The 72,089-nt window shown below is 47.1% G+C and overlaps 1 long non-coding RNA gene across 1 annotated transcript; it reads right to left on the bottom strand.

The window, feature by feature from the left end:
• Positions 1 to 15,805: 15,805 nt before the first annotated feature.
• LOC137319794 (uncharacterized) lies at positions 15,806 to 28,558 on the bottom strand. The gene is made up of 2 exons (XR_010962268.1): positions 28,465 to 28,558; positions 15,806 to 16,087 (listed from the first exon to the last, which is right to left on the bottom strand). It is a non-coding gene; the product is annotated as an uncharacterized lncRNA (long non-coding RNA).
• Positions 28,559 to 72,089: the final 43,531 nt, after the last annotated feature.

Below are 72,089 nucleotides of genomic sequence, written 5' to 3'. Positions count from 1 at the left end.
CCGGGGAACACCACTGGCTACTGGTTGCCAGTCCAAGAATGAACCGTTTATACCAATTCTCTGCTTCCTGTTAGATAACCAATCTTCCACCCATGCCAGAATATTACCCCCAATCCAGTGACTCTTTATCTTGAGCAATAACCTTTTATGTGGCACCTTGTCGAATGCCTTCTGGAAGTCCAAATACACTACGTCCACTGGTTCCCCTTTATCCACCCTGCACGTTATGTCCTCAAAGAACTCAAGCAAATTTGTCAGTCATGACTTCCCCTTTGTAAAGCCATACTGACTTTGTCCTATTAAATTATGTTTATCCAAATGTTCCGCTACTGTCTCCTTGATAATAGATTCCAAAATAATACCCACCACAGATGTTAGGCTAACTGGTCTATAATTTCCAGCCTTCTGCCTACTACTCTTTTTAAACAAGGGTGTTACATTAGCAGTTTTCCAATCTGCCGGGACCTTTGCCGAGTCCAGAGAATTTTGGAAAATTATTACCAAAGCATTCACAATCCCTATTGCCACTTCCCTCAAGACCCTAGATGTAAGCCATCAGGTCCAGGGGATTTATCCGCCTTGATTCCCATTATTTTACTGAGTACCAATTCCTTCGTGATTTTAATCGTACTTAGCTCCTCCACCCCCCCGCCCCTCGAGACCCCTGTTTGCCCAGTGTTGGGATATTCTTAGTGTCCTCGACCGTAAAGACTGAAACAAAATATTTGTTCAGCATTTTTGCCATTTCCATGTTTCCCACCATTAATTTCCCGGTCTCATCCTCTAAGGGACCTACGTTTGCCTTAGCCACCCCTTTTTCTTTTTATATAACTATAGAAACTCTTGCTATCTGTTTTTATATTTTTTGTTAATTTATTTTCATAATCTATCTTCCCTTTCTTAATCAATCCTTTAGTTACTTTTTGCTGTCTTTTGAAGGTTGCTTTCCCCCTTGTAGGATCAGTAACATACTGCTCAAGAAATCCATTCCTAATACACTCAATAAACTCTTCCTCAAGGCTGCCCTGCCCAATTTGATTTGTCCAGTTAATATGATAGTTAAAATCCCCAATAATTATAACTGTTCCCTTATTACATGCCCTGACTATTTCCTGATAAATACTTCGAATAATACTTCTAATTAATACTTTCTCTCTCTCCCTCCCCCAGTGTTTCTCTCACTCTCCCCCCGCCACCAGTGTTTCTCTCTCTCTCTCTCCCCAGTGCTTCTCTCTCTCTCTCCCCTCCCCCCAGTGTTTCTCTCTCTCAACCAGTGTTTCTCGCTCTCTCCTCCCAATGTTTCTCTCTCTCTCCCCCCCAGTGTATCCCCCTCTCTCCCCCCAGTGTTTCTCGCTCTCTCCCCTCAGTGTTTCTCTCTCACTCTCTCCCCCAGTGTTTCTCTCTCTCTCTCCCCCAGTGTTTCTCTCTCTCTCTCCCCCCAGTGTTTCTCTCTCTCTCCCCCCAGTGTTTCTCTCTCTCTCCCCCCAGTGTTTCTCTCTCTCTCCCCCCAGTGTTTCTCTCTCACTCTCTCCCCCCAGTGTTTCTCTCTCTCTCCCCCAGTGTTTCTCTCTCCCCCCCAATTGTTTCTCTCTCTCTCCCCCAGTGTTTCTCTCTCCCCCCCAATTGTTTCTCTCTCCCCCCCAATTGTTTTCTCTCTCTCCCCCCAGTGTTTCTCTCTCTCTCCCCCCAGTGTTTCTCTCTCTTTCTCTCTCCCCCCAGTGTTTCTCTCTCTCCCACCAGTGTTTCTCTCTCTCTCCTCCCCCCAGTGTTTCTCTATCGCCCCCAGTGTTTCTCTCTCTCAGCCCAGTGTTTCTCTCTCCTCCCCCAGTGTCTCGCTCTCTCTCTCTGTCTCTCTCCCCAGTGTTTCTCCCTCTCTCTCTCCACCAGTGTTTCTCTCTCTCTCTCTCTCCCCAGTGTTTCTCTCTCTCTCCCCCCATTGTTTCTGAATCTCACCCCAGTGTTTCACTAACTCTCTCTCTCACCATTGTTCCTCTCTCCTCCCCCAGTGTTTCTCTCTCTCCCCAGTGTTTTTCTCTCTCCTGCCCCAGTGTTTCTCTTTCTCTCTCTCTCCGCAGTGATCTCTCTTTCTCTCTCCGCAGTGTTTCTCTCACTCTCCCCCCAGTGTTTCTCTCTCTCGCCCCAGTGTTTTTCTCTCTCTCTCCCCAGTGTTTCTCTCTCTCCCTCCCCGCAGTATTCTCTCTCTATCTCCTCCCAGTGTTTCTCTATCTCCTCCCAGTGTTTCTCTCTCTCTCCCCAGTGTTTCTCTCTCTCTCTCCCCCCATTGTTTCTCTCTCTCTCCCCCCAGTGTTTTCACTCTCTCTCCCCCAGAGTTTCTCTCTCTCTCTCTCTCTCTCTCTCCACATGTTTCTCTCTCTCTCCCCAGTGTTTCTCTCTCTGTCTCTCCCCCAGTGTTTCACTCTCTCTCTCCCCCCAGAGTTTCTCTCTCCCTCCGCCCAGTGTTTCTCTCGCTCTCCCCCTGTGTTTCTCTTTCTCTCTCTCTCCCTCCAGTGTCTCCCTCTCTCTCTCCCCCAATGTTTCTCTCTCCCTCCGCCCAGTGTTTCTCTCGCTCTCCCCCTGTGTTTCTCTCTCTCTCTCTCCCCCAGTGCTTCTCTCTCTCCCCCAGTGCTTCTCTCTCTCCCCCAGTGTTTCTCTCTCTCTCTCCCCCAATGTCTCTCTCTCTCTCTCCCCCCAGTGTTTCTCTCTCCCTCCCCCCAATGTTTCTCTCTCTCTCTCTCCCCAGTGTTTCTCTCTCTGTCTCTCCCCCAGTGTTGCTCTCTCTCTCTTCCCCCAGTGTCTCTCTCTCTCCCTAGTGTTTTTCTCTCTCCTGCCCCAGTGTTTCTCTTTCTCTCTCTCTCCGCAGTGATCTCTCTTTCTCTCTCCCCAGTGTTTCTCTCTCTCTCCACATTGTTTCTCTCTCTCTCCCCAGTGTTTCTCTCTCTGTCTCTCCCCCAGTGTTTCACTCTCTCTCTCTCCCCAGAGTTTCTCTCTCTCTCTCTCACCCCAGTATTTCTCTCTCTCACCCCAGTGTTGCTCTCTCTCACCCCAGTGTTGCTCTCTCTCTCTTCCCCCAGTGTTTCTCTCTCTCTCTCCCCCCATTGTTTCTCTCTCTCTCCCCCCAGTGTTTCTCTTTCTCTCTCTCTCTCCCTCCAGTGTCTCCCTCTCTCTCTCCCCCCAATGTTTCTCTCTCCCTCCGCCCAGTGTTTCTCTCGCTCTCCCCCTGTGTTTCTCTCTCTCTCTCTCCCCCAGTGCTTCTCTCTCTCCCCCCAGTGTTTCTCTCCCCCAATGTCTCTCTCTCTCTCTCCCCCAGTGTTTCTCTCTCCCTCCCCCCAATGTTTCTCTCTCTCTCTCTCCCACCAGTGCTTCTGTCTCTCTTCCCCAGTGTTTCTCTCCCTTTCTCCCCCCCCCAGTGTTTCTCTCTCTCTCTCCCCAGTGTTTCTCTCTCTCTCCCCCCAGTGTTTCTCTCTCTCTCACACCCCAGTGTTTCTCTCTCTCCCCCCAGTGTTTCACTCTCTCTCTCCCCCTAGTGTTTCTCTCTCTCACCCCTCAGTGTTTCTCTCTCTCTCTCTCCCCCGCCCACTCCCCTCCCCTTCCAATCTCCCTCATCCCCTGCCCTCCACTCCCATTTCCCCCTTCACCCCCACCACCTCCCATCTCCCCCTTCCCCTCCCCCTTTCCCTCCCATCTCCTCCCGTACCCCCCCCCCCCGAGGAAGGGGAGATGGTGTGAGGAAGGGGGCGGGGTTTTGAGAGAGTGGGGAGGGGTGGGGAGGGGGGAGATGGGAGGGGAGAGATTGGAGGGGAGTGTGAGGGGAGGGGGAGGAGTGAGGGGGAGTGTGTGGGGAGGGGTGAGGGCGAGTGAGAGTAAGGGGGAGCAGTGAGTGGGAGTGAGAGTGTGAGGGGGGAGTGAGGGGGAGTGAGAGTGTGAGGGGTAGGAGTGAGGGCGAGTGAGTGTGAGGGGGAGAATTGAGGGCGAGTGAGTGTGAGGGGGAGGAGTGAGGTCGTGTGAGTGTGATGGGGAGGAGTGAGCGGGAGTGAGAGTGAGGGGGAGGAGTGAGGGCCAGGAGGTAGAGTGTGAGGGGGAGAAGAGAGGGTGAGTGAGAGTGCGAGGGGAGTGAAGGGGGGAGGAGTGAGTGTGAGGGGGAGTGAGCGGGAGTGAGTGTGATGGGGAGTGAGAGTGTGAGGAGGAGTGAGGGGACAGTGAGAATGTGAGGGGAAGGGAGAGTGTGAGTGTGAGGGGAGGAGTGAGGGGGAGTGAGAGTGTGAGGGTGTGTGAGGGGGAGGAGTGAGGGGGAGTGAGAGTGTGAGGGGGAAGAGAAAGGGGGAGTGAGAGTGTGAGGGGGAGGAGTGAGGGGGAGTGAGAGTGTGAGTGAGATTAGTGAGAGGGAGTGAGGGGGAGGAGTGAGGGAGAGGAGAGACGGGGAGTGAGAGTTTGAGGGGGAGTGAAGGGTGAGGAGAGAGGGGGAGTGAGAGGGTGAGGGGGAGGATTGAGGGGGAGTGAGAGTGTGAGGGGGAGTGAGGGGGAGTGAGAGTGTGAGAGGGAGGAGAGAGGGGGAGTAAAAGTGTGAGGGGGAGGAAGTGAGAGTGTGAGGGGGAGGAGAAAGGGGGAGTGAGAGTGTGATCGGGAGTGATGGGGCGGAGTGAGGGGGTGTGAGAGTGTGAGTGGGAGCATAGAGGGGGAGTGAGGGGGAGTGAGTGTGAGGGGGAGGAGAGAAGGGGAGTGAGGGGAGGAGTGAGGGGGAGTGAGAGGGTGAGAAAGAGGAGAGAGGGGGAGTGAAAGTGTGAGGGGGAGGAGTGAGAGTGTGAGGGGGGTGGAGAAAGGGGGAGTGAGAGTGTGAGGGGGAGGAGAAAAGGGGAGTGAGGGGGAGTGAGTGTGAGGGGGAGGAGAGAAGGGGAGTGAGAGTGTGAGGGGGAGTGAGGGGGGAGGAGTGAGTGGAGTGAGTGGGGAGGAGAGAGGGGAGTGTGAGGTGGAGTGAGAAGGAGGAGTGAGAGTGTGAGGGGGAGGGGAGAGGGGAAGTGAGAGTGTGAGGGGAGTGGGGGGAGGAGTGAGTGTGAGGGGGAGTGAGTGGGAGTGAGTGTGAGGGGGAGTGAGAGTGAGAGGAGGAGTGAGGGGAGAGTGAGAATGTGAGTGGGAGGGAGAATGTGAGGGCGGAGTGATTGTGAGGAGTAGTGAGGGGGGAGTGTGAGGGGGAGGAGCGAGGAGGAGTGAGGGGGAGTGAGAGTGTGAGGGGGAGTGAGGGGAGAGTGTGAGGGGGGTGTGAGGGGGAGTGAGAGTGTTAGGGGAAGTGAGGGGGAGTGAGAGTGTGAGGGGGAGGAGTGAGGGGGAATGGTGAGGGGGAGTGCGAGTGAGGAGGGGGTGAGGTGGAGTGAGAGTGTGAAGGGGAGGAGTGAGGGGAATGAGAGCGTGAGGGGGAGTAGTGAGGGGGAGTGAGAGTGTGAGGGGGAGTAGTGAGGTGGGAGTGAGAGTGTGAGGGGGAGGAGTGAGGGAGGAGTGAGGGGGAGTGAGTGTGAGGAGCAGTAAGGGCGAGTGTGAGAGGGAGGAGAGAGGGGGAGAGGGGGAGTGAGAGTGTGAGGAGGAGTGAGGGGGAGTGAGAGTGTGAGGGGGAGTGAGGCGGGAGGAGTGAGGGGGAGTGAGTGTATGAGGAGAAGGAGTGAGGGGGAGGAGTGAGGGGGAGTGAGAGTGAGAGGGGGAGTGAGGGGGAGTGAGAGTGTGAGGGGGACTGAGAGTGTGAGGGGGAGTGAGGGGAATGAGAGTGTGAGGGGGAGTAGTGAGGGGGGAGTGAGAATGTGAGGGTGAGTGAGGGGGGAGGAGTGAGTGTGAGGCGGGAGTGAGAGTGTGAGGGGGAGTGAGGGGGAGTGAGAGTGTGAGGGGGAGTGAGTGTGAGGAGCAGTAAGGGGGAGTGTGAGGGGGAGGAGAGAGGGGGCGAGAGGTGGAGTGAGAGTGTGAGGAGGAGTGAGGGGGTGTGAGAGTGTGAGGGGGAGTGAGGCGGGAGGAGTGAGGGGGAGTGAGAGTATGAGGAGGAGGATAGAGGGGGAGGAGTGAGGGGGAGGGGGAGTGAGGGGGAGTGAGAGTGTGAGGGGGAGTGAGGGGGAGTAGTGAGAGGGATGAGAGTGTGAGGGGGAGTAGTGAGGGGGAGTGAGAGTGTGAGGGGGAGGAGTGAGGGGGAGTGAGAATGTGAGGTGAGGGGGAGTGAGGGGGAGGAGTGAGTGTGGAGTGAGTGTGAGGCGGGAGTGAGAGTGTGAGGGGTAGGAGTGAGGGGGGAGTGAGGGGGAGTGAGAGTGTGAGGGGGAGTGAAGTGGGAGTGAGATTGTGAGGGGGAGGAGTGAGGGAGGAGAGAGGGGTAGTGTGAGGGGGAGTGAGGGGGAGGAGTGAGAATGTGAGGCGGGAGTGAGAGTGTGAGGGGGATTGAGGGGGGAGTGAGAGTGTGAGGGGGAGGAGTGAGGGAGGAGAGAGGGGGAGTGAAGGAGAGAGGGAGGAGAGAAGGGGAGTGAGAGTGTGAGGGAGAGGAGTGAGGGAGGAGAGAGGGGGAGTGTGAGGGGGAGTGAGGGGGAGGAGTGAGAGTGTGAGGCGGGAGTGAGGTGGGAGTGAGATTGTGAGGGGGAGGAGTGAGGGAGGAGAGAGGGGTAGTGTGAGGGGGAGTGAGTGGGAGGAGTGAGAGTGTGAGGCGGGAGTGAGAGTGTGAGGGGGATTGAGGGGGGAGTGAGAGTGTGAGGGGGAGGAGTGAGGGAGGAGAGAGGGGGAGTGAAGGAGAGGAGAGAGGGAGGAGAGAAGGGGAGTGAGAGTGTGAGGGGGAGGAGTGAGGGAAGAGAGAGGGGGAGTGTGAGGGGGAGTGAGGGGGAGGAGTGAGAATGTGAGGCGGGAGTGAGAGTGTGAGGGGTAGGAATGAGGGAGTGGGAGTGAGGGGGAGTGAGAGTGTGAGGGGGATTGAGGGGAGAGTGAGAGTGTGAGGGTGAGGTGTGAGGGAGGAGAGAGGGGGAGTGAGGGGGAGGAGTGAGCGGGAGGGAGGGGGAGGAGTGAGGGAGGAGAGATGGGGAGTGAGAATGTGAGGGGGAGGAGTGAGAGGGAGTGATGGTGAAGTGAGAGAGTGAGGGTGAGTGAGCGAGAGCAGTGAGGGGTGTGAGAGTGTGAGGGGAGGAGTGAGGGAGGAGAGAGGGGGAGTGAGAGTGTGAGGCGATGAGAGCGTGAGGGGGAGGAGTGAGGGAGGAGTGAGGGGGATTGAGAGTGTGAGGGGAGGAGTGAGGGAGGAGAGAGGGGGAGGAGTGAGGGAGGAGAGAGGGGGAGTGAGAGTGTGAGTGGAAGGAGTGAGGGAGGAGAGAGCGGGAGTGAGATTGTGAGGGGGAGGAGTGAGGGAGGAGAGAGGGGGAGTGAAAGTGTGAGGGGGAGGAGTGAGGGAGGAGAGAGGGGGAGTAAGAGTGTGAGGGGGAGGAGTGAGGGAGGAGAGAGGGGGAGTGTGAGGGGGAGGAGTGAGGGAAGAGAGAGGGGGAGTGAGAATGTGAGGCGGAGGAGTGAGGGAGGAGAGACGTGGAAGTGAGAGTGTGAGGGGGAGGAGTGAGGGAGGAGAGAGGGGGAGTTTGAGTGTGAGGGGGAGGAGTGAGGGAGGAGAGAGGGGGAGTGAGAGTTTGAGGGGGAGGAGAGAGGGAGGAGAGAGGGTGAGTGAGAGTGTGAGGGGGAGGAGAGAGGAGAGTGAGAGTGTGAGTGGGTGGAGTGAGGGAGGAGAGAGGGGGAGTGGGAGTGTGAGGGAGGAGAGAGGGAGGAGAGAGGGGGAGTGAGAGTGTGAGGGGGAGGAGAGAGGGGAGTGAGAGTGTGAGTGGGTGGAGTGAGGGAGGAGAGAGGGGGAGTGAGAGTGTGAGGGGAGGAGTGAGGGAGGAGAGAGGGGGAGTGAGAGTGTGAGGGAGGAGAAAGGGAGGAGAGAGGGGGAGTGAGAGTGTGAGGGGGAGGAGAGAGGGGGAGTGAGAGTGTGAGGGGGAGGGGATGATTTTGGGGTCCGGGCCCGGAGTGGAAATGACGAAGTTGGGCTCTCTCTCTCTCTCTCTGTCTCCCCAGTCCCTGGTCATGTGATCGCCCCAGTCCCTGGTCATGTGATCGCCGCAGTCCCTGGTCATGTGATCTCCCCAGTCCCTGGTCATGTGATCTCCCCAGTCCCTGGTCATGTGATCTCCCCAGAATTTCCCTCAGTGGATGTTCCAGTTATGATGGTGGAGGTGAAAACCTCGAGTTTTCCGGGAACAGAGAGCGGGGAATCTGAGAGAAGTGAGTAATAATGAAATCAATAAAAACTAATGTCAATAAGAGAAACAAACAAAGATAAAATGACTGAGCACTTGAACAAATCTGAGCTGATCAAAGAGATTCAGCATGGATTGGTGAAGGGCGGGTCATGTCTGACTAATGTGGTTCAATATTCTGAGCTCACCATTAAGACCCAAAACATCCATTCCCCTTTAGGTGTCGTGTTCAGATTCAGACACGGGGAAGAATTCAGTTCCATTCATATCCAAGCACGGAGGGGGCCCAACACCCCTTGGAAAATATGGTACATACACAGAAAAATAATACACAGTCACAAAACTTTATCTTCATAACGATTAAGGCTCGTCCCTTCCCTGGTCATAGTATTTCTTGCAATGCTCGTCCCATGCTTTCTCATGTCGGGATCGGAGCATTCTGTCCCTCACCTTGCACTTTGTGCACAGTCAGTGGCAGACTGTACCGAGCTGGCAGACCACTAAAATATGGGAAGCCATTCTGATCCAGGAAGGGATCTCTATACTTTGGAAAATATCCCACCAGGGTGGAACTATGATCTCCGAAATCTCGGCTGTCTTTTGTTCTAGAGTAGAGAAATGTTTTTGTGATATTTCTACGGCTTTGAGTAGGGCGGTAAGATGTTCGGGGACAGGGGGAATTTTATAGCCGAAGAATGTGACATAGTCTTGCAGGTTGGTTATGTTTTCCCTGACAGTGAGGTGAACAGTGGAGGGTTCAGAAATGGGGACAATCCGTTCCTGGGCCACTTGATCTTCTGCCTCGGGTTTAAAGCAGAAACTGCTGTCACTCACCGGACACCAGGTGTGCTGTCCATGCTGGTAGGAGGGCTCACTTGTGGGGGACATGGCCTTGTGCCATTACCTCCATGGTACAGTTAATAGGCCGTGCACCAGCAGTTTTAAACCCGCACTGTGGTCCAGAATAGGCGTTCGAGTGCTGGGGACACAGTATTATGTGTGCACCCCGGGTCCGGCACCCAGAGAGGTCAGTACCTGTCATAGCGTGCTCCCACTTTATGACATAAGGTGGGACCGCTGCGAAACGGACGTGTGCACCCCCTTGAATGATCCCAATGTTCTCCACCCTGTATACCAGTGCGGGTCGGGCTGTCCCACCCTTGACCGGCATCCTCACTACTATCCCCATGATGGCCCTGGCTGATCTGTTCCTCAGCTTCATTTCCCCACTGTCAATCGATGTCCCTCAATAACCCGACAGAACAAAAACCGGCCAATCTCAATTGACTCAGAATCGTCTTTGGGGGGAAAGAGTTCCAGATTTCCACTACCCATTGGACAAGACCGACCAATACAAGGGACAGTACGGATCGATCCAGGGACGAGACTGACCGACCCATTGGACAATACGGATCGATCCAGGCGACATTACGGACCGACCCGGGGACATTACGGACCGACCCGGGGGACAGTACCGACCGAACCGGGGGACAAGACTGACCGACCCGGGGGACAGGACGGACCAACCCGGGGACAAGACTGACCGACCCGGGGGACAGTATGGACCGACCCGGGGGACAGTACGGACCGACCCAGGGACAAGAGTGACCGACCCAGGGGACAGTACGGACCGACCCAGGGGACAAGACTGACCGACCCAGGGACGGTACGGACCGACCCGGGGACAAGAAGGACCGACCCGGGGACAAGACGGACCGACCCGGGGGACAAGACGGACCGACCCGGGGGACAAGACGGACCGACCCGGGGGACAAGACGGACCGACCCGGGGGACAAGACTGACCGACCCGGGGGACAAGACTGACCGACCCGGGGGACAAGACTGACCGACCCGGGGGACAGGACGGACCGACCCGGGGACAGGACGGACCGACCCGGGGGACAGGACGGACCGACCCGGGGACAATACTGACCGACATGGCATCAGGTCAAACATGGGCAAGGAAACCTCCTGCTGATTACCACCTACCGTCCTCCCTCAGCTGATGAATCAGTCCTCCTCCATGTTGAGCACCACTTGGAGGAAGCACTGATGGTAGCAAGGGCACAGAATGTACTCTGGGTGGGGGACTTCAACGTCCATCACCAAGAGTGGCTCGGTAGCACCACTACTGACCGAGCTGGCCGAGTCCTGAAGGACATAACTGCAAGACTGGGCCTGCAGCAAGTGGTGAGCGAACCAACACGAGGGAAAAACTTACTTGACCTCGTCCTGACCAATCTACCTGTCCCAGATGCATCTGTCCATGATAGTATCGGTAGGAGTGACCACCACACAGTCCTCGTGGAGACGAAGTCCCGTCTTCGCACTGAGAATACGTGTTTTGTGGCACTACCACCGTACTAAATGGGATAGATTCAGAACAGATCTAGCAGCTCAAAACTGGGCATCCATGAGGCGCTGTGGGCCATCAGCAGCAGCAGAATTGTATTCCAGAACAATCTGTAACCTCATGGCCCGGCATATTCCTTACTCTACCATTACCAAGAAGCCAGGGGATAAACCCTGGTTGAATGAAGAGTGCAGAAGACCGTGCCAGGAGCAGCACCAGGCGTACATAAAAATGAAGTGCCAACCCGGTGAAGCTCCAACTCAGGACTACATGCATGCTAAACAGCGAAAGCAACATGCGATAGACAGAGCTAAGCGATTCCACAACCAACAGATCAGATCAAAGCTCTGCAGTTCTGCCACATCCAGTCGAGAATGGTGGTGGACAATTAAACAACTAACGGGAGGAGGAGGCTCAGTAAACATCCCCATCCTCAATGATGGCGGAGTCCAGCATGTGAGTGCAAAAGGCAAGGCTGAAGCGTTTGCAACCATCTTCATCCAGAAGTGCCGAGTGGATGATCAATCTCGGCCTCCTCCCGATATCCCCACCATCATAGAAGCCAGTCCTCAGCCAATTCGATTCACTCCACGTGATATCAAGAAACGACTGAGTGCACTGGATACAGCAAAGGCTATGGGCCCCGACAACATCCCGGCTGTTGTGCTGAAGACTTGTGCTCCAGAACTGGCTGCACCTCCAGAAAAACTGTTCCATTTCAGCTACAACACTGGCATCTACCCGACAATGTGGAAAATTGCCCAGGTATGTCCTGTCCACAAAAAGCAGGACAATTACCGCCCCATCAGTCCACTCTCAATCATCAGCAAAGTGATAGAAGGTGTCGTCGACATTGCTATCAAGCGGCACTTACTCACCAATAACCTGCTCACCGATGCTCAGTTTGGGTTCCGCCAGGACCACTCGGCTCCAGACCTCATTACAGCCTTGGTCCAAACATGGACAAAAGAGCTGAATTCCATAGGTGAGCTGGGAGTGACTGCCCTTAACATCAAGGCAGCATTTGACCGAGTGTGGCACCAAGGAGCCCTAGTAAAATTGAAGTCAATGGGAATCAGGGGGAAAACTCTTCAGTGGCTGGAGTCATACCTAGCACAAAGGAAGATGGTAGTGGTTGTTGGAGGCCAATCATCTCAGCCCCAGGACATTGCTGCAGGAGTTCCTCAGGGCAGTGTCCTCGGCCCGACCATCTTCAGCTGCTTCATCAATGACCTTCCCTCCATCATAAGGTCAGAAATGGGGATGTTCGCTGATGATTGCACAGTGTTCAGTTCCATTCGCAACCCCTCAGGTAATGAAGCAGTCCGAGCCCGCATGCAGCAAGACCTGGACAACATCCAGGCTTGGGCTGATAAGTGGCAAGTAATATTCGTGCCAGACAAGTGCCAGGCAATGATCATCTCCAACAAGAGAGGGTCTAACCACCTCCCCTTGACATTCAACGGCATTACCATCGCCCAATCCCCCACCATCAACATCCTGGGGGTCACCATTGACCAGAAACTTAACTGGACCAGCCATATAAATACTGTGGCTACAAGTGCAGGTCAGAGGCTTGGTATTCTGCGGCGAGTAACTCACCTCCTGACTCCCCAAAGCCTTTCCACCATCTACAAGGCATAAGTCAGGAGTGTGAAGGAATACTCTCCACTTGCCTGGATGAGTACAGCTCCAACAACATTCAAGAAGCTCGATATCATCCAGGACAAAGCAGCTCGCTTGATTGGCACCCCATCCACCACCCTAAACATTCATTCCCTTCACCACCGGCGCACAGTGGCTGCAGTGTGGACCATCCACAGGATGTACTGCAGCAACTCGCCAAGGCTTCTTCGACAGCACCTCCCAAACCCGCGACCTCTACCACCAAGAAGGACAACAGCAGCAGGCACATGGGAACACCACCACCTGCACGTTCCTTTCCAAGTCACACACCATCCCGACTTGGAAATACATCGCCGTTCTTTCATCGTCGCTGGGTCAAAATCCTGGAACTCCCTTCCTAACAGCACTGTGGGAGAACCGTCACCACACGGACTGCAGCGGTTCAAGAAGGCGGCACACCACCACCTTCTCAAGGCGCAATTAGGGATGGGCAATAAATACCGGCCTCTCCAGCGACGCCCACATCCATGAACGAATAAAAAAATATAGTAACCAGAACTGCGCACAATATTCCAGCTGTGGCCTTACCAGCGTTTCATACAGTTCCATAATTACATCCCTGCTCTTGTACTCTATCCCTCGGCTAATAAAGGAGAGCACTCCGTATGCCTTCTTCACAACCTTATCAACCTGTACTGCCACCTTCAAGGATCTGTGCACATGCAGTCCAAGGTCTCTCACTTCTTCTACCCCTCGTATCCCCTTTTACTGTTTGCCCTCCCTAAGTGCATTACCTCACACTTCTCCGGGTTGAACTCCATTTGCCACTTTTCCGCCCACTCCACCAACCCATTGATGGTGAAGAGGATATCTTCTTGGAGTCTAAAGCTATCAACTACACGGCCAATTTTTGTGTCGTTTGCAAATTTACCAATCATGCCCCCTACAGTCAAGTCCAAATCATTAATATATACCACAAACAGCAAGGGACCCAACACTGAGCCCTGTGACACACCACTGGAAACAGATTTCCATTCGCAAAGACATCCATCGACTTTTACCCTTTGTTTCCTGTTACTGAGCCAATTTTGGATCCAATTCGCCACATTTCCCTGTATCCCACGGGCTTTTACCTTTCTGACCAGTCTGCCATGTGGGACCTTGTCAAATGCTTTACTAAAATCCATGTAGACAACATCCACTGCACTACCCTCATCAATCCTCCTTGTCACTTCCTCAAAGAATTGAATCAGATTTGTAAGTCCATTGTTAAAGTTTGTTTCGAATGCCATACGGCGTCTTTTCAGAATTCACCATAGAATTACATGGAATTTACAGCATAGAAACAGGCCATTCGGCCCAACTGGTCTTTGCCGGTGTTTATGCTCCATATGAGCCTTCTCCCACCTCTCTTATTCTCACCCCGTCAATGTATCCTTTCTCCCTCATTTATTTATCTAGCTTCTCTTTAAATGCCATTCATCTCAACTACTCCCTGTGCGAGCAAGCTTCACATGCTAATCACTCTGAGTGAAGAAGTTTCTCCTGAATTACTTACTGTAGTTATTAGTTACTATCCTATGTTGTGCGTGGAAATACGGTCAGCAGAATAGCAGGTATTGCTTGCCAGCTATTTAGAAGATTTATGTAAATTTATAAATAGACCAAACGGATTCAGTTACAGAGAGAGGCTGACAAAAATAAGGAAAACGGAGGCCCAGAAGATTTACAGAGCGAAGCAAATCAGAGACTTGGAGAATTCATGGATAAAAATGTCACTTGAAGGTGGACGGTAATAAAATGTGTTGAGGAATGTGCGCTGGGTGGGATGTGGAGGCAGAGGGGTAACAGAAGTTAGGACCAAAAGCACGCTTCCCTCTCGAGTAACAGCGAAATCTTGCAGGACTCCAGGCCACTGGTGGGCCTTGCACATCCTGAGCAGCTCATTGGAGAACTCGGGGTGCAGAAGCTGTGATCAGCTCATGCAATGTGTTCAGAGTACAGGTGGGATCAGTGTGAAAGTGTTTGTGTTGGGATAGTCCTGTTACATCAGGGATCTTAAATTAGAAGGTAGACACGGACAGCAAGTGGCAGAGAGACAGGAAACAATGACAGAGGGAAATAAGAGAGTCAGGCTTAGAGAGAGAGAAGAGAAGGTGTGAGAGAGAGAATGAGGCAGAGAGAGAGGATAAAGGCAGAGATGGCGAGAGAGAGAATGAGGCAGAGAGAAGAGAGAGGGGCGATCCAGTCGGAGTGAGGGGGAAAGAGATTGAGGCAAAAAGAGGGACCGAGAGGCAGAGAAGAGAGAAAGGGCAGAGTGAGAGAGACAACAAGGCAGAGAGAATGAGAGAGAGGTGGAGATAGAGTGAGAGAAAGAAAGGAGAGACCGAGCAAGGGTGAATGAGAGAGAGAGAACGAGTCAGGGAGTGGCAGAGCCAGATGGAGAGAGAAATAAACAGAGGCAGAGAGATGAGAGGCAGAAAGAGATTAAACAGAGAGAGAGATAAATGAGTCAAAGAGCGAAATATTGAGAGAAACGAAACCGAGGGATCAAAGCAGAGGCAGAGAGAGAGACTGAAGCAGAGATATTTTGATTCCTGCTTCTCAATGCAGTTTAATATTTCTTGTATTTTTTATTCTTCTATAATAAGAGTGCTGTTGTTTTATAATCACTGACTTTAAAACAATAACCTTTTGGTCAGTAAGTACTGGTTTTGAGATAGTTACTGATGTCAGAGCAGCACCGAGTTATACTGTCAGCTTCACATGGGTCTCTGGTCAATCTCCCTCTACACTGTCCCTTCAAACAGACCAGGGCACATACAGCACAGGTTAGATAGAGAGTAAAGCTCCCTCTACATTATCCCATCAAACAGACCCAGGGCACATACAGCACAGGTTAGATATAGAGTAAAGCTCCCTCTACACTGTCCCGTCAAACATTCCCAGGGCAGGTACAGGGTTAGATACAGAGTAAAGCTCCCTCTACACTATCCCATCAAACACTCCAAGGGCAGGTACAGGGTTAGATACAGAGTAAAACTCCCTCTACACTGTCCCATCAAACACTCCCAGGGCAGGTACAGTGTTAGATACAGAGTAAAGCTCCCTCTACACTGTCCCATCAAACACTCCCAGAGCAGGTACAGGGTTAGATACAGAGTAAAGCTCCCTCTACACTGTCCCATCAAACACTCCCAGAGCAGGTACAGGGTTAGACACAGAGTAAAGCTGCCTCTACATTGTCCCTTCAAACACTCCCAGGGCAGGTACAGGGTTAGACACAGAGTAAAGCTCTTTCTCCAACGTTCCATCAAGCAATCTGTTGGATCTGATGCAATGTGTGTCTCCTTCCAATTCTGTCTGAACAAACCCGTTCAAGTGAGCTATCTTGAACCTAGAACGGTCAGAGTGCTGACACTCTGTGACTCCTGTCTTATCTCAGTAACTTTCTGAATGAGTTATTGGGCACTTTCAGAGATTCCCTGCTGCGGTCTCCTCTTCCCATTACCTACGATTCCCACATCTTCCCGCAGCCTCATAAGACCCCTGAACAACCCATCCTCGGACACAATGATCCTAAAGAGAAACACGACACGGATATGAAGCTGTGATCAATGCAGTGAGTTTTATTTCTCAGTACAGCCCATTATTCAGACAGCAGTAATACAGGGTCAGGGGGATATGGGACCGACACAATCAAACAAATCCTGCTCCCCGTGAACGAAGGTTTAATTCAGTGAGAACTTGGGGAGCTCGGGCTGGTGAGAATCGGTCTGCAACAATGGACCTCATCGTGGCAGAATACCGGCAGAGTCTCCTCGTTTGTGTTACAGGAGCCCTCTCGATACATTCCTTCAAGCGAGCTGCAGATATCCATGAGCCCTAAAATCAAAAATGAAAAGTTAATTGATTGACCGTTCTGGACACAGAGGGAGGGAGAACAATGAGAAAACATGAAGCTGAGTCTGTCCGTGTTACTGCAACTGACTCTGGACCACACATGAACCTCAGCTCATTTGTACTTAATTAAACCTCACACTGACCCCTCCCCGACCTGTAGAGACTCACTCTTTGTTCTCCAGGGCAGCCCAATAGTTTTTCCACAGAATGGAGCCCAGCATTCCCGCTTTCTGAGACTAGAGACAAAGAAAAGAAATATCTGACATTTATATAGAGCCTTTCCCGTCAACAGAAGGGCCCAAAGAGTTTCACAGACAAAGGATTATTTCTGAAGTACCGACATTGTTTTGTCGCCAAATTGCTCACAGCAAAGTCCCACAAACAGCAAATGAGATTTGACAGTGTGGGGAGTTTCTGGTGATGTTAGTTGAGAGAGTGAGGTTGGTCCAAGACACCAGTAGAACTCCCAGCTCTTCAAATAATGCCACCAAGTGTTTCTTGCCCCATGAACAGGTAGACAAGGTCTCCGTTTAAAGATTCATTCAGAAAAATGGCACCTCCAACAGTGCAGCACTCCCCCAGTTCTGGGCTGTATGTACTGGAGTGGGATATCAACCCATAACTTGGTCACTCAACTCCCAACTGAGGTAAACTGACACCCGGCTCCTGAAAATTGATAGTTTCACCGCTTGACTCCTCCACTTATTTAGTGTCCTCATATCCTGATCTCGATGAAGGATGCAGCATTATTAGGATTAAATAAACCAGTTTTGAAACCCTTTTGATCCAATCCCCTCCCCTCATTGTGTGAAAAACTGACTCATGTCTGGGTATCGCTCCCAATTCACCATTCTTCATCTGTGGGTCTTAGCATTGAGTGTGGGGGAAAGGGGCTGAAGGAGTTCCTGATCCCGTTCACACTCTCACACTTTGTGGCAGGCAGCACTGATCGGGAGCAGGAACTGTGAGTTTCCCCCTCCATAGTGCCTGGGTACTGAGGCCAATTACAGAGTCTCCCAAACAGGTCAATGATCCGGCTGGGATCCGCTGACTCAGCACAGGCCAGTAATTTGTGATTTAATGCCCGGTCTGTTTGGATCCTCACACAACACCCACCATTCCCACTCCTCGCTCAGGTACCGACTAAACAATCGGGGGATTTACCTGTGGAACTGGTTCAGGTTAAATTCTTCAATCATTCTTACAATAATATTCATTTAACCAATCAAACCGTGAGCTTCAGTCAGAGAATAAAATAGATTAAAAAATACAAAACTATCTGATCACTTTGTGCTGACAGATCGGGGAAATGTACAGACCTGAACCATCACGATCTTCCCTGAACCCCCCTTGAACATTGATGGAGTGAGTCAGCACCAGGACTCCAAATACCAAGAGCAGGACTTTGATTATCTTCCGCTGAGTTCCTCAGAGTCAGGATCAGACGGCCGGAGTTCACAAGTTCTGTGTCTAGACTCAGAGAGTTTGCTGTATTTATAATCCGATGCACGGGGAGGGACTCTCTGAAAATATTCTGGGAAAATTTCCCTTCTGTGTGACGGTGGATCAGTTGGCAGCTTGCCTCAGTTGGCAGTTCTCTATCTTTCAGATCACAAGGTTGCGTGTTTGGCCCCACTACATGGTTTGAAACATGAGCTCATCTGACAGGATGTGTCAGGTACACAAGCAGGATAATTGACACTTAACTCCACCCCAGTATGGCATGCACATGAGCTATGAATCAGACCCGACGATCCAGCTCGCTCCCCTTGCTATTTAATATTTGACAGTCTGATCTCTCTTCCACCAGTAAACACTCAGAATGACCCGGGACTGAGAGCAAACACCTTTTAATCAGGGACAGAATGAACCGGGACTGACAGCACATCCCTTTTAAACAGGGACAGAATGACCCGGGACTGACAGCACATCCCTTTTAAACAGACACAGAATGATCCGGGACTGACAGCACATCCCTTTTAAACAGACACAGAATGATCCGGGACTGACAGCACATCCCTTTCAAACAGGCACAGACTGATCCGGGACTGATAGCACATCACTTTTAAACGGACACAGAATGATCCTGGACTGATAGCACATCTCATCTAAACAGGCACAGTATGATTCCGGAATGACAGCATATCCCTTTTAAACGGACACAGAATGATCCGGGACTGACAGAACATCCCTTTTAAACAGATACAGAGTGATCCGGGACTGACAGCACATCCCTTTTAAACAGACACAGAATGATCCGGGACTGACAGTACACCCCTTTTAAATAGACACAGAATGATCCGGGACTGACAGCACACCCCTTTTAAACAGACACAGAATGATCCGGGACTGACAGTACACCCCTTTTAAATAGACACAGAATGATCCGGGACTGACAGCACACCCCTTTTAAACAGGAACAGAATGATCCTGGACTAACAGCACACGCCTTTTAAACAGACACAGAATGATCCGGAACTGAGAGCACATCCCATTTAAACGTAAGAAGATAAGAACATAAGAAATAGGAGCAGGAGTAGTAAATTCTGCCCCTCGAGCCTGCTCCGCCATTCAATAAGATCATGGCTGATCTGGTTCTAAATTCAAATCTAAAATCATGTCCAATTTCCTGCCCGCTCCCCGTAACCCCTAATTCTCTTTACTTCGAGGAAACTGTCTAATTCTGTTTTAAATTTATTTAATGATGCAGCTAAACAGACACTGAATGATCCGGGAATGAGAGTACATCCCGTTAAAACACACACAGAATGATCCGGGACTGACAGCACATCCCTTTTAAACAGACACAGAATGATCCGGGAACGACAGCACATCTCTTTTAAACAGCGACAGAATGATCCGGGACTGTCAGCACATCCCTATTAAACAGACACAGAATGATTCGGAACTGACAGCACATCCCATTTAAAAAGACACAGAATGATCCGGGACTGACAGCACATCCCATTTAAAAAGACACAGAATGATCCGGGACTGAAAGCACATCCCTTTTAAACAGACGCAGAATGATCCGGGACTGACAACACATTCCTTTTAAACAGAGACAGAATGATCCGGGACTGACGGCACATCCCTTTCAAACAGACACAGAATGATCCGGGACTGATAGCACATCCCTTTGTAAAAGACACAGAATGATCCGGGACTGACAGCATACCCCTTTTAAACGGCCACAGAATGGTACGGACTGACAGCACATCCCGTTTTTACAGACACAGAATGATCCGGGAATGACAGCACATCCCTTTTAAAAAGACACAGAATGATCCGGGACTGACAGCATATCCCTTTTAAACAGATACTGAATGATCCGGGACTGAGAGCATACCCCATTAAAACAGGAACTGAATGATCCTGGACTGACAGCACATCCCTTTTAAACAGACACAGAATGATCCGGGACTGACAGCACATCCCTTTGAAAAAGACACAGAATTATCCGGGAACGACAGCACATCCCTTTTAAACAGAGACAGAATGTTCCGGGACTGTCAGCACATCCCTATTGATTCGACACAGAATGATCCGGAACTGTCAGCACATCACATTTAAAAAGACACAGAATGATCCTGGACTGACAGCACATCCCTTTTAAACAGGGTCAGAATGATCCGGGACTGTCAGCACATGCATTTTTATCAGACACAGAATGATCCGGGAATGACAGTACAACCCTTTTAAACAGAAACAGAATGATCCGGGACTGATAGCATATCCCTTTTAAACAGACACAGAATGATCCGGGACTGACAGAACACCCATTTTAAACAGGCACAGAATGATCCGGGACTGACAGCACATCCCTTTTAAACAGAAGCAGAATGCTCCGGGACTGACAGCAAACCCCTTTTAAACAGACGCAGAATGATCCAGGACTGACAACACATCCCTTTTAAACAGGCACAGAATGATCCGGGACTGACAGCACATCCCTTTTAGACAGACGCAGAATGATCCTTGTAAGACAGCACATCCCTTTTAAACAGGGACAGAATGATCCGGGACTGTCAGCACATGCATTTTTATCAGACACATAATGATCCGGGAATGAAAGAACACCCCTTTTAAACAGACACAGAATGATTCTGGACTGACAGCACACCCCTTTCAAACAGACACTGAATGATCCGGGATTGATAGCATATCCCTTTTAAACAGACGCAAAATGATCCGGGAATGACAGCACATCCCTTTTAAACAGACGCAGAATGATCCGGGAATGACAGCACGTCCCTTTTAAACAGACACAGAATGATCTGGGACTGATAGCATATCCCTTTTAAACAGACACAGAATGATCCGGGACTGACAGAACACCCCTTTTAAACAGGCACAGAATGATCCGGGACTGACAGCACATCCCTTTTAAACAGACGCAGAATGATCCGGGACTGACAGCACACCCCTTTTAAACAGACGCAGAATGATCCTGGACTGACAACACATCCCTTTTAAACAGGCACAGAATGATCCGGGACTGACAGCATATCCCTTTTAAACAGACGCAGAATGATCCTTGAATGACAGCACATCCCTTTTAAAAAGACACAGAATGATCGGGGACTGACAGCACATCCCTTTTAAACAGACACTGAATGATCAGGGACTGATAGCACATCCCGAGAAACAGACGCAGAATGAGCAGGGACTGACAACACATCCCTTTTAAACAGACACAGAGTCATCTTGGAGTGACAGCACACCCCTTTTAAACAGACACAGAATGATCCGGGATTGACAAAACACCCCTTTTAAACAGACACAGAGTGATCCGGGAACGACAGCACATCCCTTTTAAACAGAGGCAGAATGTTCCGGGACTGTCAGCACATCCCTATTGATTGGACACAGAATGATCCGGAACTGACAGCACATCACATTTAAAAAGACTCAGAATGATCCTGGACTGACAGCAAACCCCTTTCAAACAGACGCAGAATGATCCAGGACTGACAACACATCCCTTTTAAACAGGCACAGAATGATCCGGGACTGACAGAACATCCCTTTTAAACAGACGCAGAATGATCTTTGAAAGACAGCACATCCCTTTTAAAAAGACACAGAATGATCCGGGACTGACAGCACATCCCTTTCAAACAGGGACAGAATGATCCGGGACTGTCAGCACATGCATTTTTATCAGACACAGAATGATCTGGGAATGAAAGAACACCCCTTTTTAACAGACACAGAATGATTCTGGACTGACAGCACACCCATTTAAACAGACACTGAATGATCCGGGACTGACAGCACATCCCTTTTAAACAGACACAGAATGATCCTGGACTGACAACACATCCCTTTTAAACAGGCACAGAATGATCCGGGACTGACAGCATATTCCTTTTAAACAGAAGCAGGATGATCCTTGAATGACAGCACATCCCTTTTAAAAAGACACAGAATGATCCGGGACTGACAGCACATCCCTTTTAAACAGACACTGAATGATCAGGGACTGACAGCACATCCCTAGAAACAGACGCAGAATGAGCAGCGACTGACAACACATCCCTTTTAAACAGACACAGAATCATCTTGGAGTGTCAGCACACCCCTTTTAAACAGACACAGAATGATCCGGGATTGACAAAACACCCCTTTTAAACAGACACAGAATGATCCTGGAGTGACAGCACATCCCTTTGAAACAGACACAGAATCATCCGGGACTTACAGCACATCTCTTTCAAACAGACACAGAATGATCCGGGACTGACAGCACATCCCATTTGAACAGACTTGGAGTGATTCGGGACTGACAGCACATCCCCTTTAAACGGACACAGAATGGTACGGACTGACAGCACATCCCTTTTAAACAGACACAGAATTATCCGGAATGACAGCATATCCCTTTTAAACGGACACAGAATGGTACGGACTGACAGCACATTCCTTTTATACAGACACAGAATGATCCGGGAAAGACAGCACATCCCTTTTAAAAAGACATAGAATGATCCGGGACTGAGAGCACATCCCGTTTAAACAGACACAGAATGATCCGGGAATCACAGCACATCCCTTTTAAACAGACACAGAGTGATCCGGGATTGAGAGCACATACCGTTTAAACAGACACAGAATGATCCGGGACTGACAGTACACCCCTTTTAAATAGACACAGAATCATCCTGGACTGACAGCACATCCCTTTTAAACAGACACAGAATGATCCGGGAACGACAGCACATCTCTTTCAAACAGGGACAGAATGTTCCGGGACTGTCAGCACATCCCTATTAAACAGAAACAGAATGATCCGGGACTGACAGCACATCCCTTTTAAACAGACACCGAATGATCCGGGACTGACAGCACATCCCTTTTAAACAGACGCAGAATGATCAGGGACTGACAGCACATCCCTTTTAAACAGACATAGAGTGATCTGGGACTGACAGCACATCCCTTTAAAACAGAGACAGAATGATCCGGGACTTACAGCACACCCCTTTTAAACAGGCACAGAATGATCCGGGATTGACAAAACACCCCTTTGAAACAGACACAGAATGATCCGGGACTGACAGCACATCCCTTTTAAACAGACATAGAGTGATTCGGTACTGACAGCACATCCCTTTTAAACAGACAGAGAGTGATTCGGGACTGACAGCACACCCATTACAAACTGACACAGAATGATCTGGGACTGACAGCACATCCCTTTTAAACAGACAGAATGATCCGGGACTGACAGCACAACCCTTGTGAACAAACACAGAATGATCCGGGACTGACAGCACATCCCTTTTAAACAGACATAGAGTGATCTGGGACTGGCAGCACATCCCTTTTAAACAGACACAGAATGATCCTGGAGTGACAGCACACCTCTTTAAAACAGACACAGAATGAACCGGGACTGACAGCACATCCCTTTTAAACAGACACTGAATGATCAGGGACTGACAGCACATCCCTAGATACAGACGCAGAATGAGCAGGGACTGACAACACATCCCTTTTAAACAGACACAGAGTCATCTTGGAGTGACAGCACACCCCTTTTAAACAGACACAGAATGATCCGGGATTGACAAAACACCCCTTTTAAACAGACACAGAGTGATCCGGGAACGACAGCACATCCCTTTTAAACAGAGGGAGAATGTTCCGGGACTGTCAGCACATCCCTATTGATTAGACACAGAATGATCCGGAACTGACAGCACATCACATTTAAAAAGAAACAGAATGATCCTGGACTGACAGCAAACCCCTTTCAAACAGACGCAGAATGATCCAGGACTGACAACACATCCCTTTTAAACAGGCACAGAATGATCCGGGACTGACAGAACATCCCTTTTAAACAGACGCAGAATGATCTTTGAAAGACAGCACATCCCTTTTAAAAAGACACAGAATGATCCGGGACTGACAGCACATCCCTTTCAAACAGGGACAGAATGATCCGGGACTGTCAGCACATGCATTTTTATCAGACACAGAATGATCCGGGAATGAAAGAACACCCCTTTTAAACAGACACAGAATGATTCTGGACTGACAGCACACCCATTTAAACAGACACTGAATGATCCGGGACTGACAGCACATCCCTTTTAAACAGACGCAGAATGATCAAGGACTGACAGCACACCCCTTTTAAACAGACACAGAATGATCCTGGACTGACAACACATCCCTTTTAAACAGGCACAGAATGATCCGGGACTGACAGCATATTCCTTTTAAACAGAAGCAGGATGATCCTTGAATGACAGCACATCCCTTTTAAACAGACACTGAATGATCAGGGACTGACAGCACATCCCTAGAAACAGAAGCAGAATGAGCAGCGACTGACAACACATCCCTTTTAAACAGACACAGAATCATCTTGGAGTGTCAGCACACCCCTTTTAAACAGACACAGAATGATCCGGGATTGACAAAACACCCCTTTTAAACAGACACAGAATGATCCTGGAGTGACAGCACATCCCTTTGAAACAGACACAGAATCATCCGGGACTTACAGCACATCTCTTTCAAACAGACACAGAATGATCCGGGACTGACAGCACATCCCATTTGAACAGACTTGGAGTGATTCGGGACTGACAGCACATCCCCTTTAAACGGACACAGAATGGTACGGACTGACAGCACATCCCTTTTAAACAGACACAGAATTATCCGGAATGACAGCATATCCCTTTTAAACGGACACAGAATGGTACGGACTGACAGCACATTCCTTTTATACAGACACAGAATGATCCGGGAAAGACAGCACATCCCTTTTAAAAAGACATAGAATGATCCGGGACTGAGAGCACATCCCGTTTAAACAGACACAGAATGATCCGGGAATCACAGCACATCCCTTTGAAACAGACACAGAGTGATCCGGGATTGAGAGCACATACCGTTTAAACAGACACAGAATGATCCGGGACTGACAGTACACCCCTTTTAAATAGACACAGAATCATCCTGGACTGACAGCACATCCCTTTTAAACAGACACAGAATGATCCGGGAACGACAGCACATCTCTTTCAAACAGGGACAGAATGTTCCGGGACTGTCAGCACATCCCTATCAAACAGAAACAGAATGATCCGGGACTGACAGCACATCCCTTTTAAACAGACACCGAATGATCCGGGACTGACAGCACATCCCTTTTAAACAGACGCAGAATGATCAGGGACTGACAGCACATCCCTTTTAAACAGACATAGAGTGATCTGGGACTGACAGCACATCCCTTTAAAACAGAGACAGAATGATCCGGGACTTACAGCACACCCCTTTTAAACAGGCACAGAATGATCCGGGACTGACAGCACATCCCTTTTAAACAGACACAGAATGACCTTGCAGTGACAGCACACCCCTATTAAACAGACACAGAATGATCCGGGATTGACAAAACACCCCTTTGAAACAGACACAGAATGATCCGGGACTGACAGCACATCCCTTTTAAACAGACATAGAGTGATTCGGTACTGACAGCACATCCCTTTTAAACAGACATAGAGTGATTCGGGACTGACAGCACACCCATTTCAAACTGACACAGAATGATCTGGGACTGACAGCACATCCCTTTTCAACAGACAGAATGATCCGGGACTGACAGCACAACCCTTGTGAACTAACACAGAATGATCCGGGAATGACAGCACATCCCTTTTAAACAGACATAGAGTGATCTGAGACTGGCAGCACATCCCTTTTAAACAGACACAGAATGATCCTGGAGTGACAGCACACCTCTTTAAAACAGACACAGAATGAACCGGGACTGACAGCACATCCCTTTTAAACAGACACTGAATGATCAGGGACTGACAGCACATCCCTAGAAACAGACGCAGAATGAGCAGCGACTGATAGCACATCTCTTTTAAACAGAGACAGAATGATCCGGGACTGACAGCACATCCCTTTTAAACAGACACCGAATGATCCGGGACTGACAGCACATCCCTTTTAAACAGACGCAGAATGATCAGGGACTGACAGCACATCCCTTTTAAACAGACATAGAGTGATCTGGGACTGACAGCACATCCCTTTAAAACAGAGACAGAATGATCCGGGACTTACAGCACACCCCTTTTAAACAGGCACAGAATGATCCGGGACTGACAGCACATCCCTTTTAAACAGACACAGAATGACCTTGCAGTAACAGCACACCCCTATTAAACAGACACAGAATGATCCGGGATTGACAAAACACCCCTTTGAAACAGACACAGAATGATCCGGGACTGACAGCACATCCCTTTTAAACAGACATAGAGTGATTCGGTACTGACAGCACATCCCTTTTAAACAGACATAAAGTGATTCGGGATTGACAGCACACCCATTTCAAACTGACACAGAATGATCTGGGACTGACATCACATCCCTTTTAAACAGACGGAATGATCCGGGACTGACAGCACAACCCTTGTGAACAAACACAGAATGATCCGGGACTGACAGCACATCCCTTTTAAACAGACATAGAGTGATCTGGGACTGGCAGCACATCCCTTTTAAACAGACACAGAATGATCCTGGAGTGACAGCACACCTCTTTAAAACAGACACAGAATGAACCGGGACTGACAGCACATCCCTTTTATACAGACACAGATTGATCCGGGACTGACAGCACATCCCTTTTAAACAGAAGCAGAATGATCCTTGAATAACAGCACATCCCTTTTAAAAAGTCACAGAATGATCCGGGACTGACAGCACATCCCTTTTAAACAGACGCAGAATGATCAAGGACTGACAGCACACCCCTTTTAAACAGACACAGAATGATCCTGGACTGACAACACATCCCTTTTAAACAGGCACAGAATGATCCGGGACAGACAGCATATTCCTTTTAAACAGAAGCAGAATGATCCTTGAATGACAGCACATCCCTTTAAAAAAGACACAGAATGATCAGGGACTGACAGCACATCCCTAGAAACAGACGCAGAATGAGCAGCGACTGACAACACATCCCTTTTAAACAGACACAGAATCATCTTGGAGTGACAGCACACCCCTTATAAACAGACACAGAATGATCCGGGATTGACAAAACACCCCTTTTAAACAGACACAGAATGATCCTGGAGTGACAGCACATCCCTTTGAAACAGACACAGAATCATCCGGGACTGACAGCACATCTCTTTCAAACAGACACAGAATGATCCGGGACTGACAGCACATCCCATTTGAACAGACTTGGAGTGATTCGGGACTGACAGCACATCCCCTTTAAACGGACACAGAATGGTACGGACTGACAGCACATCCCTTTTAAACAGACACAGAATTATCCGGGAAAGACAGCACATCCCTTTTAAAAAGACACAGAATGATCCGGGACTGAGAGCACATCCCGTTTAAACAGACACAGAATGATCCGGGAATCACAGCGCATCCCTTTTAAACAGACACAGAGTGATCCGGGATTGAGAGCACATCGCTTTTAAACAGACACAGAATGATCGGGGAACGACAGCACATCTCTTTCAAACAGGGACAGAATGTTCCGGGACTGTCAGCACATCCCTATTAAACAGAAACAGAATGATCCGGAACTGACGGCACATCCCTTTTAAAAAGACATACAATGATCCGGGACTGATAGCACATCTCTTTTAAACAGAGACATAATGATCCGGGACTGACAGCGCATCCCTTTGAAACAGAAACCGAATGATCCGGGACTTACAGAACATCCCTTTTATACAGACGCAGAATTTTCCGGGAAGAATAGCACATCCCTTTTAAACAGACACAGAATGATCCGGGACTGACAGCACACCTCTTTATAACAGACACAGAATGAACCGGGACTGACAGCACATCCCTTTGAAACAGACACAGATTGATCCGGGACTGACAGCACATCCCTTTTAAACAGACACAGAATGATACGGGACTGAACGCACATCCCTTTTCAACAGAGACAGAATGATCCGGAAGTGACAGCACATCCGTTTAAACAGACACATAATGCTCCGGAACTGACAGCACATCCCATTTTAAAGGACACAGAATGATCCGGGACTGACAGCACATCTCTTTTAAACAGGGACAGAATGATCCGGGACTGTCAGCACATGCATTTTAAACAGACACAGAATGATGCGGGAATTAAAGAACACCCCTTTTAAACAGACACAGATTGATCCGCGAAGGACAACACATCCCTTTTAAACAGACGCAGAATGATCCGGGAATGACAGCAAACCCCTTTTAAACAGACGCAGAATGATCCGGGAATCACAGCACATCCCTTTTAAACAGACACAGAATGATCCGGGACTGACAGCACATCTCTTTCAAACAGGGACAGAATGTTCCGGGACTGTCAGCACATCCCTATTAAACAAAAACAGAATGATCCGGAACTGACGGCACATCCCTTTTAAAAAGACATACAATGATCCGGGACTGATAGCACATCTCTTTTAAACAGAGACAGAATGATCCGGGACTGACAGCGCATCCCTTTTAAACAGACACCGAATGATCCGGGACTTACAGCACATCCCTTTTATACAGACGCAGAATTTTCAGGGACGAATAGCACATCCCTTTTAAACAGACGCAGAATGATCAGGGACTGACAGCACATCCCTTTTAAACAGACACAGAATGATCCGGGACTGACAGCACACCTCTTTATAACAGACACAGAATGAACCGGGACTGACAGCACATTCCTTTTATACAGACACAGATTGATCCGGGACTGACAGCACATCCCTTTTAAAGAGACACAGAATGATCCGGGACTGAACGCACATCCCTTTTAAACAGACACAGAGTGATCCGGGACTGACAGTTTACACCTTTTAAACTGACACAGAATGATCCGGGACTGACAGTACACCCGTATTAAATAGACACAGAATGATCCGGGACTGACAGTACACCCCTTTTAAATAGACACAGAATGATCCGGGACTGACAGCACACCCCTTTTCAACAGAAACAGAATGATCCGGAAGTGACAGCACATCCGTTTAAACAGACACATAATGCTCCGGAACTGACAGCACATCCCATTTTAAAGGACACAGAATGATCCGGGACTGACAGCACATCTCTTTTAAACAGGGACAGAATGATCCGGGACTGTCAGCACATGCATTTTAAACAGACACAGAATGATAAGGGAATTAAAGAACACCCCTTTTAAACAGACACAGATTGATCCGCGAAGGACAACACATCCCTTTTAAACAGACGCAGAATGATCCGGGAATGACAGCAAACCCCTTTTAAACAGACGCAGAATGATCCCGGAATGACAGCACATCCCTTTTGAAAAGACACAGAATGATCCGGGAATGACAGCACATCCCTTTTAAAAAGACACAGAATGATCCGGGACTGACAGCACATCCCTTTTAAACAGACACTGAATGATTCGGGACTGACAGCACATCCCTTTTGAACAGACACAGAATGATCCTGGACTGAAAGCACATCCCATTTAAACAGACACAGAATGATCCTCGACTGACAGCACATCCCTTTTAAACAGACACAGAATGATCAGAGACTGAAAGCACATCCCTATAAACAGAAGCAGAATGATCAGGGACTGACAACACATCCCTTTTAAACAGACATAGAGTGATCCGGGACTTGCAGCACATCCCTTTTAAACAGACTCAGAATGATCCTGGAGTGACAGCACATCCCTTTGAAATAGACACAGAATGATCCGGGACTGACAGCACACCCCTTTGAAACAGACTCAGAATGATCCTGGACTGACAGCACATCCCTTTTAAACAAACACAGAATGATCCGGAACTGACAGCACATCCCTTTAAAACAGACACAGAATGATCCTGGACTGAAAGCACATCCCATTTAAACAGACACAGAATGATCCGGGAATGACAGCACATCCCTTTTAAAAAGACACAGAATGATCCGGGACTGACAGTACACCCGTATTAAATAGACACAGAATGATCCGGGACTGACAGTACACCCCTTTTAAATAGACACAGAATGATCCTGGACTGACAGCACACGCCTTTTAAACAGACACAGAATGATCCGGAAGTGACAGCACATCCCATTTAAACAGACACAGAATGATCCGGGACTGACAGCACACCCCTTTGAAACAGACGCAGAATGATCCGGGACTGACAGCACATCCCTTTTAAACAGAGGCAGAATGATCAGGGACTGACAAAACACCCCTTTTAAACAGACACATAGTGATCCGGGACTTGCAGCAAATCCCTTTTAAACAGACTCAGAATGATCGTGGACTGACAGCACATCCCTTTTAAACAAACACAGAATGATCCGGGACTGACAGCAGACCCCTTTAAAACAGACACAGAATGATCCTGGACTGAAAGCACATCCCTTTTAAACAGACGCAGAATGATCAGGGACTGACAGCACATCCCTTTTAAACAGACATAGAGTGATCTGGGACTGACAGCACATCCCTTTAAAACAGAGACAGAATGATCCGGGACTTACAGCACACCCCTTTTAAACAGGCACTGAATGATCCGGGACTGACAGCACATCCCTTTTAAACAGACACAGAATGACCTTGGAGTGACAGCACACACCTATCAAACAGACACAGAATGATCCGGGATTGACAAAACACCCCTTTGAAACAGACACAGAATGATCCGGGACTGACAGCACATCCCTTTTAAACAGACATAGAGTGATTCGGTACTGACAGCACATCCCTTTTAAACAGACATAGAGTGATTCGGAACTGACAGCACATCCATTTCAAACTGACACAGAATGATCTGGGACTGACAGCACATCCCTTTTAAACAGACACAGAATGATCCGGGACTGACAGCACATCCCTTGTGAACAAACACAGAATGATCCGGGACTGACAGAACATCCCTTTTAAACAGACACAGAATGATCCTGGAGTGACAGCACACCTCTTTAAAACAGACACAGAATGAACCGGGACTGACAGCACATCCCTTTTATACAGACACAGATTGATCCGGGACTGACAGCAAATCCCTTTTAAACAGACACAGAATGATCCGGGACTGAACGCACATCCCTTTTAAACAGACACAGAGTGATCCGGGACTGACAGCACATACCTTTTAAACTGACACAGAATGATCCGGGACTGACAGTACACCCGTATTAAATAGACACAGAATGATCCGGGACTGACAGTACACCCCTTTTCAACAGACACAGAATGATCCGGAAGTGACAGCACATACGTTTAAACAGACACATAATGCTCCGGAACTGACAGCACATCCCATTTTAAAGGACACAGAATGATCCGGGACTGACAGCACATCTCTTTTAAACAGAGACAGAATGATACGTGACTGTCAGCACATGCATTTTAAACAGACACAGAATGATGCGGGAATTAAAGAACACCCCTTTCAAACAGATGCAGAATGATCCGGGAATGACAGCACATACCTTTTATACAGACACAGATTGATCCGGGACTGACAGCACATCCCTTTTAAACAGACACAGAATGATCCGGGACTGAACGCACATCCCTTTTAAACAGACACAGAGTGATCCGGGACTGACAGTTTACACCTTTTAAACTGACACAGAATGATCCGGGACTGACAGTACACCCGTATTAAATAGACACAGAATGATCCGGGACTGACAGCACACCCCTTTTAAATAGACACAGAATGATCCGGGACTGACAGCACACCCCTTTGAAACAGACGCAGAATGATCCGGGACTGACAGCACATCCCTTTTAAACAGAGGCAGAATGATCAGGGACTGACAAAACACCCATTTTAAACAGACACATAGTGATCCGGGACTTGCAGCAAATCCCTTTTAAGCAGACTCAGAATGATCGTGGACTGACAGCACATCCCTTTTAAACAAACACAGAATGATCCGGGACTGACAGCAGACCCCTTTAAAACAGACACAGAATGATCCTGGACTGAAAGCACATCCCTTTTAAACAGACGCAGAATGATCAGGGACTGACAGCACATCCCTTTTAAACAGACATAGAGTGATCTGGGACTGACAGCACACCTCTTTAAAACAGAGACAGAATGATCCGGGACTTACAGCACACCCCTTTTAAACAGGCACTGAATGATCCGGGACTGACAGCACATCCCTTTTAAACAGACACAGAATGACCTTGGAGTGACAGCACACACCTATCAAACAGACACAGAATGATCCGGGATTGACAAAACACCCCTTTGAAACAGACACAGAATGATCCGGGACTGACAGCACATCCCTTTTAAACAGACATAGAGTGATTCGGTACTGACAGCACATCCCTTTTAAACAGACATAGAGTGATTCGGAACTGACAGCACATCCATTTCAAACTGACACAGAATGATCTGGGACTGACAGCACATCCCTTTTAAACAGACACAGAATGATCCGGGACTGACAGCACATCCCTTGTGAACAAACACAGAATGATGCGGGACTGACAGAACATCCCTTTTAAACAGACACAGAATGATCCTGGAGTGACAGCACACCTCTTTAAAACAGACACAGAATGAACCGGGACTGACAGCACATCCCTTTTATACAGACACAGATTGATCCGGGACTGACAGCACATCCCTTTTAAACAGACACAGAATGATCCGGGACTGAACGCACATCCCTTTTAAACAGACACAGAGTGATCCGGGACTGACAGCACATACCTTTTAAACTGACACAGAATGATCCGGGACTGACAGTACACCCGTATTAAATAGACACAGAATGATCCGGGACTGACAGGACACCCCTTTTCAACAGACACAGAATGATCCGGAAGTGACAGCACATACGTTTAAACAGACACATAATGCTCCGGAACTGACAGCACATCCCATTTTAAAGGACACAGAATGATCCGGGACTGACAGCACATCTCTTTTAAACAGAGACAGAATGATACGGGACTGTCAGCACATGCATTTTAAACAGACACAGAATGATGCGGGAATTAAAGAACACCCCTTTTAAACAGATGCAGAATGATCCGGGAATGACAGCACATACCTTTTAAACAGACACAGAATGATCCGGGACTGACAGTACACCCGTATTAAATAGACACAGAATGATCCGGGACTGACAGTACACCCCTTTTAAATAGACACAGAATGATCCTGGACTGACAGCACACGCCTTTTAAACAGACACAGAATGATCCGGAAGTGACAGCACATCCCATTGAAACAGACACAGAATGATCCGGGACTGACAGCACACCCCTTTGAAACAGACGCAGAATGATCCGGGACTGACAGCACATCCCTTTTAAACAGACGCAGAATGATCAGGGACTGACAGCACATCCCTTTTAAACAGACACAGAATGACCTTGGAGTGACAGCACACACCTATCAAACAGACACAGAATGATCCGGGATTGACAAAACACCCCTTTGAAACAGACACAGAATGATCCGGGACTGACAGCACATCCCTTTTAAACAGACATAGAGTGATTCGGTACTGACAGCACATCCCTTTTAAACAGACATAGAGTGATTCGGAACTGACAGCACATCCATTTCAAACTGACACAGAATGATCTGGGACTGACAGCACATCCCTTTTAAACAGACACAGAATGATCCGGGACTGACAGCACATCCCTTGTGAACAAACACAGAATGAACCGGGACTGACAGCACATCCCTTTTATACAGACACAGATTGATCCGGGACTGACAGCACATCCCTTTTAAACAGACACAGAATGATCCGGGACTGAACGCACATCCCTTTTAAACAGACTCAGAATGATCGTGGACTGACAGCACATCCCTTTTAAACAAACACAGAATGATCCGGGACTGACAGCAGACCCCTTTAAAACAGACACAGAATGATCCTGGACTGAAAGCACATCCCTTTTAAACAGACGCAGAATGATCAGGGACTGACAGCACATCCCTTTTAAACAGACATAGAGTGATCTGGGACTAACAGCACATCCCTTTAAAACAGAGACAGAATGATCCGGGACTTACAGCACACCCCTTTTAAACAGGCACTGAATGATCCGGGACTGACAGCACATCCCTTTTAAACAGACACAGAATGACCTTGGAGTGACAGCACACACCTATCAAACAGACACAGAATGATCCGGGATTGACAAAACACCCCTTTGAAACAGACACAGAATGATCCGGGACTGACAGCACATCCCTTTTAAACAGACATAGAGTGATTCGGTACTGACAGCACATCCCTTTTAAACAGACATAGAGTGATTCGGAACTGACAGCACATCCATTTCAAACTGACACAGAATGATCTGGGACTGACAGCACATCCCTTTTAAACAGACACAGAATGATCCGGGACTGACAGCACATCCCTTGTGAACAAACACAGAATGATCCGGGACTGACAGAACATCCCTTTTAAACAGACACAGAATGATCCTGGAGTGACAGCACACCTCTTTAAAACAGACACAGAATGAACCGGGACTGACAGCACATCCCTTTTATACAGACACAGATTGATCCGGGACTGACAGCAAATCCCTTTTAAACAGACACAGAATGATCCGGGACTGAACGCACATCCCTTTTAAACAGACACAGAGTGATCCGGGACTGACAGCACATACCTTTTAAACTGACACAGAATGATCCGGGACTGACAGTACACCCGTATTAAATAGACACAGAATGATCTGGGACTGACAGTACACCCCTTTTCAACAGACACAGAATGATCCGGAAGTGACAGCACATACGTTTAAACAGACACATAATGCTCCGGAACTGACAGCACATCCCATTTTAAAGGACACAGAATGATCCGGGACTGACAGCACATCTCTTTTAAACAGAGACAGAATGATACGTGACTGTCAGCACATGCATTTTAAACAGACACAGAATGATGCGGGAATTAAAGAACACCCCTTTCAAACAGGTGCAGAATGATCCGGGAATGACAGCACATACCTTTTAAACAGACACAGAATGATCCGGGACTGACAGTACACCCGTATTAAATAGACACAGAATGATCCGGGACTGACAGTACACCCCTTTTAATTAGACACAGAATGATCCTGGACTGACAGCACACGCCTTTTAAACAGACACAGAATGATCCGGAAGTGACAGCACATCCCATTTAAACAGACACAGAATGATCCGGGACTGACAGCACACCCCTTTGAAACAGACGCAGAATGATCCGGGACTGACAGCACATCCCTTTTAAACAGACGCAGAATGATCAGGGACTGACAGCACATCCCTTTTAAACAGACACAGAATGACCTTGGAGTGACAGCACACACCTATCAAACAGACACAGAATGATCCGGGATTGACAAAACACCCCTTTGAAACAGACACAGAATGATCCGGGACTGACAGCACATCCCTTTTAAACAGACATAGAGTGATTCGGTACTGACAGCACATCCCTTTTAAACAGACATAGAGTGATTCGGAACTGACAGCACATCCATTTCAAACTGACACAGAATGATCTGGGACTGACAGCACATCCCTTTTAAACAGACACAGAATGATCCGGGACTGACAGCACATCCCTTGTGAACAAACACAGAATGATGCGGGACTGACAGAACATCCCTTTTAAACTGACACAGAATGATCCTGGAGTGACAGCACACCTCTTTAAAACAGACACAGAATGAACCGGGACTGACAGCACATCCCTTTTATACAGACACAGATTGATCCGGGACTGACAGCACATCCCTTTTAAACAGACACAGAATGATCCGGGACTGAACGCACATCCCTTTTAAACAGACACAGAGTGATCCGGGACTGACAGCACATACCTTTTAAACTGACACAGAATGATCCGGGACTGACAGTACACCCGTATTAAATAGACACAGAATGATCCGGGATTGACAGTACACCCCTTTTCAACAGACACAGAATGATCCGGAAGTGACAGCACATACGTTTAAACAGACACATAATGCTCCGGAACTGACAGCACATCCCATTTTAAAGGACACAGAATGATCCGGGACTGACAGCACATCTCTTTTAAACAGAGACAGAATGATACGGGACTGTCAGCACATGCATTTTAAACAGACACAGAATGATGCGGGAATTAAAGAACACCCCTTTTAAACAGATGCAGAATGATCCGGGAATGACAGCACATACCTTTTAAACAGACACAGAATGATCCGGGACTGACAGTACACCCGTATTAAATAGACACAGAATGATCCGGGACTGACAGTACACCCCTTTTAAATAGACACAGAATGATCCTGGACTGACAGCACACGCCTTTTAAACAGACACAGAATGATCCGGAAGTGACAGCACATCCCATTGAAACAGACACAGAATGATCCGGGACTGACAGCACACCCCTTTGAAACAGACGCAGAATGATCCGGGACTGACAGCACATCCCTTTTAAACAGACGCAGAATGATCAGGGACTGACAGCACATCCCTTTTAAACAGACACAGAATGACCTTGGAGTGACAGCACACACCTATCAAACAGACACAGAATGATCCGGGATTGACAAAACACCCCTTTGAAACAGACACAGAATGATCCGGGACTGACAGCACATCCCTTTTAAACAGACATAGAGTGATTCGGTACTGACAGCACATCCCTTTTAAACAGACATAGAGTGATTCGGAACTGACAGCACATCCATTTCAAACTGACACAGAATGATCTGGGACTGACAGCACATCCCTTTTAAACAGACACAGAATGATCCGGGACTGACAGCACATCCCTTGTGAACAAACACAGAATGAACCGGGACTGACAGCACATCCCTTTTATACAGACACAGATTGATCCGGGACTGACAGCACATCCCTTTTAAACAGACACAGAATGATCCGGGACTGAACGCACATCCCTTTTAAACAGACACAGAGTGATCCGGGACTGACAGCACATACCTTTTAAACTGACACAGAATGATCCGGGACTGACAGTACACCCGTATTAAATAGACACAGAATGATCCGGGACTGACAGTACACCCCTTTTCAACAGACACAGAATGATCCGGAAGTGACAGCACATACGTTTAAACAGACACATAATGCTCCGGAACTGACAGCACATCCCATTTTAAAGGACACAGAATGATCCGGGACTGACAGCACATCTCTTTTAAACAGAGACAGAATGATACGGGACTGTCAGCACATGCATTTTAAACAGACACAGAATGATGCGGGAATTAAAGAACACCCCTTTTAAACAGATGCAGAATGATCCGGGAATGACAGCACATACCTTTTAAACAGACACAGAATGTTCCGGGACTGACAGTACACCCGTATTAAATAGACACAGAATGATCCGGGACTGACAGTACACCCCTTTTAAATAGACACAGAATGATCCTGGACTGACAGCACACGCCTTTCAAACAGACACAGAATGATCCGGAAGTGACAGCACATACCATTTAAACAGACACAGAATGATCCGGGACTGACAGCACACCCCTTTGAAACAGACGCAGAATGATCCGGGACTGACAGCACATCCCTTTTAAACAGACGCAGAATGATCAGGGACTGACAGCACATCCCTTTTAAACAGACACAGAATGACCTTGGAGTGACAGCACACACCTATCAAACAGACACAGAATGATCCGGGATTGACAAAACACCCCTTTGAAACAGACACAGAATGATCCGGGACTGACAGCACATCCCTTTTAAACAGACATAGAGTGATTCGGGACTGACAGCACACCCATTTCAAACTGACACTGAATGATCTGGGACTGACAGCACATCCCTTTTAAACAGACACAGAATGATCCGGGACTGACAGCACATCCCTTTTAAACAGATGCAGAATGTTCCGGGAATGACAGCACATACCTTTTAAACAGACACAGAATGATCCGGGACTGACAGTACACCCGTATTAAATAGACACAGAATGATCCGGGACTGACAGTACACCCCTTTTAAATAGACACAGAATGATCCTGGACTGCCATCACACGCCTTTTAAACAGACACAGAATGATCCGGAAGTGACAGCACATCCCTTTTAAACAGACACAGAATGATCCGGGACTGACAGCACATCCCTTGTGAACAAACACAGAATGATCCGGGACTGACAGAACATCCCTTTTAAACAGACACAGAATGATCCTGGAGTGACAGCACACCTCTTTAAAACAGACACAGAATGAACCGGGACTGACAGCACATCCCTTTTATACAGACACAGATTGATCCGGGACTGACAGCAAATCCCTTTTAAACAGACACAGAATGATCCGGGACTGAACGCACATCCCTTTTAAACAGACACAGAGTGATCCGGGACTGACAGCACATACCTTTTAAACTGACACAGAATGATCCGGGACTGACAGTACACCCGTATTAAATAGACACAGAATGATCCGGGACTGACAGTACACCCCTTTTCAACAGACACAGAATGATCCGGAAGTGACAGCACATACGTTTAAACAGACACATAATGCTCCGGAACTGACAGCACATCCCATTTTAAAGGACACAGAATGATCCGGGACTGACAGCACATCTCTTTTAAACAGAGACAGAATGATACGTGACTGTCAGCACATGCATTTTAAACAGACACAGAATGATGCGGGAATTAAAGAACACCCCTTTCAAACAGATGCAGAATGATCCGGGAATGACAGCACATACCTTTTATACAGACACAGATTGATCCGGGACTGACAGCACATCCCTTTTAAACAGACACAGAATGATCCGGGACTGAACGCACATCCCTTTTAAACAGACACAGAGTGATCCGGGACTGACAGTTTACACCTTTTAAACTGACACAGAATGATCCGGGACTGACAGTACACCCGTATTAAATAGACACAGAATGATCCGGGACTGACAGCACACCCCTTTTAAATAGACACAGAATGATCCGGGACTGACAGCACACCCCTTTGAAACAGACGCAGAATGATCCGGGACTGACAGCACATCCCTTTTAAACAGAGGCAGAATGATCAGGGACTGACAAAACACCCATTTTAAACAGACACATAGTGATCCGGGACTTGCAGCAAATCCCTTTTAAGCAGACTCAGAATGATCGTGGACTGACAGCACATCCCTTTTAAACAAACACAGAATGATCCGGGACTGACAGCAGACCCCTTTAAAACAGACACAGAATGATCCTGGACTGAAAGCACATCCCTTTTAAACAGACGCAGAATGATCAGGGACTGACAGCACATCCCTTTTAAACAGACATAGAGTGATCTGGGACTGACAGCACACCTCTTTAAAACAGAGACAGAATGATCCGGGACTTACAGCACACCCCTTTTAAACAGGCACTGAATGATCCGGGACTGACAGCACATCCCTTTTAAACAGACACAGAATGACCTTGGAGTGACAGCACACACCTATCAAACAGACACAGAATGATCCGGGATTGACAAAACACCCCTTTGAAACAGACACAGAATGATCCGGGACTGACAGCACATCCCTTTTAAACAGACATAGAGTGATTCGGTACTGACAGCACATCCCTTTTAAACAGACATAGAGTGATTCGGAACTGACAGCACATCCATTTCAAACTGACACAGAATGATCTGGGACTGACAGCACATCCCTTTTAAACAGACACAGAATGATCCGGGACTGACAGCACATCCCTTGTGAACAAACACAGAATGATGCGGGACTGACAGAACATCCCTTTTAAACAGACACAGAATGATCCTGGAGTGACAGCACACCTCTTTAAAACAGACACAGAATGAACCGGGACTGACAGCACATCCCTTTTATACAGACACAGATTGATCCGGGACTGACAGCACATCCCTTTTAAACAGACACAGAATGATCCGGGACTGAACGCACATCCCTTTTAAACAGACACAGAGTGATCCGGGACTGACAGCACATACCTTTTAAACTGACACAGAATGATCCGGGACTGACAGTACACCCGTATTAAATAGACACAGAATGATCCGGGACTGACAGGACACCCCTTTTCAACAGACACAGAATGATCCGGAAGTGACAGCACATACGTTTAAACAGACACATAATGCTCCGGAACTGACAGCACATCCCATTTTAAAGGACACAGAATGATCCGGGACTGACAGCACATCTCTTTTAAACAGAGACAGAATGATACGGGACTGTCAGCACATGCATTTTAAACAGACACAGAATGATGCGGGAATTAAAGAACACCCCTTTTAAACAGATGCAGAATGATCCGGGAATGACAGCACATACCTTTTAAACAGACACAGAATGATCCGGGACTGACAGTACACCCGTATTAAATAGACACAGAATGATCCGGGACTGACAGTACACCCCTTTTAAATAGACACAGAATGATCCTGGACTGACAGCACACGCCTTTTAAACAGACACAGAATGATCCGGAAGTGACAGCACATCCCATTGAAACAGACACAGAATGATCCGGGACTGACAGCACACCCCTTTGAAACAGACGCAGAATGATCCGGGACTGACAGCACATCCCTTTTAAACAGACGCAGAATGATCAGGGACTGACAGCACATCCCTTTTAAACAGACACAGAATGACCTTGGAGTGACAGCACACACCTATCAAACAGACACAGAATGATCCGGGATTGACAAAACACCCCTTTGAAACAGACACAGAATGATCCGGGACTGACAGCACATCCCTTTTAAACAGACATAGAGTGATTCGGTACTGACAGCACATCCCTTTTAAACAGACATAGAGTGATTCGGAACTGACAGCACATCCATTTCAAACTGACACAGAATGATCTGGGACTGACAGCACATCCCTTTTAAACAGACACAGAATGATCCGGGACTGACAGCACATCCCTTGTGAACAAACACAGAATGAACCGGGACTGACAGCACATCCCTTTTATACAGACACAGATTGATCCGGGACTGACAGCACATCCCTTTTAAACAGACACAGAATGATCCGGGACTGAACGCACATCCCTTTTAAACAGACTCAGAATGATCGTGGACTGACAGCACATCCCTTTTAAACAAACACAGAATGATCCGGGACTGACAGCAGACCCCTTTAAAACAGACACAGAATGATCCTGGACTGAAAGCACATCCCTTTTAAACAGACGCAGAATGATCAGGGACTGACAGCACATCCCTTTTAAACAGACATAGAGTGATCTGGGACTAACAGCACATCCCTTTAAAACAGAGACAGAATGATCCGGGACTTACAGCACACCCCTTTTAAACAGGCACTGAATGATCCGGGACTGACAGCACATCCCTTTTAAACAGACACAGAATGACCTTGGAGTGACAGCACACACCTATCAAACAGACACAGAATGATCCGGGATTGACAAAACACCCCTTTGAAACAGACACAGAATGATCCGGGACTGACAGCACATCCCTTTTAAACAGACATAGAGTGATTCGGTACTGACAGCACATCCCTTTTAAACAGACATAGAGTGATTCGGAACTGACAGCACATCCATTTCAAACTGACACAGAATGATCTGGGACTGACAGCACATCCCTTTTAAACAGACACAGAATGATCCGGGACTGACAGCACATCCCTTGTGAACAAACACAGAATGATCCGGGACTGACAGAACATCCCTTTTAAACAGACACAGAATGATCCTGGAGTGACAGCACACCTCTTTAAAACAGACACAGAATGAACCGGGACTGACAGCACATCCCTTTTATACAGACACAGATTGATCCGGGACTGACAGCAAATCCCTTTTAAACAGACACAGAATGATCCGGGACTGAACGCACATCCCTTTTAAACAGACACAGAGTGATCCGGGACTGACAGCACATACCTTTTAAACTGACACAGAATGATCCGGGACTGACAGTACACCCGTATTAAATAGACACAGAATGATCTGGGACTGACAGTACACCCCTTTTCAACAGACACAGAATGATCCGGAAGTGACAGCACATACGTTTAAACAGACACATAATGCTCCGGAACTGACAGCACATCCCATTTTAAAGGACACAGAATGATCCGGGACTGACAGCACATCTCTTTTAAACAGAGACAGAATGATACGTGACTGTCAGCACATGCATTTTAAACAGACACAGAATGATGCGGGAATTAAAGAACACCCCTTTCAAACAGGTGCAGAATGATCCGGGAATGACAGCACATACCTTTTAAACAGACACAGAATGATCCGGGACTGACAGTACACCCGTATTAAATAGACACAGAATGATCCGGGACTGACAGTACACCCCTTTTAATTAGACACAGAATGATCCTGGACTGACAGCACACGCCTTTTAAACAGACACAGAATGATCCGGAAGTGACAGCACATCCCATTTAAACAGACACAGAATGATCCGGGACTGACAGCACACCCCTTTGAAACAGACGCAGAATGATCCGGGACTGACAGCACATCCCTTTTAAACAGACGCAGAATGATCAGGGACTGACAGCACATCCCTTTTAAACAGACACAGAATGACCTTGGAGTGACAGCACACACCTATCAAACAGACACAGAATGATCCGGGATTGACAAAACACCCCTTTGAAACAGACACAGAATGATCCGGGACTGACAGCACATCCCTTTTAAACAGACATAGAGTGATTCGGTACTGACAGCACATCCCTTTTAAACAGACATAGAGTGATTCGGAACTGACAGCACATCCATTTCAAACTGACACAGAATGATCTGGGACTGACAGCACATCCCTTTTAAACAGACACAGAATGATCCGGGACTGACAGCACATCCCTTGTGAACAAACACAGAATGATGCGGGACTGACAGAACATCCCTTTTAAACTGACACAGAATGATCCTGGAGTGACAGCACACCTCTTTAAAACAGACACAGAATGAACCGGGACTGACAGCACATCCCTTTTATACAGACACAGATTGATCCGGGACTGACAGCACATCCCTTTTAAACAGACACAGAATGATCCGGGACTGAACGCACATCCCTTTTAAACAGACACAGAGTGATCCGGGACTGACAGCACATACCTTTTAAACTGACACAGAATGATCCGGGACTGACAGTACACCCGTATTAAATAGACACAGAATGATCCGGGATTGACAGTACACCCCTTTTCAACAGACACAGAATGATCCGGAAGTGACAGCACATACGTTTAAACAGACACATAATGCTCCGGAACTGACAGCACATCCCATTTTAAAGGACACAGAATGATCCGGGACTGACAGCACATCTCTTTTAAACAGAGACAGAATGATACGGGACTGTCAGCACATGCATTTTAAACAGACACAGAATGATGCGGGAATTAAAGAACACCCCTTTTAAACAGATGCAGAATGATCCGGGAATGACAGCACATACCTTTTAAACAGACACAGAATGATCCGGGACTGACAGTACACCCGTATTAAATAGACACAGAATGATCCGGGACTGACAGTACACCCCTTTTAAATAGACACAGAATGATCCTGGACTGACAGCACACGCCTTTTAAACAGACACAGAATGATCCGGAAGTGACAGCACATCCCATTGAAACAGACACAGAATGATCCGGGACTGACAGCACACCCCTTTGAAACAGACGCAGAATGATCCGGGACTGACAGCACATCCCTTTTAAACAGACGCAGAATGATCAGGGACTGACAGCACATCCCTTTTAAACAGACACAGAATGACCTTGGAGTGACAGCACACACCTATCAAACAGACACAGAATGATCCGGGATTGACAAAACACCCCTTTGAAACAGACACAGAATGATCCGGGACTGACAGCACATCCCTTTTAAACAGACATAGAGTGATTCGGTACTGACAGCACATCCCTTTTAAACAGACATAGAGTGATTCGGAACTGACAGCACATCCATTTCAAACTGACACAGAATGATCTGGGACTGACAGCACATCCCTTTTAAACAGACACAGAATGATCCGGGACTGACAGCACATCCCTTGTGAACAAACACAGAATGAACCGGGACTGACAGCACATCCCTTTTATACAGACACAGATTGATCCGGGACTGACAGCACATCCCTTTTAAACAGACACAGAATGATCCGGGACTGAACGCACATCCCTTTTAAACAGACACAGAGTGATCCGGGACTGACAGCACATACCTTTTAAACTGACACAGAATGATCCGGGACTGACAGTACACCCGTATTAAATAGACACAGAATGATCCGGGACTGACAGTACACCCCTTTTCAACAGACACAGAATGATCCGGAAGTGACAGCACATACGTTTAAACAGACACATAATGCTCCGGAACTGACAGCACATCCCATTTTAAAGGACACAGAATGATCCGGGACTGACAGCACATCTCTTTTAAACAGAGACAGAATGATACGGGACTGTCAGCACATGCATTTTAAACAGACACAGAATGATGCGGGAATTAAAGAACACCCCTTTTAAACAGATGCAGAATGATCCGGGAATGACAGCACATACCTTTTAAACAGACACAGAATGTTCCGGGACTGACAGTACACCCGTATTAAATAGACACAGAATGATCCGGGACTGACAGTACACCCCTTTTAAATAGACACAGAATGATCCTGGACTGACAGCACACGCCTTTCAAACAGACACAGAATGATCCGGAAGTGACAGCACATACCATTTAAACAGACACAGAATGATCCGGGACTGACAGCACACCCCTTTGAAACAGACGCAGAATGATCCGGGACTGACAGCACATCCCTTTTAAACAGACGCAGAATGATCAGGGACTGACAGCACATCCCTTTTAAACAGACACAGAATGACCTTGGAGTGACAGCACACACCTATCAAACAGACACAGAATGATCCGGGATTGACAAAACACCCCTTTGAAACAGACACAGAATGATCCGGGACTGACAGCACATCCCTTTTAAACAGACATAGAGTGATTCGGGACTGACAGCACACCCATTTCAAACTGACACTGAATGATCTGGGACTGACAGCACATCCCTTTTAAACAGACACAGAATGATCCGGGACTGACAGCACATCCCTTTTAAACAGATGCAGAATGTTCCGGGAATGACAGCACATACCTTTTAAACAGACACAGAATGATCCGGGACTGACAGTACACCCGTATTAAATAGACACAGAATGATCCGGGACTGACAGTACACCCCTTTTAAATAGACACAGAATGATCCTGGACTGCCATCACACGCCTTTTAAACAGACACAGAATGATCCGGAAGTGACAGCACATCCCATTTAAACAGACACAGAATGATCCGGGACTGACAGCACACCCCTTTGAAACAGACGCAGAATGATCCGGGACTGACAGCACATCCCTTTTAAACAGACGCAGAATGATCAGGGACTGACAGCACATCCCTTTTAAACAGACACAGAATGACCTTGGAGTGACAGCACACACCTATCAAACAGATACAGAATGATCCGGGATTGACAAAACACCCCTTTGAAACAGACACAGAATGATCCGGGACTGACAGCACATCCCTTTTAAACAGACATAGAGTGATTCGGGACTGACAGCACACCCATTTCAAACTGACACTGAATGATCTGGGACTGACAGCACATCCCTTTTAAACAGACACAGAATGATCCGGGACTGACAAAACACCCCTTTTAAACAGACACATAGTGATCCGGGACTTGCAGCAAATCCCTTTTAAATAGACACAGAATGATCAGGGACTGACAGCACATCTCTTTCAAACAGGGACAGAATGTTCCGGGACTGTCAGCACATCCCTATTAAACAAAAACAGAATGATCCGGAACTGACGGCACATCCCTTTTAAAAAGACATACAATGATCCGGGACTGATAGCACATCTCTTTTAAACAGAGACAGAATGATCCGGGACTGACAGCGCATCCCTTTTAAACAGACACCGAATGATCCGGGACTTACAGCACATCCCTTTTATACAGACGCAGAATTTTCAGGGACGAATAGCACATCCCTTTTAAACAGACGCAGAATGATCAGGGACTGACAGCACATCCCTTTTAAACAGACACAGAATGATCCGGGACTGACAGCACACCTCTTTATAACAGACACAGAATGAACCGGGACTGACAGCACATTCCTTTTATACAGACACAGATTGATCCGGGACTGACAGCACATCCCTTTTAAACAGACACAGAATGATCCGGGACTGAACGCACATCCCTTTTAAACAGACACAGAGTGATCCGGGACTGACAGTTTACACCTTTTAAACTGACACAGAATGATCCGGGACTGACAGTACACCCGTATTAAATAGACACAGAATGATCCGGGACTGACAGTACACCCCTTTTAAATAGACACAGAATGATCCGGGACTGACAGCACACCCCTTTTCAACAGAAACAGAATGATCCGGAAGTGACAGCACATCCGTTTAAACAGACACATAATGCTCCGGAACTGACAGCACATCCCATTTTAAAGGACACAGAATGATCCGGGACTGACAGCACATCTCTTTTAAACAGGGACAGAATGATCCGGGACTGTCAGCACATGCATTTTAAACAGACACAGAATGATAAGGGAATTAAAGAACACCCCTTTTAAACAGACACAGATTGATCCGCGAAGGACAACACATCCCTTTTAAACAGACGCAGAATGATCCGGGAATGACAGCAAACCCCTTTTAAACAGACGCAGAATGATCCCGGAATGACAGCACATCCCTTTTGAAAAGACACAGAATGATCCGGGAATGACAGCACATCCCTTTTAAAAAGACACAGAATGATCCGGGACTGACAGCACATCCCTTTTAAACAGACACTGAATGATTCGGGACTGACAGCACATCCCTTTTGAACAGACACAGAATGATCCTGGACTGAAAGCACATCCCATTTAAACAGACACAGAATGATCCTCGACTGACAGCACATCCCTTTTAAACAGACACAGAATGATCAGAGACTGAAAGCACATCCCTATAAACAGAAGCAGAATGATCAGGGACTGACAACACATCCCTTTTAAACAGACATAGAGTGATCCGGGACTTGCAGCACATCCCTTTTAAACAGACTCAGAATGATCCTGGAGTGACAGCACATCCCTTTGAAATAGACACAGAATGATCCGGGACTGACAGCACACCCCTTTGAAACAGACTCAGAATGATCCTGGACTGACAGCACATCACTTTTAAACAAACACAGAATGATCCGGAACTGACAGCACATCCCTTTAAAACAGACACAGAATGATCCTGGACTGAAAGCACATCCCATTTAAACAGACACAGAATGATCCGGGAATGACAGCACATCCCTTTTAAAAAGACACAGAATGATCCGGGACTGACAGTACACCCGTATTAAATAGACACAGAATGATCCGGGACTGACAGTACACCCCTTTTAAATAGACACAGAATGATCCTGGACTGACAGCACACGCCTTTTAAACAGACACAGAATGATCCGGAAGTGACAGCACATCCCATTTAAACAGACACAGAATGATCCGGGACTGACAGCACACCCCTTTGAAACAGACGCAGAATGATCCGGGACTGACAGCACATCCCTTTTAAACAGAGGCAGAATGATCAGGGACTGACAAAACACCCCTTTTAAACAGACACATAGTGATCCGGGACTTGCAGCAAATCCCTTTTAAACAGACTCAGAATGATCGTGGACTGACAGCACATCCCTTTTAAACAAACACAGAATGATCCGGGACTGACAGCAGACCCCTTTAAAACAGACACAGAATGATCCTGGACTGAAAGCACATCCCTTTTAAACAGACGCAGAATGATCAGGGACTGACAGCACATCCCTTTTAAACAGACATAGAGTGATCTGGGACTGACAGCACATCCCTTTAAAACAGAGACAGAATGATCCGGGACTTACAGCACACCCCTTTTAAACAGGCACTGAATGATCCGGGACTGACAGCACATCCCTTTTAAACAGACACAGAATGACCTTGGAGTGACAGCACACACCTATCAAACAGACACAGAATGATCCGGGATTGACAAAACACCCCTTTGAAACAGACACAGAATGATCCGGGACTGACAGCACATCCCTTTTAAACAGACATAGAGTGATTCGGTACTGACAGCACATCCCTTTTAAACAGACATAGAGTGATTCGGAACTGACAGCACATCCATTTCAAACTGACACAGAATGATCTGGGACTGACAGCACATCCCTTTTAAACAGACACAGAATGATCCGGGACTGACAGCACATCCCTTGTGAACAAACACAGAATGATCCGGGACTGACAGAACATCCCTTTTAAACAGACACAGAATGATCCTGGAGTGACAGCACACCTCTTTAAAACAGACACAGAAGGAACCGGGACTGACAGCACATCCCTTTTATACAGACACAGATTGATCCGGGACTGACAGCAAATCCCTTTTAAACAGACACAGAATGATCCGGGACTGAACGCACATCCCTTTTAAACAGACACAGAGTGATCCGGGACTGACAGCACATACCTTTTAAACTGACACAGAATGATCCGGGACTGACAGTACACCCGTATTAAATAGACACAGAATGATCCGGGACTGACAGTACACCCCTTTTCAACAGACACAGAATGATCCGGAAGTGACAGCACATACGTTTAAACAGACACATAATGCTCCGGAACTGACAGCACATCCCATTTTAAAGGACACAGAATGATCCGGGACTGACAGCACATCTCTTTTAAACAGAGACAGAATGATACGTGACTGTCAGCACATGCATTTTAAACAGACACAGAATGATGCGGGAATTAAAGAACACCCCTTTCAAACAGATGCAGAATGATCCGGGAATGACAGCACATACCTTTAATACAGACACAGATTGATCCGGGACTGACAGCACATCCCTTTTAAACAGACACAGAATGATCCGGGACTGAACGCACATCCCTTTTAAACAGACACAGAGTGATCCGGGACTGACAGTTTACACCTTTTAAACTGACACAGAATGATCCGGGACTGACAGTACACCCGTATTAAATAGACACAGAATGATCCGGGACTGACAGTACACCCCTTTTAAATAGACACAGAATGATCCGGGACTGACAGCACACCCCTTTTCAACAGACACAGAATGATCCGGAAGTGACAGCACATCCGTTTAAACAGACACATAATGCTCCGGAACTGACAGCACATCCCATTTTAAAGGACACAGAATGATCCGGGACTGACAGCACATCTCTTTTAAACAGGGACAGAATGATCCGGGACTGTCAGCACATGCATTTTAAACAGACACAGAATGCTAAGGGAATTAAAGAACACCCTTTTTAAACAGACACAGATTGATCCGCGAAGGACAACACATCCCTTTTAAACAGACGCAGAATGATCCGGGAATGAGAGCAAACCCCTTTTAAACAGACGCAGAATGATTCGGGACTGACAGCACATCCCTTTTGAACAGACACAGAATGATCCTGGACTGAAAGCACATCCCATTTAAACAGACACAGAATGATCCTCGACTGACAGCACATCCCTTTTAAACAGACACAGAATGATCAGAGACTGAAAGCACATCCCTATAAACAGAAGCAGAATGATCAGGGACTGACAACACATCCCTTTTAAACAGACATAGAGTGATCCGGGACTTGCAGCACATCCCTTTTAAACAGACTCAGAATGATCCTGGAGTGACAGCACATCCCTTTGAAATAGACACAGAATGATCCGGGACTGACAGCACACCCCTTTGAAACAGACTCAGAATGATCCTGGATTGACAGCACATCCCTTTTAAACAAACACAGAATGATCCGGAACTGACAGCACATCCCTTTAAAACAGACACAGAATGATCCTGGACTGAAAGCACATCCCATTTAAACAGACACAGAATGATCCGGGAATGACAGCACATCCCTTTTAAAAAGACACAGAATGATCCGGGACTGACAGTACACCCGTATTAAACAGACACAGAATGATCCGGGACTGACAGTACACCCCTTTTAAATAGACACAGAATGATCCTGGACTGACAGCACACGCCTTTTAAACAGACACAGAATGATCCGGAAGTGACAGCACATCCCATTTAAACAGACACAGAATGATCCGAGACTGACAGCACACCCCTTTGAAACAGACGCAGAATGATCCGGGACTGACAGCACATCCCTTTTAAACAGAGGCAGAATGATCAGGGACTGACAAAACACCCCTTTTAAACAGACACATAGTGATCCGGGACTTGCAGCAAATCCCTTTAAACAGACTCAGAATGATCGTGGACTGACAGCACATCCCTTTTAAACAAACACAGAATGATCCGGGACTGACAGCAGACCCCTTTAAAACAGACACAGAATGATCCTGGACTGAAAGCACATCCCTTTTAAACAGACGCAGAATGATCAGGGACTGACAGCACATCCCTTTTAAACAGACATAGAGTGATCTGGGACTGACAGCACACCCCTTTAAAACAGAGACAGAATGATCCGGGACTTACAGCACACCCCTTTTAAACAGGCACTGAATGATCCGGGACTGACAGCACATCCCTTTTAAACAGACACAGAATGACCTTGGAGTGACAGCACACACCTATCAAACAGACACAGAATGATCCGGGATTGACAAAACACCCCTTTGAAACAGACACAGAATGATCCGGGACTGACAGCACATCCCTTTTAAACAGACATAGAGTGATTCGGAACTGACAGCACATCCATTTCAAACTGACACAGAATGATCTGGGACTGACAGCACATCCCTTTTAAACAGACACAGAATGATCCGGGACTGACAGCACATCCCTTGTGAACAAACACAGAATGATGCGGGACTGACAGAACATCCCTTTTAAACAGACACAGAATGATCCTGGAGTGACAGCACACCTCTTTAAAACAGACACAGAATGAACCGGGACTGACAGCACATCCCTTTTATACAGTCACAGATTGATCCGGGACTGACAGCACATCCCTTTTAAACAGACACAGAATGATCCGGGACTGAACGCACATCCCTTTTAAACAGACACAGAGTGATCCGGGACTGACAGCACATACCTTTTAAACTGACACAGAATGATCCGGGACTGACAGTACACCCGTATTAAATAGACACAGAATGATCCGGGACTGACAGGACACCCCTTTTCAACAGACACAGAATGATCCGGAAGTGACAGCACATACGTTTAAACAGACACATAATGCTCCGGAACTGACAGCACATCCCATTTTAAAGGACACAGAATGATCCGGGACTGACAGCACATCTCTTTTAAACAGAGACAGAATGATACGGGACAGTCAGCACATGCATTTTAAACAGACACAGAATGATGCGGGAATTAAAGAACACCCCTTTTAAACAGATGCAGAATGATCCGGGAATGACAGCACATACCTTTTAAACAGACACAGAATGATCCGGGACTGACAGTACACCCGTATTAAATAGACACAGAATGATCCGGGACTGACAGTACACCACTTTTAAATAGACACAGAATGATCCTGGACTGACAGCACACGCCTTTTAAACAGACACAGAATGATCCGGAAGTGACAGCACATCCCATTGAAACAGACACAGAATGATCCGGGACTGACAGCACACCCCTTTGAAACAGACGCAGAATGATCCGGGACTGACAGCACATCCCTTTTAAACAGACGCAGAATGATCAGGGACTGACAGCACATCCCTTTTAAACAGACACAGAATGACCTTGGAGTGACAGCACACACCTATCAAACAGACACAGAATGATCCGGGATTGACAAAACACCCCTTTGAAACAGACACAGAATGATCCGGGACTGACAGCACATCCCTTTTAAACAGACATAGAGTGATTCGGTACTGACAGAACATCCCTTTTAAACAGACATAGAGTGATTCGGAACTGACAGCACATCCATTTCAAACTGACACAGAATGATCTGGGACTGACAGCACATCCCTTTTAAACAGACACAGAATGATCCGGGACTGACAGCACATCCCTTGTGAACAAACACAGAATGAACCGGGACTGACAGCACATCCCTTTTATACAGACACAGATTGATCCGGGACTGACAGCACATCCCTTTTAAACAGACACAGAATGATCCGGGACTGAACGCACATCCCTTTTAAACAGACTCAGAATGATCGTGGACTGACAGCACATCCCTTTTAAACAAACACAGAATGATCCGGGACTGACAGCAGACCCCTTTAAAACAGACACAGAATGATCCTGGACTGAAAGCACATCCCTTTTAAACAGACGCAGAATGATCAGGGACTGACAGCACATCCCTTTTAAACAGACATAGAGTGATCTGGGACTGACAGCACATCCCTTTAAAACAGAGACAGAATGATCCGGGACTTACAGCACACCCCTTTTAAACAGGCACTGAATGATCCGGGACTGACAGCACATCCCTTTTAAACAGACACAGAATGATCAGGGACTGACAGCACACACCTATCAAACAGACACAGAATGATCCGGGATTGACAAAACACCCCTTTGAAACAGACACAGAATGATCCGGGACTGACAGCACATCCCTTTTAAACAGACATAGAGTGATTCGGTACTGACAGCACATCCCTTTTAAACAGACATAGAGTGATTCGGAACTGACAGCACATCCATTTCAAACTGACACAGAATGATCTGGGACTGACAGCACATCCCTTTTAAACAGACACAGAATGATCCGGGACTGACAGCACATCCCTTGTGAACAAACACAGAATGATCCGGGACTGACAGAACATCCCTTTTAAACAGACACAGAATGATCCTGGAGTGACAGCACACCTCTTTAAAACAGACACAGAATGAACCGGGACTGACAGCACATCCCTTTTATACAGACACAGATTGATCCGGGACTGACAGCAAATCCCTTTTAAACAGACACAGAATGATCCGGGACTGAACGCACATCCCTTTTAAACAGACACAGAGTGATCCGGGACTGACAGCACACGCCTTTTAAACAGACACAGAATGATCCGGAAGTGACAGCACATCCCATTTAAACAGACACAGAATGATCCGGGACTGACAGCACACCCCTTTGAAACAGACGCAGAATGATCCGGGACTGACAGCACATCCCTTTTAAACAGACGCAGAATGATCAGGGACTGACAGCACATCCCTTTTAAACAGACACAGAATGACCTTGGAGTGACAAAACACACCTATCAAACAGACACAGAATGATCCGGGATTGACAAAACACCCCTTTGAAACAGACACAGAATGATCCGGGACTGACAGCACATCCCTTTTAAACAGACATAGAGTGATTCGGTACTGACTGCACATCCCTTTTAAACAGACATAGAGTGATTCGGAACTGACAGCACATCCATTTCAAACTGACACAGAATGATCTGGGACTGACAGCACATCCCTTTTAAACAGACACAGAATGATCCGGGACTGACAGCACATCCCTTGTGAACAAACACAGAATGATGCGGGACTGACAGAACATCCCTTTTAAACAGACACAGAATGATCCTGGAGTGACAGCACACCTCTTTAAAACAGACACAGAATGAACCGGGACTGACAGCACATCCCTTTTATACAGACACAGATTGATCCGGGACTGACAGCACATCCCTTTTAAACAGACACAGAATGATCCGGGACTGAACGCACATCCCTTTTAAACAGACACAGAGTGATCCGGGACTGACAGCACATACCTTTTAAACTGACACAGAATGATCCGGGACTGACAGTACACCCGTATTAAATAGACACAGAATGATCCGGGACTGACAGTACACCCCTTTTCAACAGGCACAGAATGATCCGGAAGTGACAGCACATACGTTTAAACAGACACATAATGCTCCGGAACTGACAGCACATCCCATTTTAAAGGACACAGAATGATCCGGGACTGACAGCACATCTCTTTTAAACAGAGACAGAATGATACGGGACTGTCAGCACATGCATTTTAAACAGACACAGAATGATGCGGGAATTAAAGAACACCCCTTTTAAACAGATGCAGAATGATCCGGGAATGACAGCACATACCTTTTAAACAGACACAGAATGATCCGGGACTGACAGTACACCCGTATTAAATAGACACAGAATGATCCGGGACTGACAGTACACCCCTTTTAAATAGACACAGAATGATCCTGGACTGACAGCACACGCCTTTTAAACAGACACAGAATGATCCGGAAGTGACAGCACATCCCATTGAAACAGACACAGAATGATCCGGGACTGACAGCACACCCCTTTGAAACAGACGCAGAATGATCCGGGACTGACACCACATCCCTTTTAAACAGACGCAGAATGATCAGGGACTGACAGCACATCCCTTTTAAACAGACACAGAATGACCTTGGAGTGACAGCACACACCTATCAAACAGACACAGAATGATCCGGGATTGACAAAACACCCCTTTGAAACAGACACAGAATGATCCGGGACTGACAGCACATCCCTTTTAAACAGACATAGAGTGATTCGGTACTGACAGCACATCCCTTTTAAACAGACATAGAGTGATTCGGAACTGACAGCACATCCATTTCAAACTGACACAGAATGATCTGGGACTGACAGCACATCCCTTTTAAACAGACACAGAATGATCCGGGACTGACAGCACATCCCTTGTGAACAAACACAGAATGAACCGGGACTGACAGCACATCCCTTTTATACAGACACAGATTGATCCGGGACTGACAGCACATCCCTTTTAAACAGACACAGAATGATCCGGGACTGAACGCACATCCCTTTTAAACAGACACAGAGTGATCCGGGACTGACAGCACATACCTTTTAAACTGACACAGAATGATCCGGGACTGACAGTACACCCGTATTAAATAGACACAGAATGATCCGGGACTGACAGTACATCCCTTTTCAACAGACACAGAATGATCCGGAAGTGACAGCACATACGTTTAAACAGACACATAATGCTCCGGAACTGACAGCACATCCCATTTTAAAGGACACAGAATGATCCGGGACTGACAGCACATCTCTTTTAAACAGAGACAGAATGATACGGGACTGTCAGCACATGCATTTTAAACAGACACAGAATGATGCGGGAATTAAAGAACACCCCTTTTAAACAGATGCAGAATGATCCGGGAATGACAGCACATACCTTTTAAACAGACACAGAATGTTCCGGGACTGACAGTACACCCGTATTAAATAGACACAGAATGATCCGGGACTGACAGTACACCCCTTTTAAATAGACACAGAATGATCCTGGACTGACAGCACACGCCTTTCAAACAGACACAGAATGATCCGGAAGTGACAGCACATACCATTTAAACAGACACAGAATGATCCGGGACTGACAGCACACCCCTTTGAAACAGACGCAGAATGATCCGGGACTGACAGCACATCCCTTTTAAACAGACACAGAATGACCTTGGAGTGACAGCACACACCTATCAAACAGACACAGAATGATCCGGGATTGACAAAACACCCCTTTGAAACAGACACAGAATGATCCGGGACTGACAGCACATCCCTTTTAAACAGACATAGAGTGATTCGGGACTGACAGCACACCCATTCCAAACTGACACTGAATGATCTGGGACTGACAGCACATCCCTTTTAAACAGACACAGAATGATCCGGGACTGACAGCACATCTCTTTTAAACAGAGACAGAATGATACGGGACTGTCAGCACATGCATTTTAAACAGACACAGAATGATGCGGGAATTAAAGAACACCCCTTTTAAACAGATGCAGAATGATCCGGGAATGACAGCACATACCTTTTAAACAGACACAGAATGATCCGGGACTGACAGTACACCCGTATTAAATAGACACAGAATGATCCGGGACTGACAGTACACCCCTTTTAAATAGACACAGAATGATCCTGGACTGACATCACACGCCTTTTAAACAGACACAGAATGATCCGGAAGTGACAGCACATCCCATTTAAACAGACACAGAATGATCCGGGACTGACAGCACACCCCTTTGAAACAGACGCAGAATGATCCGGGACTGACAGCACATCCCTTTTAAACAGACGCAGAATGATCAGGGACTGACAGCACATCCCTTTTAAACAGACACAGAATGACCTTGGAGTGACAGCACACACCTATCAAACAGACACAGAATGATCCGGGATTGACAAAACACCCCTTTGAAACAGACACAGAATGATCCGGGACTGACAGCACATCCCTTTTAAACAGACATAGAGTGATTCGGGACTGACAGCACACCCATTTCAAACTGACACTGAATGATCTGGGACTGACAGCACATCCCTTTTAAACAGACACAGAATGATCCGGGACTGACAGCACATCCCTTGTGAACAAACGCAGAATGATCCGGGACTGACAGAACATCCCTTTTAAACAGACACAGAATGATCCTGGAGTGACAGCACACCTCTTTAAAACAGACACAGAATGAACCGGGACTGGCAGCACATCCCTTTTATACAGACACAGATTGATCCGGGACTGACATAACATCCCTTTTAAACAGACACAGAATGATCCGGGACTGAACGCACATCCCTTTTAAACAGACACAGAGTGATCCGGGACTGACAGCACACGCCTTTTAAACAGACACAGAATGATCCGGAAGTGACAGCACATCCCATTTAAACAGACACAGAATGATCCGGGACTGACAGCACACCCCTTTGAAACAGACGCAGAATGATCCGGGACTGACAGCACATCCCTTTTAAACAGACGCAGAATGATCAGGGACTGACAGCACATCCCTTTTAAACAGACACAGAATGACCTTGGAGTGACAGCACACACCTATCAAACAGACACAGAATGATCCGGGATTGACAAAACACCCCTTTGAAACAGACACAGAATGATCCGGGACTGACAGCACATCCCTTTTAAACAGACATAGAGTGATTCGGAACTGACAGCACATCCATTTCAAACTGACACAGAATGATCTGGGACTGACAGCACATCCCTTTTAAACAGACACAGAATGATCCGGGACTGACAGCACATCCCTTGTGAACAAACACAGAATGATGCGGGACTGACAGAACATCCCTTTTAAACAGACACAGAATGATCCTGGAGTGACAGCACACCTCTTTAAAACAGACACAGAATGAACCGGGACTGACAGCACATCCCTTTTATACAGACACAGATTGATCCGGGACTGACAGCACATCCCTTTTAAACAGACACAGAATGATCCGGGACTGAACGCACATCCCTTTTAAACAGACACAGAGTGATCCGGGACTGACAGCACATACCTTTTAAACTGACACAGAATGATCCGGGACTGACAGTACACCCGTATTAAATAGACACAGAATGATCCGGGACTGACAGTACACCCCTTTTCAACAGACACAGAATGATCCGGAAGTGACAGCACATACGTTTAAACAGACACATAATGCTCCGGAACTGACAGCACATCCCATTTTAAAGGACACAGAATGATCCGGGACTGACAGCACATCTCTTTTAAACAGAGACAGAATGATACGGGACTGTCAGCACATGCATTTTAAACAGACACAGAATGATGCGGGAATTAAAGAACACCCCTTTTAAACAGATGCAGAATGATCCGGGAATGACAGCACATACCTTTTAAACAGACACAGAATGATCCGGGACTGACAGTACACCCGTATTAAATAGACACAGAATGATCCGGGACTGACAGTACACCCCTTTTAAATAGACACAGAATGATCCTGGACTGACAGCACACGCCTTTTAAACAGACACAGAATGATCCGGAAGTGACAGCACATCCCATTGAAACAGACACAGAATGATCCGGGACTGACAGCACACCCCTTTGAAACAGACGCAGAATGATCCGGGACTGACAGCACATCCCTTTTAAACAGACGCAGAATGATCAGGGACTGACAGCACATCCCTTTTAAACAGACACAGAATGACCTTGGAGTGACAGCACACACCTATCAAACAGACACAGAATGATCCGGGATTGACAAAACACCCCTTTGAAACAGACACAGAATGATCCGGGACTGACAGCACATCCCTTTTAAACAGACATAGAGTGATTCGGTACTGACAGCACATCCCTTTTAAACAGACATAGAGTGATTCGGAACTGACAGCACATCCATTTCAAACTGACACAGAATGATCTGGGTCTGACAGCACATCCCTTTTAAACAGACACAGAATGATCCGGGACTGACAGCACATCCCTTGTGAACAAACACAGAATGAACCGGGACTGACAGCACATCCCTTTTATACAGACACAGATTGATCCGGGACTGACAGCACATCCCTTTTAAACAGACACAGAATGATCCGGGACTGAACGCACATCCCTTTTAAACAGACACAGAGTGATCCGGGACTGACAGCACATACCTTTTAAACTGACACAGAATGATCCGGGACTGACAGTACACCCGTATTAAATAGACACAGAATGATCCGGGACTGACAGTACATCCCTTTTCAACAGACACAGAATGATCCGGAAGTGACAGCACATACGTTTAAACAGACACATAATGCTCCGGAACTGACAGCACATCCCATTTTAAAGGACACAGAATGATCCGGATTGACAGCACATCTCTTTTAAACAGAGACAGAATGATACGGGACTGTCAGCACATGCATTTTAAACAGACACAGAATGATGCGGGAATTAAAGAACACCCCTTTTAAACAGATGCAGAATGATCCGGGAATGACAGCACATACCTTTTAAACAGACACAGAATGTTCCGGGACTGACAGTACACCCGTATTAAATAGACACAGAATGATCCGGGACTGACAGTACACCCCTTTTAAATAGACACAGAATGATCCTGGACTGACAGCACACGCCTTTCAAACAGACACAGAATGATCCGGAAGTGACAGCACATACCATTTAAACAGACACAGAATGATCCGGGACTGACAGCACATCCCTTTGAAACAGACGCAGAATGATCCGGGACTGACAGCACATCCCTTTTATACAGACGCAGAATGACCTTGGAGTGACAAAACACACCTATCAAACAGACACAGAATGATCCGGGATTGACAAAACACCCCTTTGAAACAGACACAGAATGATCCGGGACTGACAGCACATCCCTTTTAAACAGACATAGAGTGATTCGGGACTGACAGCACACCCATTTCAAACTGACACTGAATGATCTGGGACTGACAGCACATCCCTTTTAAACAGACACAGAATGATCCGGGACTGACAGCACATCTCTTTTAAACAGAGACAGAATGATACGGGACTGTCAGCACATGCATTTTAAACAGACACAGAATGATGCGGGAATTAAAGAACACCCCTTTTAAACAGATGCAGAATGATCCGGGAATGACAGCACATACCTTTTAAACAGACACAGAATGATCCGGGACTGACAGTACACCCGTATTAAATAGACACAGAATGATCCGGGACTGACAGTACACCCCTTTTAAATAGACACAGAATGATCCTGGACTGACATCACACGCCTTTTAAACAGACACAGAATGATCCGGAAGTGACAGCACATCCCATTTAAACAGACACAGAATGATCCGGGACTGACAGCACACCCCTTTGAAACAGACGCAGAATGATCCGGGACTGACAGCACATCCCTTTTAAACAGACGCAGAATGATCAGGGACTGACAGCACATCCCTTTTAAACAGACACAGAATGACCTTGGAGTGACAGCACACACCTATCAAACAGACACAGAATGATCCGGGATTGACAAAACACCCCTTTGAAACAGACACAGAATGATCCGGGACTGACAGCACATCCCTTTTAAACAGACATAGAGTGATTCGGGACTGACAGCACACCCATTTCAAACTGACACTGAATGATCTGGGACTGACAGCACATCCCTTTTAAACAGACACAGAATGATCCGGGACTGACAGCACATCCCTTGTGAACAAACGCAGAATGATCCGGGACTGACAGAACATCCCTTTTAAACAGACACAGAATGATCCTGGAGTGACAGCACACCTCTTTGAAACAGACACAGAATGAACCGGGACTGGCAGCACATCCCTTTTATACAGACACAGATTGATCCGGGACTGACATAACATCCCTTTTAAACAGACACAGAATGATCCGGGACTGAACGCACATCCCTTTTAAACAGACACAGAGTGATCCGGGACTGACAGCACATACCTTTTAAACTGACACAGAATGATCCGGGACTGACAGTACACCCGTATTAAATAGACACTGAATGATCCGGGACTGACAGTACACCCCTTTTCAACAGACACAGAATGATCCGGAAGTGACAGCACATACGTTTAAACAGACACATAATGCTCCGGAACTGACAGCACATCCCATTTTAAAGGACACAGAATGATCCGGGACTGACAGCACATCTCTTTTAAACAGGGACAGAATGATACGGGACTGTCAGCACATGCATTTTAAACAGACACAGAATGATGCGGGAATTAAAGAACACCCCTTTTAAACAGACGCAGAATGATCCGGGAATGACAGCAAACCCCTTTTAAACAGACGCAGAATGATCCCGGAATGACAGCACATCCCTTTTGAAAAGACACAGAATGATCCGGGACTGACAGCACATCCCTTTGATACAGACGCAGAATGATCCGGGACTGACAGCACATACCTTTTAAAAAGACACAGAATGATCCGGGACTGACAGCACATCCCTTTTAAACAGACACTGAATGATTCGGGACTGACAGCACATCCCTTTTAAACAGACGCAGAATGATCCGGGAATGACAGCACATCCCTTTTAAAAAGACACAGAATGATCCGGGACTGACAGCACATCCCTTTTAAACAGGCACTGAATGATTCGGGACTGACAGCACATCCCTTTTGAACAGACTCAGAATGATCCTGGACTGACAGCACATCCCTTTTAAACAAACACAGAATGATCCGGGACTGACAGCACATCCCTTTAAAACAGACACAGAATGATCCTCGACTGACAGCACATCCCTTTTAAACAGACACAGAATGATCCGGGACTGACAGCACATCCCTTTAAAACAGACACAGAATGATCCTGGACTGATAGCACATCCCTTTTAAACAAACACAGAATGATCCGGGACTGACAGCACATCCCTTTAAAACAGACACAGAATGATCCTGGACTGAAAGCACATCCCATTTAAACAGACACAGAATGATCCGGGAATGACAGCACATCCCTTTTAAAAAGACACAGAATGATCCGGGACTGACAGCACACCCCTTTGAAACAGACGCAGAATGATCCGGGACTGACAGCACATCCCTTTTAAACAGACGCAGAATGATCAGGGACTGACAGCACACCCCTTTTAAACAGACACGGAATGATCCGGAAGTGACAGCACATCCCATTTAAACAGACACAGAATGATCCGGGACTGACAGCACACCCCTTTGAAACAGACGCAGGAGGGTTCCCTCCCAGTCGGGGAACACTTTAGCAGTCAAGGAATGATCAGGGCCTGACAGCACATCCCTTTTAAACAGACACAGAATGATCAGGGACTAACAGCACATCCCTATAAACAGAAGCAGAATGATCAGGGACTGACAGCACATCCCTTTTAAACAAACACAGAATGATCCGGGACTGACAGCAGACCCCTTTAAAACAGACACAGAATGATCCTGGACTGAAGGCACATCCCTTTAAACAGACACTGAATGATTCGGGACTGACAGCACATCACTTTTAAACAGACTCAGAATGATCGTGGACTGACAGCACATCCCTTTTAAACAGGCACAGAATGACCCGGGACTGACAGCATACCCCATTTGAACAGACAAGGAATGATCCGGGACTGACAGCACACCCCTTTTAAATGGACCCAGAATGTTCCAGGAATGACAGCATACACCTTTCAAACGGACAGAGAATGATCCGGGACTGACTGAACATCCCGTTTAAACAGACACAGAATGATCCAGGACTGACAGCACATCCATTTTAAACAGACACAGAATGATCCGGGACTGACAGCACACCCCTTTGAAACAGACTCAGAATGATCCTGAACTGACAGCACATCCCTTTTAAACAGACACAGAATGATCCGGGACTGACAGCACATCCCTTTTAAAAAGACACAGAATGATCCGGGACTGAACGCACATCCCTTTTCAACAGACACTGAATGATCAGGGACTGACAGTACACCCGTATTAAATAGACACAGAATGATCCGGGACTGACAGTACACCCCTTTTAAATAGACACAGAATGATCCTGGACTGACAGTACACCCCTTTTAAATAGACACAGAATGATCCTGGACTGACAGCACATCCCTTTTAAATAGGCACGAAATGATCCGGGACTGACAGCACATCCCTTTTAAACAGACGCAGAATGATCAGGGACTGACAGCACATCCCTTTTAAACAGACACAGAATGATCCGGGACTGACAGCACATCCCTTGTGAACAAACGCAGAATGATCCGGGACTGACAGAACATCCCTTTTAAACAGACACAGAATGATCCTGGAGTGACAGCACACCTCTTTAAAACAGACACAGAATGAACCGGGACTGACAGCACATCCCTTTTATACAGACACAGATTGATCCGGGACTGACAGCACATCCCTTTTAAACAGACACAGAATGATCCGGGACTGAACGCACATCCCTTTTAAACAGACACAGAGTGATCCGGGACTGACAGCACATACCTTTTAAACTGACACAGAATGATCCGGGACTGACAGTGCACCCGTATTAAATAGACACTGAATGATCCGGGACTGACAGTACACCCCTTTTCAACAGACACAGAATGATCCGGAAGTGACAGCACATACGTTTAAACAGACACATAATGCTCCGGAACTGACAGCACATCCCATTTTAAAGGACACAGAATGATCCGGGACTGACAGCACATCTCTTTTAAACAGGGACAGAATGATACGGGACTGTCAGCACATGCATTTTAAACAGACACAGAATGATGCGGGAATTAAAGAACACCCCTTTTAAACAGACGCAGAATGATCCGGGAATGACAGCAAACCCCTTTTAAACAGACGCAGAATGATCCCGGAATGACAGCACATCCCTTTTGAAAAGACACAGAATGATCCGGGACTGACAGCACATCCCTTTGATACAGACGCAGAATGATCCGGGACTGACAGCACATACCTTTTAAAAAGACACAGAATGATCCGGGACTGACAGCACATCCCTTTTAAACAGACACTGAATGATTCGGGACTGACAGCACATCCCTTTTAAACAGACGCAGAATGATCCGGGAATGACAGCACATCCCTTTTAAAAAGACACAGAATGATCCGGGACTGACAGCACATCCCTTTTAAACAGGCACTGAATGATTCGGGACTGACAGCACATCCCTTTTGAACAGACTCAGAATGATCCTGGACTGACAGCACATCCCTTTTAAACAAACACAGAATGATCCGGGACTGACAGCACATCCCTTTAAAACAGACACAGAATGATCCTCGACTGACAGCACATCCCTTTTAAACAGACACAGAATGATCCGGGACTGACAGCACATCCCTTTAAAACAGACACAGAATGATCCTGGACTGATAGCACATCCCTTTTAAACAAACACAGAATGATCCGGGACTGACAGCACATCCCTTTGAAACAGACACAGAATGATCCTGGACTGAAAGCACATCCCATTTAAACAGACACAGAATGATCCGGGAATGACAGCACATCCCTTTTAAAAAGACACAGAATGATCCGGGACTGACAGCACACCCCTTTGAAACAGACGCAGAATGATCCGGGACTGACAGCACATCCCTTTTAAACAGACGCAGAATGATCAGGGACTGACAGCACACCCCTTTTAAACAGACACGGAATGATCCGGAAGTGACAGCACATCCCATTTAAACAGACACAGAATGATCCGGGACTGACAGCACACCCCTTTGAAACAGACGCAGGAGGGTTCCCTCCCAGTCGGGGAACACTTTAGCAGTCAAGGAATGATCAGGGCCTGACAGCACATCCCTTTTAAACAGACACAGAATGATCAGGGACTAACAGCACATCCCTATAAACAGAAGCAGAATGATCAGGGACTGACAGCACATCCCTTTTAAACAAACACAGAATGATCCGGGACTGACAGCAGACCCCTTTAAAACAGACACAGAATGATCCTGGACTGAAGGCACATCCCTTTAAACAGACACTGAATGATTCGGGACTGACAGCACATCCCTTTTAAACAGACTCAGAATGATCGTGGACTGACAGCACATCCCTTTTAAACAGGCACAGAATGACCCGGGACTGACAGCATACCCCATTTGAACAGACAAGGAATGATCCGGGACTGACAGCACACCCCTTTTAAATGGACCCAGAATGTTCCAGGAATGACAGCATACACCTTTCAAACGGACAGAGAATGATCCGGGACTGACTGAACATCCCGTTTAAACAGACACAGAATGATCCAGGACTGACAGCACATCCATTTTAAACAGACACAGAATGATCCGGGACTGACAGCACACCCCTTTGAAACAGACTCAGAATGATCCTGAACTGACAGCACATCCCTTTTAAACAGACACAGAATGATCCGGGACTGACAGCACATCCCTTTTAAAAAGACACAGAATGATCCGGGACTGAACGCACATCCCTTTTCAACAGACACTGAATGATCAGGGACTGACAGTACACCCGTATGAAATAGACACAGAATGATCCGGGACTGACAGTACACCCCTTTTAAATAGACACAGAATGATCCTGGACTGACAGTACACCCCTTTTAAATAGACACAGAATGATCCTGGACTGACAGCACATCCCTTTTAAATAGGCACGAAATGATCCGGGACTGACAGCACATCCCTTTTAAACAGACGCAGAATGATCAGGGACTGACAGCACATTCCTTTTAAACAGACACAGAATGATCCGGGACTGACAGCACATCCCTTGTGAACAAACGCAGAATGATCCGGGACTGACAGAACATCCCTTTTAAACAGACACAGAATGATCCTGGAGTGACAGCACACCTCTTTAAAACAGACACAGAATGAACCGGGACTGACAGCACATCCCTTTTATACAGACACAGATTGATCCGGGACTGACAGCACATCCCTTTTAAACAGACACAGAATGATCCGGGACTGAACGCACATCCCTTTTAAACAGACACAGAGTGATCCGGGACTGACAGCACATACCTTTTAAACTGACACAGAATGATCCGGGACTGACAGTACACCCGTATTAAATAGACACTGAATGATCCGGGACTGACAGTACACCCCTTTTCAACAGACACAGAATGATCCGGAAGTGACAGCACATACGTTTAAACAGACACATAATGCTCCGGAACTGACAGCACATCCCATTTTAAAGGACACAGAATGATCCGGGACTGACAGCACATCTCTTTTAAACAGGGACAGAATTATACGGGACTGTCAGCACATGCATTTTAAACAGACACAGAATGATGCGGGAATTAAAGAACACCCCTTTTAAACAGACGCAGAATGATCCGGGAATGACAGCAAACCCCTTTTAAACAGACGCAGAATGATCCCGGAATGACAGCACATCCCTTTTGAAAAGACACAGAATGATCCGGGACTGACAGCACATCCCTTTGATACAGACGCAGAATGATCCGGGACTGACAGCACATACCTTTTAAAAAGACACAGAATGATCCGGGACTGACAGCACATCCCTTTTAAACAGACACTGAATGATTCGGGACTGACAGCACATCCCTTTTAAACAGACGCAGAATGATCCGGGAATGACAGCACATCCCTTTTAAAAAGACACAGAATGATCCGGGACTGACAGCACATCCCTTTTAAACAGGCACTGAATGATTCGGGACTGACAGCACATCCCTTTTGAACAGACTCAGAATGATCCTGGACTGACAGCACATCCCTTTTAAACAAACACAGAATGATCCGGGACTGACAGCACATCCCTTTAAAACAGACACAGAATGATCCTCGACTGACAGCACATCCCTTTTAAACAGACACAGAATGATCCGGGACTGACAGCACATCCCTTTAAAACAGACACAGAATGATCCTGGACTGATAGCACATCCCTTTTAAACAAACACAGAATGATCCGGGACTGACAGCACATCCCTTTAAAACAGACACAGAATGATCCTGGACTGAAAGCACATCCCATTTAAACAGACACAGAATGATCCGGGAATGACAGCACATCCCTTTTAAAAAGACACAGAATGATCCGGGACTGACAGCACACCCCTTTGAAACAGACGCAGAATGATCCGGGACTGACAGCACATCCCTTTTAAACAGACGCAGAATGATCAGGGACTGACAGCACACCACTTTTAAACAGACACGGAATGATCCGGAAGTGACAGCACATCCCATTTAAACAGACACAGAATGATCCGGGACTGACAGCACACCCCTTTGAAACAGACGCAGGAGGGTTCCCTCCCAGTCGGGGAACACTTTAGCAGTCAAGGAATGATCAGGGCCTGACAGCACATCCCTTTTAAACAGACACAGAATGATCAGGGACTAACAGCACATCCCTACAAACAGAAGCAGAATGATCAGGGACTGACAGCACATCCCTTTTAAACAAACACAGAATGATCCGGGACTGACAGCAGACCCCTTTAAAACAGACACAGAATGATCCTGGACTGAAAGCACATCCCTTTAAACAGGCACTGAATGATTCGGGACTGACAGCACATCACTTTTAAACAGACTCAGAATGATCGTGGACTGACAGCACATCCCTTTTAAACAGGCACAGAATGACCCGGGACTGACAGCATACCCCATTTGAACAGACAAGGAATGATCCGGGACTGACAGCACACCCCTTTTAAATGGACCCAGAATGTTCCAGGAATGACAGCATACACCTTTCAAACGGACAGAGAATGATCCGGGACTGACTGAACATTCCGTTTAAACAGACACAGAATGATCCAGGACTGACAGCACATCCATTTTAAACAGACACAGAATGATCCGGGACTGACAGCACACCCCTTTGAAACAGACTCAGAATGATCCTGGACTGACAGCACATCCCTTTTAAACAGACACAGAATGATCCGGGACTGACAGCACATCCCTTTTAAAAAGACACAGAATGATCCGGGACTGAACGCACATCCCTTTTCAACAGACACTGAATGATCAGGGACTGACAGTACACCCGTATTAAATAGACACAGAATGATTCGGGACTGACAGTACACCCCTTTTAAATAGACACAGAATGATCCTGGACTGACAGTACACCCCTTTTAAATAGACACAGAATGATCCTGGACTGACAGCACATCCCTTTTAAATAGGCACGAAATGATCCGGGACTGACAGCACATCCCTTTTAAACAGACGCAGAATGATCAGGGACTGACAGCACATCCCTTTTAAACAGACACAGAATGATCAGGGACTGACAGCACATCCCTATAAACAGAAGCAGAATGATCAGGGACTGACAACACATCCCTTTTAAACAGACACAGAGTGATCCGGGATTGACAAAACACCCCTTTTAAACAGACACATAGTGATCCGGGACTTGCAGCAAATCCCTTTTAAACAGACTCAGAATGATCGTGGACTGACAGCACATCCCTTTTAAACAAACATAGAATGATCCGGGACTGACAGCAGACCCCTTTACAAAAGACACAGAATGATCCTGGACTGAAAGCTCATCCCATTTAAACAGACATAAAGTGATTCGGGACTGACAGCACATCCCTTTTAAACAGGCACAGAATGATCCGGGACTGACAGCACATCCCTTTTAAATGGATCCAGAATGATCCAGGAATGACAGCATATACCTTTCAAACGGACAGAGAATGATCCGGGACTAACTGAACATCCCGTTTAAACAGACACAGAATGATCCAGAACTGACAGCACATCCATTTTAAACAGACACAGAATGATCCGGGACAGACAGCACACCCCTTATAAATAGACCCAGGATGATCGGGGACTGACAGCACATCCCTTTTAAACGGACACAGAATGATCCTGGACTGACTGCACACCCCTTTTAAACAGACACTGAATGATCCTGGACTGACAGCACATCCCTTTTAAACGGACACTGAATGATCCGGGACTGACAGCACATCCCTTTTAAACAGGCACAGAATGATCCGGGACTGACAGCACATCCCTTTAAAACAGACACAGAATGATCCGGGACTGACAGCACATCCCTTTTAAACAGACACTGAATGATTCGGGACTGACAGCACATCCCTTTTAAACAGACGCAGAATGATCCGGGAATGACAGCACATCCCTTTTAAAAAGACACAGAATGATCCGGGACTGACAGCACATCCCTTTTGAACAGACTCAGAATGATCCTGGACTGACAGCACATCCCTTTTAAACAAACACAGAATGATCCGGGACTGACAGCACATCCCTTTAAAACAGACACAGAATGATCCTGGACTGACAGCACATCCCTTTTAAACAAACACAGAATGATCCGGGACTGACAGCACATCCCTTTAAAACAGACACAGAATGATCCTCGACTGACAGCACATCCCTTTAAAACAGACACAGAATGATCCTGGACTGATAGCACATCCCTTTTAAACAAACACAGAATGATCCTGGACTGATAGCACATCCCTTTTAAACAAACACAGAATGATCCGGGACTGACAGCACATCCCTTTAAAACAGACACAGAATGATCCTGGACTGAAAGCACATCCCATTTAAACAGACACAGAATGATCCGGGAATGACAGCACATCCCTTTTAAAAAGACACAGAATGATCCGGGACTGACAGCACACCCCTTTGAAACAGACGCAGAATGATCCGGGACTGACAGCACATCCCTTTTAAACAGACGCAGAATGATCAGGGACTGACAGCACACCCCTTTTAAACAGACACGGAATGATCCGGAAGTGACAGCACATCCCATTTAAACAGACACAGAATGATCCGGGACTGACAGCACACCCCTTTGAAACAGACGCAGGAGGGTTCCCTCCCAGTCGGGGAACACTTTAGCAGTCAAGGAATGATCAGGGCCTGACAGCACATCCCTTTTAAACAGACACAGAATGATCAGGGACTAACAGCACATCCCTATAAACAGAAGCAGAATGATCAGGGACTGACAGCACATCCCTTTTAAACAAACACAGAATGATCCGGGACTGACAGCACATCCCTTTTAAAAAGACACAGAATGTTCCAGGAATGACAGCATACACCTTTCAAACGGACAGAGAATGATCCGGGACTGACTGAACATCCCGTTTAACAGACACAGAATGATCCAGGACTGACAGCACATCCATTTTAAACAGACACAGAATGATCCGGGACTGACAGCACACCCCTTTGAAACAGACTCAGAATGATCCTGAACTGACAGCACATCCCTTTTAAACAGACACAGAATGATCCGGGACTGACAGCACATCCCTTTTAAAAAGACACAGAATGATCCGGGACTGAACGCACATCCCTTTTCAACAGACACTGAATGATCAGGGACTGACAGTACACCCGTATTAAATAGACACAGAATGATCCGGGACTGACAGTACACCCCTTTTAAATAGACACAGAATGATCCTGGACTGACAGTACACCCCTTTTAAATAGACACAGAATGATCCTGGACTGACAGCACATCCCTTTTAAATCGGCACGAAATGATCCGGGACTGACAGCACATCCCTTTTAAACAGACGCAGAATGATCAGGGACTGACAGCACATCCCTTTTAAACAGACACAGAATGATCCGGGACTGACAGCACATCCCTTGTGAACAAACGCAGAATGATCCGGGACTGACAGAACATCCCTTTTATACAGACACAGATTGATCCGGGACTGACAGCACATCCCTTTTAAACAGACACAGAATGATCCGGGACTGAACGCACATCCCTTTTAAACAGACACAGAGTGATCCGGGACTGACAGCACATACCTTTTAAACTGACACAGAATGATCCGGGACTGACAGTACACCCGTATTAAATAGACACTGAATGATCCGGGACTGACAGTACACCCCTTTTCAACAGACACAGAATGATCCGGAAGTGACAGCACATACGTTTAAACAGACACATAATGCTCCGGAACTGACAGCACATCCCATTTTAAAGGACACAGAATGATCCGGGACTGACAGCACATCTCTTTTAAACAGGGACAGAATGATACGGGACTGTCAGCACATGCATTTTAAACAGACACAGAATGATGCGGGAATTAAAGAACACCCCTTTTAAACAGACGCAGAATGATCCGGGAATGACAGCAAACCCCTTTTAAACAGACGCAGAATGATCCCGGAATGACAGCACATCCCTTTTGAAAAGACACAGAATGATCCGGGACTGACAGCACATCCCTTTGATACAGACGCAGAATGATCCGGGACTGACAGCACATACCTTTTAAAAAGACACAGAATGATCCGGGACTGACAGCACATCCCTTTTAAACAGACACTGAATGATTCGGGACTGACAGCACATCCCTTTTAAACAGACGCAGAATGATCCGGGAATGACAGCACATCCCTTTTAAAAAGACACAGAATGATCCGGGACTGACAGCACATCCCTTTTAAACAGGCACTGAATGATTCGGGACTGACAGCACATCCCTTTTGAACAGACTCAGAATGATCCTGGACTGACAGCACATCCCTTTTAAACAAACACAGAATGATCCGGGACTGACAGCACATCCCTTTAAAACAGACACAGAATGATCCTCGACTGACAGCACATCCCTTTTAAACAGACACAGAATGATCCGGGACTGACAGCACATCCCTTTAAAACAGACACAGAATGATCCTGGACTGATAGCACATCCCTTTTAAACAACCACAGAATGATCCGGGACTGACAGCATATCCCTTTAAAACAGACACAGAATGATCCTGGACTGAAAGCACATCCCATTTAAACAGACACAGAATGATCCGGGAATGACAGCACATCCCTTTTAAAAAGACACAGAATGATCCGGGACTGACAGCACACCCCTTTGAAACAGACGCAGAATGATCCGGGACTGACAGCACATCCCTTTTAAACAGACGCAGAATGATCAGGGACTGACAGCACACCCCTTTTAAACAGACACGGAATGATCCGGAAGTGACAGCACATCCCATTTAAACAGACACAGAATGATCCGGGACTGACAGCACACCCCTTTGAAACAGACGCAGGAGGGTTCCCTCCCAGTCGGGGAACACTTTAGCAGTCAAGGAATGATCAGGGCCTGACAGCACATCCCTTTTAAACAGATACAGAATGATCAGGGACTAACAGCACATCCCTATAAACAGAAGCAGAATGATCAGGGACTGACAGCACATCCCTTTTAAACAAACACAGAATGATCCGGGACTGACAGCAGACCCCTTTAAAACAGACACAGAATGATCCTGGACTGAAAGCACATCCCTTTAAACAGACACTGAATGATTCGGGACTGACAGCACATCCCTTTTAAACAGACTCAGAATGATCGTGGACTGACAGCACATCCCTTTTAAACAGGCACAGAATGACCCGGGACTGACAGCATACCCCATTTGAACAGACAAGGAATGATCCGGGACTGACAGCACACCCCTTTTAAATGGACCCAGAATGTTCCAGGAATGACAGCATACACCTTTCAAACGGACAGAGAATGATCCGGGACTGACTGAACATCCCGTTTAAACAGACACAGAATGATCCAGGACTGACAGCACATCCATTTTAAACAGACACAGAATGATCCGGGACTGACAGCACACCCCTTTGAAACGGACTCAGAATGATCCTGGACTGACAGCACATCCCTTTTAAACAGACACAGAATGATCCGGGACTGACAGCACATCCCTTTTAAAAAGACACAGAATGATCCGGGACTGAACGCACATCCCTTTTCAACAGACACTGAATGATCAGGGACTGACAGTACACCCGTATTAAATAGACACAGAATGATTCGGGACTGACAGTACACCCCTTTTAAATAGACACAGAATGATCCTGGACTGACAGTACACCCCTTTTAAATAGACACAGAATGATCCTGGACTGACAGCACATCCCTTTTAAATAGGCACGAAATGATCCGGGACTGACAGCACATCCCTTTTAAACAGACGCAGAATGATCAGGGA

This window comes from Heptranchias perlo, unplaced genomic scaffold (assembly GCF_035084215.1).
Source record: "Heptranchias perlo isolate sHepPer1 unplaced genomic scaffold, sHepPer1.hap1 HAP1_SCAFFOLD_89, whole genome shotgun sequence".
NCBI lineage: Eukaryota > Metazoa > Chordata > Chondrichthyes > Hexanchiformes > Hexanchidae > Heptranchias > Heptranchias perlo.
Note: the sequence above shows the minus strand (reverse complement) of the source record. Positions and strands in the feature narration are given on the sequence as shown.